This window comes from Humulus lupulus, chromosome 5 (assembly GCF_963169125.1).
Source record: "Humulus lupulus chromosome 5, drHumLupu1.1, whole genome shotgun sequence".
Lineage (NCBI taxonomy): Eukaryota > Viridiplantae > Streptophyta > Magnoliopsida > Rosales > Cannabaceae > Humulus > Humulus lupulus.
The window spans coordinates 150,569,722-150,641,810 of NC_084797.1; the positions used below are offsets into that span (position 1 = coordinate 150,569,722).

Consider the following 72,089-nt stretch of genomic DNA (forward strand, 5'->3'; position numbering starts at 1 on the left):
GAAACAAAGCAAGGGTATGAAGGTGCCAAAGACTATCACTTACAATAGTCTTGTTGATCAATTGTGTACTTTAATCGGAGTTGACAAGTCTCGTATTGATCTTGACTTAAATGTAATCTATCATTTTGGAAGTAAATGTATTCGTCCATCTTTGATTAGTAATGATGATGATGTTTCTTTTTTTCTTAAAAAGTGGGCTCGTTCTTTCTTTCCCAGTCATCGATATAATTTAATGACTACAAGTATTGCCGAAAGCTGGAACAATGTCATTGCTGAGGCACGTGGGTGGTCAATTACTAGTCTCATGGAATTTATGAGGCAAACTTTACAAAAATGGTTTTCCGAGCGTCGAACTGTAGCATCAGTGGCTACTGGCCCTCTTGCCACAGAAGTGGAAGTTGATTTGCGAAAGTTAGCAGAAAAGTCCACTACCTTGTTCCCTTTTCCGTCTAGTCAGTATGAAATAATAGTATTGAACGGTGATCTTGATGGAGATTTCTACCTGAGGAGGAAAAAATGTAGTTGTAGAAGATTTGATTTGACAGGTCTTCCTTGTGAACATGCTCTAGCTGGTGCTCAAGATCGTGGCATTAGTCCATATACTTTATGCTCTAGATTCAACACAGTTGAAGCGTGGCTGTCATTCTAAGGTGGATCTGTATATACGCTGGGTAATGAAGAATCTTGGGTGATACCAAATGACATAGAAAGTATGATGATAGCTCATCCTTTAGTGAAGCAGAAGGCTGGTCCTCCAAAGAAGAAACGACGTCTATCAAAGGGTGAGAAGAATAGCAAACAAGGTAGATGTAGTAGATGTGGTGTCCTGGGCCACAATCGACTGATGTGCACCACAGTTTGTCCCCCGCCGTCTAGACATGCTTAGTTTGTACTTTGATTGTTTTACTTTGTTCTCTTCAATAGCGGAATTTGAATTTTTAGATTGGTTCAGTAATACGACTTTTTGTGTTAAAGTTTGTTGTTTCGGACACACCTAATTCACACATGCACGTAAATCACACATAGTTCACACCTGATTCACACATATTTCACACGTGGTTCACACATAATTTACACGTAATTGACACCTGGTTCACACATAGTTCACACTAATTCACACCTAATTCACATATAACTTAATAAGATAATAGTGACAAAGATTTATTCCACTATTAAGATGAAATTGACGAAGTCATTCAATACCATTTAATGAGATGAAGTTGACATAGTTTTCTTCATACATTCAAAAATAAGATACATATATTAAAATAAAAGACAGCTATGGTTGTAAGTTATGGTAAAACAAATCTAAATAAGTCTTTTTTTTCTAAAGAAATCCATGTTGATGTCATTTACTTTGGATAACGGTTTTTTGTCTAGCAAGTACTCCAGATGTTTGATGACATATACCCCACAATTTCCACTGCAAAGGAAATAAAGTTTTTTTAATTATTGGAAGACCATGGTGATTATTTACAATTTAAATATGGTTAACAGAGTTATACCTAGTTTTGGTTTGTGGCACTTTTTTTGTGCCAAGTCTTGTGAACTCAAAATGCACTTTCTCTGTGAAACGTGTGTGAACCAAGTGTGAAACATGCATGTGTGAACAATGTGTAAACCATATGTGAATCATGTGTGAACCAAGTGTGAATCATGTGTGAACCAAGTGTGAATCATGTGTGAAGTATGTGCGAACCAAGTGTGAATCATGTGTGAACCAAGTGTGAACTCGTTTGAACAATGTGTGAACGCAGTGACCTAAATTGTGGAAATCATTGAACCGTGTGTGAATCGTGTGTGAAACATGTGTGAACCAAGTGTGAAGCATGCATGTGTGAACAATGTGTAAACCATATGTGAATTATGTGTGAACCAAGTGTGAATCGTGTGTGAAGTACGCGTGAACCAAGTGTGAACCAAGTATGGATCATGTGTGAATAATGTGTGAACACGTTTGAACAATGTGTAAACGCAGTGACCTAAATCGCGGAAATCAATCGAAAATTCGTCATCTCAACATAAAATTATTTCTTTTCACAGATTTTTTAGTGTAGAGTAGTTCGAAATTTTATTTAAACTATTACACAAGACACCAATAACCTATAAATAAATAAAAAATACTTACTCATTATCAAATCAAATATTCAATCTTCTTTAAGTTTAGGAGATGATTTTTCTTTAATCTTCAATCTTCTTCAACTTGGGTGAGAAGAAAAAAAAAGTGTGATAGATAACATCACTTTCCAAAGCTTCATGAGAAGAAAAATGGTGATGATCTCTCTTTGATGATGATTTGAGAGAGAAGGAGTGTTTGTTCTCTTTGTGAGAGAGAAGGAAGAGTAATAGAAATGGTGAGGAGGGTTGGTAGCTGAAAACGAAATGGGAAAAGGGAGGAAGAAGCCCTAATGTTAATAAGGGTAACTTAGTCATTTCACATGGGTATAAAGTTAAAAACATAAGAAACATTAAAGTGAGGTTAGAGTTAGTATTAGACTATTAAATAGGGTTAATTCATGGAGTTGCTCTATAGAGAGGAAGGGCGATGGGAATTCCCTGCCTATTCATGAAGAAATGACAGATTATATTATGTGATGCTTCTTGGAAAGAGAGCACTGGATGAGCAGCGACGGTGGTGGTGGAGAAAGCCACTGGGGAGACAAATCATTGCTACAAGAGAATAGTTGCTAGCTCACCAATTGAAGCTGAGGTGAAGACGGTGAAATTGGTCCTATAGTGGGAAAGTGACAGAAAATGGCAGAAGGAAGCAATACTTTTAGACGCAAAAGTGGTGATGCAGGCTTTCAACAGAGGAGAATGACCCCCCCAGATTGGAAGATGTTTCATGTTTCAAAAATTGTGTTGGCTCTTAAGAGCAAGTTTAACATTTTGTAGTTTTCATTGTATTAGTTCTAGCAAAGAAAGCTAGGATTACTAGCTCAGACGCTGGATATTTTCTAAGGGAGGGACCCCGTCCTGTGATGCCCATTGGCTTGATTAATATATGTCCTGCAGTGGGAAAGCGACAGAAAATGGCAGAAGGTGGCAATACTTTTAGACGCAAAAGTGGCGATGCAAGCTTTCAACAGAGGAGAATGACCCCCCGGATTGGAAGACGTTTCATGTATCAAAAATTGTGTTGGCTCTTATGAGCAAGTTTAACATTTTGTAGTTTTCATTGTATTAGTTCTAGCAAAGAAAGCTAGGATTACTAGCTCAGAAGCTGGATATTTTCTAAGGGAGGGACCCCGTCCTGTGATGCCCATTGGCTTGATTAATATATGAACTAATGTCGTTCTTTAAAAAAAAATTATATTGTCGATAAACTTATAGGCCATGTTTGGATGGTTGGATTGGAAAGTTTTTAATTTTGTTATGAAATTATAGAGGATATTGAAAAAATTAATCTAACAATCTAAATAATCTCCTGATTTAGGATAACTTCAACCCTTTAAAAAAAACTTAGGATAATTTTATCATGTCCAATTTCAATCTTTATGGTTCCATGATAAAAAAAATTGCTACTTTACATTCAACTTATTTTTTTTCTAATTTATTGTTGGCATATAATCAACTTATTCATTCATCTATAAATCCAAACATGACCATAAAGAAAGTAACCACAAAACACAAGTTTGATGCGTGGCCTCACAGATAACAGAAGAAATACCCTCATAGAACCTACTTTGCGTTCACTTGGACAAAGGAAAAAAATAAATAAAAACAACAAACTAGAAATTATAATTTTTGGTGCATTGTTCATTAACATTTCTAGTCCAACCCCTAAACAATGCAGTTGGAATCAATTTCTACAACAATGAAACAAAATCCTTAAAGCCAATTGAAAATACATTGGAATGGAACCAAACTCTACTCTCTTTCTCAGCAATTTTATGTCATTGCCTATTAGGCACTATTCCAGGCTGTTATGTTTGCTTTAAGATTTTCAAAGCTTAACTCCTGAACTATTTGATTCTTCATGATGTCTTTTGAAGAACGATGCACCAGTTGGATTTGTCGAAAAACCGGTCAACAACAACTGCATTCTCCATGCCAACTACTAATCTGCAAAAATACATCGCAAAACAGATGTGTTACAGCAATGATTGTCCCAAAAATGCTCTCTTTGTAGAAAGACATACCGCAAAGACTGTATAGATACAAAACTAAACAGGGAGAGATACATGAACCCCGTCCAATTATAGAAGCATAAACCAGACAGAGAGCATTTGCGTATGTGTTAACTTAAAAGCAAGAACACACAACTAGAAGAAAGTATACAAATACTTCTATGAAAGATTCAGTTGCTAGAGATATATTAAAAAAGTAGTGCATATAAGCAAGAAGAGAGACTAAACCTAAATGCAAGATCACACAACTAGAAGAAAGTAAACAAGTACCTCTATGAAAGATTCAGTTGCTAGAGATATATTAAAAACGTAGTTCAGATAAGCAAGAAGAGAGACTAAACCTAAATCTGAGTTATTGATGGAAAAATTTGAAACCGTAGATAAATGACATGTTCAAGCAACAAAGGATAACACAAGCTACATTCACATGGAAACACCTTTAAACACTTTTATGTATACCTTTCAAGCTCGCCTTCGCTGAAGACATGGTAATATCGATTGTATACTACAGCACCCTTTTTATCATCTTTCTTAGCAAAGCCATTTTCGACAGCACAAGCAGAAGCGCCGCTGACTTCAGCCCGATGATAAGGCAAGTGCCAAGGGACAAAATACTCTTGTTGATTATTGAAATTTCTTGCATCATCAGAAGCTACATAATCATCTTCACTTCGAGAAGTTATTTCCTTGGAATCTTTTACTTGTCTTAAATTCTTCTCCTCAGTTTCAGGAATACTTTCCAATTTGAAGGGTGAAGGACTATTACGATCGCGAGGACTGCCAGGACCTATCCACTCTGCCACATACTTTTGGTTAAGTGGAGTCCATTTAGCAAGCAATGATCTATCCTCTTGCTCTGCAGCCCAAACCGTTATCAGAACTAGACCACCCTTTTTCACAACTCTGACAAGTTCTTCAATTGCTTTCTTTCTCCTACTCTCTGTACTTAGATGATGTAACACAGCTATGGAGATTGCAGCATCACCAAAATCAGTCCTGTATGGAAGATTTACAGCATCTGCCACCAAAACTTCACTCCCTCTATCTGCACAGATCTTTATAAGGGGATAGCTTATATCACATCCTATAAAGAAACAATCAGGATTCAATCCCAAGTACTTCCCATTGCCACATCCAGCATCAAGGATAAGAGATCCAGAGGCCAAGGATGACAAAAAAGCAGCAACTTTTGGCCACTTGGCATATCGGGTGGAGCTGAAATGGGGTGCTATGGCATCATAAACGCAATGAACAAACTTCTTTTCTATTTCAGGAGTTAGTTTCACACCAAGGGACGATGTCTGACTGTCCATGATTAACTCAGATTGTGGTACTTGAGATTCTCCATCGGATACAGTAGTAGGACACAGGCTAGAAGTTCCTCTCACTTTGATATCTCTCATGGTACCTAAATATCCCAAGTGACAGACTTTACTGAATTTGGCAATGGGTAGGCAGAAGTTATCCACAGGCAGATAAATGTTTTTACTAGCTCTAGCTCTTACAAAATCACAGACCATAAGCACCAACAGCTATATCAAATAAAATATCACCTGAGAAAAAATGACCACTGTAATATTGCTAAAAGCTCTAAATCATTCTACTTATGGACATATTCAAGAGAAGGGTCTTTGTAATTCCAAAGTTAGATTTCGAAAAAATACCCAAATTCAAAATAAAATAATAAAAGAAATAAAAACACATTTCAAACGGACAATCGAGTAAAAAGTATTGAGCATTATTAGTTCATGATAAGAAAACTGTAATTTTAGAAAGTATGATTTTGAAAGAAAAATCTGGATTTAGGGTGTGAAAACACATTTCTGAGAACTAAATTTGTTACACTAACGATTTTTATATTTTTAAAAGTGAATCTGTTATTGGAATATGCGATTGGTAGAGCTGAATCTGAACAACTCTTTTAGTTTAATAATATATATATTTTTTAACAAATTTTAATTTACCTATGTTTTTTTTTTAAATTTACATGTACCATATAGCATGAATTCATATATAGTGTGCAATTCTGTTGCCCAGCATTTGATTTAGTGAGCCAAACACTTGAAAGTGTCTAAGATACACAATTTTGATGGATCAATTTAAAATTTAGAATGAATTCAATATATATGGCAAGGAACTATTTCCTTATTAATTAATTTTCTACTTACTTGGCTTTAGTTATGTGTGACATAGGTGCATACATACATATATATATACTGACATATACAGTAAAGTTCATCAAAGAAATACCTGTGCAGATCAGTCTCGTATCAGTGCTGGTAGTGAAAAGATTTAGAAAAATTGGAGGAATAATCTGTCTTAGTGTCTTCCTAAAAGATCTTCCTTCAAAGTCGCTTAATGGCAGAGTGATTTCTCAAATCACAAACAAAGGCATACCTACAATAAATAATTTTGATACTCTAGTCAAAATTAAATAAGAAAAACAGTAAAGCAAAATACACATACAAATAGGATTAAATTGCAAAACAAGTTTGAATATAATCTCAAACTCTACATTTAATAACAGAGAACCGAGGGATAAAAATTTTATATTGAGTCTGTCCCAAATTAATAAAGGGCATCCAATTGTTGAAGGAAAGATTACTCATCAATTAATAATTATAGTAACTTAAAACATATTGGTTTAGATGAATCACAAATGTAAGGTTGTCTTTATAAAGATCCTAATTAATTTTCCACTTCTTAAAAATATGATATTACATGATTAATGTATGCTAATGATTTGAGAACTAGATCAGTATTGCCAAGAAAAAAAACAGGGAATTGCAAAATTTGATGCATATAACACAACAAAATCATCAAAATGAAAATTTACCCATTTCTTCTTGTAAGATTTCATTGTTATTCATCTAATAAATAATATGATAAAACACAAAAATATCAACCCATGAAGAAAAATTAGAGGGGCTGTTACAAAAACTATCTGAGTTTGGTATTGACGTAAAATTAGACTAATTAGCCATAATAGAAGGCAAGGATAGGACCCCTAGAAAAGTTGATAGAGCCAAAGCATATCCGATTCTGTCTCATGCTTCTTATAGCTACCACATATTTTGTGGAAAATCTCTATCACAACCAATGTGACATCAAGGAGTGGGACCAGAAAAGGCAAGGATATTTGAAAAGGGTCCAAAACTCAAGCTCTCCAACTTAAAAAGCTTTATATATTGAATATTCATTTTCACAAATACACAAAGAGAACATATTGAAAGATAAGCATCACATACAAACAGCGAATGAAAACTCCATTTAAGCTTCACATATAATAGATTCAAACTTCAAACTCAGAGATCAAAAGAACAGCAAATGAAAACTCTAGTTAAGCTTCGAATATAAACACCTTCTGCACTATATAAATATAAATATATACATGCACTAATTAACCAAAAAAAAAAGATTTTGCCCCTTCGTGTGTGTGTGTGTGTGTATATATATATTCGTAAATGGACTAATTTTGCAGCTTAATTAGTAGTATATATGATATTTTTTCCAAAGTATTATTATTATTATCATTATGCACAGAGGACTATAACATACAGCCCATTCATTGTTTTATGTGTGAGTTTTATTACAGGCTGATACATTAATTTTCTTCAAATTTTGGCCCAAAATGATCACAGCTGAGAATAATAAAGACAACATAGGGGTCAAGAATCGAGATTGTTTAACACAAAGATACAAACTTCAAACTCAAAGCTTAATGATACCTTGGCTGAACAGCGAACACAAGAGGAGAGGGAGATCAAGAGTTAAGTCGACCGGGTCCGCTGAGTTAGATTAGTCGTGCCGGCGCCGTCGAGGTTGGAGCAGCCATGCCGCTGACAACAGGGACAGGAAGACGAAGATGGTGTTGTGAGGTGAGAAGGAAGGGCACGAACGGAGAAGGAGAGGGAAGCAGAGAAAAATAGTAGATTTTAAGATATTGATTTAGGGGGTTTGGCAAAAGAAAAATATCACAAAATGGAGGAAAGGTGATTTTGTCGTTTTTCATTTCAGAACACAAAATCTGAGTATTGATTGAATAGTGTTAAAAAACAATTTAGTCCGTGAAGGTCCATCCGGACTTTAGTTTTTCCGACAATGCCCAAACTCCCACTCACATAATTTTTTTCATTCGCTTACTCTTTTCTCTTCTCTCTCAACTCATTCCTCTCAACTCTCTCTAGAAAAACAAAACTCAATGTAATAGCAAGTATTCATCACTTAGAACACTAAAATATTATATTTTAAACAAATCTGGACATTATTTTTAGGTTTTTTTTGTGATTTTTTTTAGATCTGAAACTTTAAAATCTACAAAAAAACAACGTGGTTCGATTGTGCTCGATACTAATTCGATGGGGCCTTCAAAATCAAGATTTTCATGAAAAAATAGATATTGCTCGATGGTGGTTCAATGGTAGTTCGATGGTGCTCGATGCGATTCTTGCAAGATACATAATTTTTCACTCGAGTGTCTGTTTGGGGTGATTTTTTTTTTATTTTGGGTATTTTTTTCAATATCTACACATTTGTGATATGTATATACACATTTGGGAAATATAAATCTTGAAAAAAAAAATACAAAATGCAAAACATACCTTATGTTCAAGATATGTTTTGGTATGTGTTGTACCCTGGTTTTAGCACAAGTTCATTAACTCAGCTCGAGTGCAGCTGGCAAATAAATACACAGAGAAATAACCAAGGGGAATAATATCTGCTTATTATCCATGTGAGCAACTCGAGATTCATAGTGGTCATACGTTGTGTTAGGCGTCCTGAGTTTATCTCGAACTAAGGATACGATGGCTGTGAATCGCGAGCTCAGAATCAAATAGCTGTCAAAGCATGAGCTTGGGAGACATATCCAGCTCGTGGTAATTAAAAAATATTGCATACTCAGGGATCCCTAGAGACTCGAGATCTGTTTACATGTTTATTTATGACCAGGCTGTCATATTTATTATTCGAGATATTAGGAACTTGTTTATTCTATTATCAAATCATATCCCAATATAAATGAGAATTATTTGTATTAAATATAGACGTTATGTAAATGCGTGATTGACTCACGTGGTTACCAAAACTTGTCCATGGAATTCCCCTACAAATACTGGGAAAAAAAAAGAAGAAAGGGAAAATGAGAACATGAGACAAGATGAACTGGTTCTTTCCGTTTGTCAAAAGCCTTTTTTCCATACATGAAACTCGTCTTAGCCTCGGCGGATCCAGTTTCCAGAGCAGATGCACTGTCTTTTCTTTTTTGCCTTTTTACAAAAAGTCAGGGAAACCAGAAAAGGAATACCTAGGTCTCGCATCTCTCTCTTTTTAGGCAAGGGGGTCGGGTTCCTGTTAAAGTGCTAAGCGACTAGTTTACTGTTGAGAGGTAGCGAAGACAGATAGGCAGGGGTGTTTTCATTAGGAAGCCATCGAAGGCTTTCCAATTGGATAGGAAAGGGGACCATTATTCTGTAATACCAAAACTCTGCCAAAATAGAGAAAAAAAATCAATAATATTGACTCGTGGACTAGGTGGATTTTAACCACTGAACCACATAAAATTTTTGTGTTCTTGAGTGAATTATGTTTATTTTTCATTACAGTTTACCATTAAGCACTAATCTGCCTTATTATTTCTTAATACATTGTCGGCGAAAAACCGCGTCAATAGTTTGGTGCTTTCATTGAGAGCAAATTAGTGCTTCATCAGAATCCCAGTCAATTCTCATCACGGTGCTCACTCGCTCAATGAACGATAATGAGATAGAACGGTCTGGTGGGCTGGAGGCCCATCATACCGCTGTTCCAAATGAACATGGCCCTGAGATTCAGCAACGTCCGGGAAAACAACCAGCAGGTCATGGCGACACTGGGAGTTCGACGTCATTGCCGCCGAATCCAAATCCAAACTACCTAACTACCGTTGAGATGGAAAACATGCAATTGAGAAGCCATCTCGCTAAGGAAAACAAGCAGATTGGGGAGGTTTTGGCCCAGTTACCCCCTCTTGCAACCGACGTTAATGTCGGAAAGAGGCAAAGTGGGTCTCACAAGTCCCACGGGAATAATCGATCCAAACTAAGTCGATCAATCAGAATCACCACTCCAAGTTCTATACCTACGGAGCGAGATCACCAAAATGCTTGACCCAGCGACCATCATAGGGGTCGTCAGCATGTCGGTCGGTTAGGACTACAACCCCAAGTTCGGTGCCTTCTTCACAGGTCCTTAGGAATGCCCATGGCAATCCATGAGGAGGGGCGGGGACAGGCTCACAAAGACAAAATGCTCCTACAAACCCTCATACGCCGTGATCAGATCGCCAAGCACAGAGAACTAGAGACACTAGAGTAGAACATAGGCGGGCTAGTTTAGTCCGCCCTGATGGAACGAGGATAACCTCACCAATAAGGAATCCCCCGACACCCATAAGACATCCGACACCACCTCGTTCTCAACGGGACATTCCAGGTTATGGAGACAGTAGGAGAAATCCTCCCCCATCTGCCAATACTTAGGTCCCACGAATACGTGTTGAAAATCTAGATCCTTTGCCTCAATCGCGAGCTGTAAGCTTCGCAAATGGGAGTTACTAGATCGAAAGCCATCGTAGTGGTAGGTCTGAGGGCGACCTAAGAAATCAGTTGAGTTCAGCACAGAGCCCTCAATATGATCAACAACCTGATTTGTGCGATTGTTTGAATTCGCAGAGAAGAAATTCATCTCGGAATGAAGATATTAGCCATACTCGACAAGAAGGAGGTTCGGCCATAGTACGCGATAACGAGAATACCCCACAAAACCAAGCTCGAGCTTGGAGGGACAATAACCCATCAAACGCATACGATAGGATGGGAGCTATTGAACAGCCCCCAAGTAACCTAGGGACTAGGGACCAAACCCTCGAAAGGCTAGCTTTGATGGAAGAACAAATGAAGAGGCTTTTATCTAGAAAATAAAAAGACGATTGCGACTTAGAAGACGAGCTCGAGCCTTTCGCTCCAAATATTGCGGCAGCCACATATCTGGTAGGCTTTAAAATGCCACACTCGTCAAAATTTGATGGAGATGGAGATCTGTTAGATCACCTTGGAATTTTTAACACCATGATGATGGCTCACAATGTCGGGCTCGATCTAAGGTGTATTGTATTCCCTGTAACTCTGGTCGGGCCAGTCAGGCAGCAGTTTAAGCAATATAAGAGGCATTCCATAAGCTCGTGGAAGAAGTTTTCTTTTGAGTTCAAAAAAGCATTCTGAGCTTCTTAGGCAACTCGGGTTGATACCATTTCATTGGCCAACGTAAAGTAGTAACCTGGCAAGACATTGAAGGCATATCTAAGTAGGTTTGCCATTATCGCTGCACGAGCTAGAGATGTTGATGACAGCTCCAAACTCATGGCAATGAGGACGGGAATCCTTGTTGGGGGCGACCTGTGGCAGGAACTCTAAAGAAAAGGAGTTAAGAGTGTGGATGAATTCTTGGCTTGAGCTTAAGAGTGGATTAACCTAGAGGAGGCACGAGCCTCCGTTGCAGGAATCAGTCATACCCCTGTCCAGCCCGTTGAAGCGGTAATAGACGTTGCAGCTACGACTCAAACCGTTACCCAGAATAACCAAGGGGGGAATAACAAAAGGAAGGGAAATGGCGAGGATGACCAAAGTGGGACGAAGAAAAATAAATCTGTGGAGAAGTTCAAACCTGTTTACGCTACTTATACTGACTTAACGGACACCAGGGAGCACATCTTCTTGGAAAATTCTAATCGCCTTCCATGGAAGAAACCAGAACTGTTGAAAAACCAGAGGGCAAAGAGAGATTCTTCAAAGTTCTGTCGATTCCATAATGACATCGGTCATAACACTGATGATTGCCGGCAGTTGAAGGATGAGATTGAAACCATCATTAGGGCGGGACCTTTGGCCCAGTACGCCCGAAATCGAGTGAATCCAAGTCAGTCCGGTGGTCAAACCCCACTACCTGTTCCAGAAGCTCCGACTAGCCAACCTGGAGCTCAAACAAATCAAGTGGACCCTCCCCAGTTGTAGGGGAGATATAACCACCATTTCAGGAGGACCTCATTTGGCAGGCACGAGAAGCGGGCCCCGGAAGAGGTACATTAACGAACTGAAGTCCCATAATTGGGTGGAGTTCGTCCCAGAATAACGGTTATCGAAACAGCAACGATTGGAAAAGAAACCAATCATTTTCACAGAAGAGGATGCTAGCCACATCCAATTCCCACATAACGATTCATTGGTGATAACCGTTCAGCTCGCCAACCGGAGGGTCCGAAGAACACTAGTGAATAATGGAAGTTCTGTGAATCTACTTTTCAGGACCACCCTTAAAAAATGGGGTTATTTTTAACTGATTTGAAGGCGACCTCAATGACTCTGTATGGGTTTTCTGGTGAAGGGTCGGCAGCCATCGGGACGATCGGATTGGTGGTGACATTGGGAGAAGAGTCGCAAACTATTTTCAAGTTATTTGAGTTCGTGGTAATCGATTTTCCGACTGCATATAATGTGATTTTGGGCCAACTTGCACTGATGGTGTTTGAAGCCATAACCTCTATCCGCCACCTAGCAATAAAATTCCTCTCAGCCGCGGGAATATGCACCGTCAGAGGTGATCAGCTTGCTGCCAGGGAATGCTATATCATTTCTATGAAGGGAAAATCACAACCCGAGAAGCAAGCTATTGTTATAAATGACGGAGGTGAGGAGTCCCAGGAAGTAGAGGTTACTTGTGGGACGGAAGAACCTCAGCAAAAAGAGGATAGTGGCGGTGCCCAACGTGATGACATCGACCCATGGATAAGTGAAGACAGGTCAAAACTCCAAGCCATAGAGGAGCTCGAGGAAGTAAACATCAACCCCAAATAAGCTTCAAGAGTCGTAAAGATTGGGAAGAATCTTGACGATAAAAGGAAGAAGGAGTTAGTCGATTTCTTACAGGAGAATTTGGACGTTTTCGCTTGGTCACATGAAGATATGGTGGAAATAAGTTTGAGTGTAATCATGCACACCTTAAATTTGGACAAGAATGTGCCTGCAAAATCCCAAAAACCGTGACGCTTGGGAATGGTCCGAGATGTAGCCCTTGAGGAAGAAGCAGCTCGACTATTAAAATGAGGGTTTATCTAGAAGGCAAAATACCCGATCTGGGTAGCCAATCTCGTGCTGGTCCCGAAGTCAAATGGGAAGTGGAAGACCTGTGTCGACTTCTCCAATCTGAATAAAGCTTATCCCAAAGATTGTTTCCCACTACCAAGGATTGATCAGTTGGTAGATGCCACGGCAGGTCACGAGCTCATGTCCTTCATGGACACGTATTCTAGATATAACCAGATCGCTATGAATCCTGCGGATTAGGAGCATACTAGCTTCATGACTGAACATAACGTATACTATTATAAAGTTATGCCCTTCGGGCTGAAGAATGTCGGGGCTACATATCAATGCTTGGTCAACAAGATGTTCGCTAGTCAGATCAGGAGAAATATGGAAGTGTACATTGATGACATGCTTGTCAAATAAAAAACTGCCAATAACCTAATCTAGAAGAATGTTTTGGAATATTAAGGAGGTATGACATGAAGTTGAATCCTCAGAAATGCACTTTCGAAGTGGCATCTGGAAAATTCCTGGGGTTCATAGTCAACACAAGGGGAATCGAGGTGAATCCTGAGAAAATCAGATCGTTGTTAGAAATGCCCTCGCCCAGTTCGCATAAAGAAGTTCAAAGTATAACTAGAAGGGTGGCGGCTTTGAATAGTTTCATTTCAAAATCCACTGGCAAGTGTCTGCCATTCTACAACTTGCTTAGAGGAAACAAGAATTTTGAGTGGACCGAGGAGTGCGAACAGGCATTCCTCAACCTAAAAATGCACCTGGTCGAGCCCCCAGTATTATCTAAGCCCATGTCTAAAGAACCTCTATTGCTTTATTTGGCAATAATAGAAAATGCAGTCAGTGCCGTGTTAGTTCGAGAAGAAGACCGTGCTCAGAAACCAGTTTATTATATAAGCAAGAGACTTCTCAGAGCCGAGTCACGATACTTGTTGACAGTAAGAACTCGTCAACGATTTAAGGTTAGAAAACTCAAATTATTCTATTAAAGTTAGCTAAGAATAAGATGGAAAGAACTTGAATCAGCAGAAAATACAGAACTACAATGGAACAAAGATCATATATTTCTTAAACATCTCCCCAAACAATCAGTTTTCCAACCCCTTAACCCGAGGGGTCGAAACCTATTTATAGGTGGGCTCTATTGGCCCCTGATACAAGTAGGTCCCAAGGTACATGGATGTATGCAGGTATAGGGTCAGGGTAGTGGCTCAGGACATAGTGGTGTCTACCCTGACAATGCCAAAGTAGTGGTGCAGGACATCATACTGTGGACTTTGGAATATGGTCGGGGGTACTCAGGTAGTGCCTTCACTCTCCGTACAAGTTCTTACCGCCACTACTCGTCAGACGCGGATGATAGGGCCACGCCTCTGACCTCTTCATGATCATACATCCTATATCAATGTACGTACCTTGTACCTAGTCGTCCTCATCAATTCATGTTTGGCGCCTAATGATTACATGAAATACCCGTTTGGTGTTTCCAAGTGTTCTTGCACATATATCGAGGAGGCTCCAAACTTTACATGTCATGAGAAACCAAGGCGCGGGGGTGTTGGTGGTAGGACAAGGTGTACACTTGAGATGTAGCGAGGCTGCACCGTCGCATAGCGAGGCTGGCCTAAGGTACGGACGCATGCGCCTATGGGCATGGGACCTGTGAAAAGTAGCGAGGCTGGCCTATGGTGCAGACGCATGGGCCTATGGGCGCAGGACCCGTGAGAAGTAGCGAGGCTAGCCTGTGGTGATCACACGGAGGCTAGGTGCGATGATTCGCGTAGACGCGGCGCACAGGAGGCTAGCCTTGAACCTCGCATAGTGAGGGTGGTGCCTCGGGGTACCCGTGTTCAGGTACTAGGGTGCGCGTGGGAGCCTCGCACAGCGTGACATAAGGCAGCCTCGCATAGCGAGACATAGGGTAGCCTTACATGGCGAGTTCCTCACATGACAGCCCTTGAAGACTTATACTTGGATGCATGTGTTTATGCATCTCGACACTTGAGCTTATCACCCTAGCGTAGGCACATCGGACCTTGCTATACAAAGCCTTCAAGAATGAACACTATTTCAAATATTTCTTAGGATATTACTCAACATTTACACTTGCCCCCCAGTCTGGAAGTACACTTTCAAGTGTGCTTGTAGACTTTTTTCTTCTTCTCTTGTTTGATATGTATGGCCAGTTTTGGTGGACTCAACCTTGGAGCGCTATCCAATGTTTCTTGAAGAAACACAAAGTGGGTTTTGAAGTTGTGTTTCTTTATAGTGTCCAAAGAAACACAAAAACCATCTAACTTTTGGGGGGATCCATGAATGTCCTTAAGATTGCATAAGGGCCAATCATTCTCAATCGCGGATCCCAAGGCTGCCCATACTCTTGATCTCCACCATTCATATGGACTTGAATCCAATGGCTAGGGGGCCTTGAGTTTCCTTATAAATACCCCAAGGCTTGAAGTCATTTCTCCACACCAAAACTTGCCGAGCCTAGTGGTATTCCCTCCAAACCACTTTCAAGAGCTCAAAGGTTCCATCCACCACAGAAGCATTCTTGAGGTAATTTTCCTTCCATTACATTTATTCATCCTCCTTCCTTCCCCTTCTTTTTTTTATTATTATTTTTCCTGATTCTTTTGTTTTTTTTATTGGGCTAGCATTGCGGTGACGCTAGGCATTCTCTTGCTCCTACGGTCTTGCCCTCGCTTATCGCTCAACTGACCTTACGCCTCCACAAGTATATCCTTGCACACCTTCGGCTTCATACATATACCTCCAGGTATGCATCCTTCCTTCAATGATGCACATGCCTTTTTCTTATATCTATTACGCGGGGGTAGAATTACTGGCTGTACGACACTCATTCTTCAGAGTTTGTCATTCTCTTTTCGTATGGCCTTTCAAGTACATATGCATAGGCCCTTTTCTTATACCCCTCACACTCATGTTGTAGATATAGGGTTACCCTTACGCATATACCCCCTCGAGTCTTAGCTGGTCCATGGCATCTAGGAGATGTCTCGAAGGTCCATCTAATGTTGAATTCATTGAGTTGTCATCCTTCGACTCAGAGGCCGGCGTTCGTAGACCCTCTAACCGTGGGGGTGTGCGAACGCTCTACCTCCGGAGACTGTCCTACCTCAGATAGAAAGCGTGCGACCTGGAGAAGGAGCTAGAATTCAATACCAGGGACGAGGGTTTAGGTTTCTCCCCCCGACATGCAACATACATTTCCCAGCTACAATCAATCCTTCAGGATTGCCTTTCTGAAATCGCTTGCCTAGAAGAAAACTTGCCCCCTGAGCCTTTTTTCTTTTGTGGTGATGAGTCTCCCGGCCATAGGGGTCCCTTCTTCGAAGGCGGTAGACATGAATCAGTTGAACCGGAGTTTCTTTCTATGATCCCACCCACGCTTCCTCCCCTGCCCCCGGTCTTATGCCCTAGGGTCAAGCAAAGTGCTGGTAAATATAGGACACATGGGGGGTCTTCCAGGATCCTTAGAAAGTCTATAGCTCATAAACTGCCTATCTTTGTCCAGGTACCTGAGATGCTGAAGAGAACCTCTGACACTTTCGAAGAAACAGGCAGGTCCAGCCATACCACCACTAAACTGGCCAACATGCTAAAGGCTCATCACTTAGCATAAAATCTCAAGTTCATCATCCCAAAGCGTAATGAACATGCATCTGAGCCGCTAAAAGGGTTCGTGGCCTTCAGCGATTCCATAATCAGATCTGGTGGGGCTCTGCCGCTTCACCCTTTTTTCGTCAAAGTGCTTAACTACTTTGAATTGGCGCCTCTACAATTGTCCCCCAACTCTTGGGTGATGCTTAGCAGCCTATATGTGTTGTACCATCAGGTGCATTCCAGAGGGCCTTCCATGAGCGAGGTTCATTACTTCTACACCCTTAGGGCGAATACATCTGCTCTTGGGTTTTACCAGCTCCAGAAAGTCGTGGCCCATAAAGAACATTCCCTCGTGGAGGGCTCCATTTCGAATAGGGGCTCGTGGAAGACAGACTACTTCTTCACTTATAGCGGGCACACCCGACACACTAGCTTCAACACCCCAAGTAAGACAATTCTCACCTTGATTTCATATATGAGAGGTTTCTCTTTTTACTTGGCTTTTCTTCTATGGTTTTTCTAACTATAGTTATTTATTTTCTTTTGATGGCAGGTCTCTTAGGGGTTGTTGGCTCCACCTTGAAACCATCGGCTCACGACCAAGTGCTGAAAATCCTGGCCTTGCCGGGTGAATGCAAACAAGCCTGCGCCCTTTTTACAGAGAGCAACCTTCACTTGTACAGGTTGCTGACCCCGGACCAAACCGTCTCTCTATGCTTTGTTTCCTCTGAATCCGCAGGCCCATGCCCTGCCTCATCTGAATCTGCGGATCCATGCCCAACCTCACCTGAACCTGCGGGTCCATGCTCCGCCTTATCTAAACCTATGGGTCTGTGGCTATATGGCCACGATGAAGGTAATTATGAAGAGGTAGCTGATAGGGACTATGTCTACCCTTCGGGCGATCATATGGACGTTGAGGAGACAGTGGTGTCTGAGAACTACTCATGCTTGCACTCTTTAGCCGGCATGGCTAGGGGCGTGGCCGATGACGGACATACTGGTGGTGTTACCTCTCGGATGCCACAGTCGATGCTTGGCGACAAGTTTGCCTTCGATGCCTCTGTCCCTCGCCCCTCTGTGCTTAAAAGGAATTTTGTCATTCCTTCTTTTGCTGGGGCTCCTCTACCCTTGGGAGGGGGGGGGGGGGGGCGTTCTAGGCAGGCATCTTCAAGCGCCTCTTTACCTAAGGAGATGACTCCGCGCTCTTCTGCTCCTTGCACCTCTACGGATGGATCAGGACCTTCTCGGTCCCCATCCTTGCCAAAACGTGCCTCGGCAGGCACACGCATCTCCCCCGGTCAAGCTTATGTTTCTGCTTCCGAAGATCATCCTCTGGCAAGCCAATATGGGGAAGCCATGAGTCATCATCTGGGTAACATTCCCAAAGGCGAGTGGGGAACCTTGCACAGCATCCCCGACGCTGAGCTAGAAGACGCCTATATGCGAGCCTCCTTGCAGGTATTTGTCGAGATACTCGATTTATTCATTTATGATATATATATATTTGTTTTCATTTTTTTTATATTGCTTGACCCTCGAGGCTTTATTCTATGTCCTTGCCCTTACTTAGGCTTCTATCCTGAGTCATCGGTTGATCGCCTCAAACTCCTCATCGACCCAACTGTTACAATGCGAGCTCGAGGAGACATTGGGGAACCTATCGGTGGCCAAGGCGACAAAGGATGTCTTGTCAAGTCAACTGACCAAGGCGGTTTGCCAGAGGGATGCCACTTTAGCCCAGGCTGCATCAACCTCTCACACCAACACCCAGCTGGAGGCTACCATCCACACTTTAAACGAGAGCATTATTGTGCTCGAGGCTGAGCTTGTGAATGCTGAGAATGGCATAGTCGAACGAACGCTGCACGTCGTATGGAGGACCAACCCCACCGTTGACCTGTCTCCCTTTGGAGATTATGCAATTGAGAAGATTTCTGAGTGGAAGGGTCAGGATGGAAATTTGTAGGTTCCTTTGTATTCGGCCTATGTATGTTGTTGCTATGTAATCCCTCACATTATTTCCCATTTCTCTCTTTTTTTTTTTGTGTTCATCAAACTTAAGGGACTTTGGTAAGTCCCTCTTATTATTATTATTTGTGGATTACATATCTCTTCCTTGATCTGATGATGATAATCTTTCTGGTGCACCTTGATTATACTTGTAAGGACACGTTAACCCATTGGGCTCTTGGGGTCCTTTTATATTCTTTGCGCGTGCTTGTTACTTTTTGCGAGAAGTGTCCTTCTCATCATTATATATAGTACAATTTCTTCAAGGGTCTCTTGTAGGACCCTTTTTGGCTAGCCGACTTAATGGCTCTTCTAGACTTATTGGGAGATTCCTTCCTTTCGGCCTCACCCCCTGGAGTGTCGGCCTTTGGTTGGAGGTCATCCTTTTAAACTATTCCCTTGATATTCATAGGGGTAGCTAATCCTTTTGAATATAAGAGATTTTTTTTTGCTTATACTCGTGCCTTCTGTCCTACCCCCCGAGTGCTTGGTGAAATTTATTTTAGCAGGCACTTTGGTTGATGCTCGTACAGAGAAGAAAAATAACATGCGAAGTTGTGAACAGTTTCATTCATAGTAGGCAGGTTACAACGATATATATGAAAAGTTTACATCTACTTGGGAGGTTATCTAGGCAACATCTTTGATTCTTGTCTACTAAGTTAACATAACATGCAACAAACTAAACACATATATTGTTTTCATCGGATGTGGAAGTCTTACTGGTAGTACTTCTTGAGGTGTTCCACATTCCATGCTCGAGGTATGACGGTGTCATCCATGCGCGCCAGCTTATAGGTGTTTGGTGGTATGTATTGAGCGACTTGGTAGGGCCCTTCCCAGTTCACCCCAAGTACCCCCGCCCTCGGGTCTTGCATGTTGGGGAATACTTTTCTTAATACCAGGTCTCCTACTCTGAATGTTCTCTCTCGCACCCTCGAGTTGTAGTACCTTGCTGCCCGCTGCTGGTATACCGCCACTCTCATTTGCGCCTTTTCCCTTCTTTCTTCTAGCATGTCTAAGCTTTCGGCCATTGCCGCATGGTTAACCTAGTCCTCGTATGCCTGTATCCTGTAGGAGTTAACCTTCATCTCAATCAGGAGGACAACTTCACATCCATATGCTAAGGAGAAAGGGGTATCTCCAGTGGTTGTGCGCGATGTGGTTCTGTAGGCCCAAAGCACATTAGGTAGCTCCTCAACCGAAGCCTCTTTCATCTTCTCTAGCTTTGTTTTTAAGTTCTTCTTAAGGACTTTGTTAATGGCCTCCACCTGCCCATTGGCCTGTGGATGCACAACAGCCGAGAAGCTTCTCCTTATCCCTCTTTTCCTACAGCACTCCTCGAACGTTTCCCCTCAAACTGGGTGTCGTTGTCAGAAATAATTTTGTAGGGCACTCCATATCTGTAGCAATGAACTTGTTTACAAAGGTGGTGATATGCTTGGTCGTTATCCTTACTAGAGGTTCCGCTTCAACCCACTTGGTGAAGTAATCTACTGCTGCTACCGCGTACTTTGCTCTACCTCTACCTGGGGGAAGGGTGCCAATCAGGTCTATCCCCCAGATAGCAAAGGGCCAAGGGCTTAACTCATTCAGGGGTTTCCGGGAATAGTTTGCGTGCCTCTGGCATTTGTCACATTTCCTTGCGAAGTCATTTGCATCTCTCTCCATGGAGGGCCAGTAGTACCCTTGCCTCATGGCTTACCAAGCCGTGGATGGTCCACTCGCATGGTTGCCGCATTCACCCTCATGTATTTCATACAATACCTCCACAACCTCTTCCTCGTCAACACATCGCAAGAGTGGCACAGAAAACCCCCTCTTGTATAAGATCCCGTCTACCAAGGTGTATCGGGCTGCCTTATACACTAGCCTCCGAGCCTCTCTCTTGTCTGTTGGCACAACTCCATCCTTTAGGTAGCTTATAATTGGGTCAGCCCATGACTCCTTTGGGATGCTGACCATGTGAACGTCTAAATTAACGATGCTTGGCCTTGGTAAGTATTCCACAGGTACTGATTCAAGGATATCCCCATCTTTAGTGGAAGCCAGCTTCGCGAGGGCATCAGCATGGGTATTCCTCTCTCTCAGGATTTTCTTTATGCTATACTCCACCAACTGCCCCAAATAGCCTCTCACCCTTTCAAAGTATGCAGCCATCTTGGGACCCCTCGCTTGATACTCACCCTTCACCTGGAATACCACCAACTGTGAGTCACTAAAAATATGTAGATGCGTTACCTTTAGCCTCTGGGCCAACCGCAACCCCGATGGAAGCGCTTTGTATTTCACCTCATTGTTCGAGGCTTCAAACCCAAACCGTATCGCGTAGTACATCCTGTGTCCTTTGGGTCCAGTCATCATGATACCTACTCCAGATCCTCCTTCGTTGGATGCTCCATCCACATGCAGGCTCCATTCTTCAGAACTCCTTGGCTCTCCTTCTATGAATGACTGCCCCTTTTCTTCATCTCCTCCTCCATTTGGTCGATAGGTGAACTCCACTATGAAGTCTGCGAGCATTTGTCCATTGGTGGAGGTCCTTGGGGTATTAAGTGATGTTGAATTGACTCAACTCTATCGACCACTTCATCAGTCTCCTCGAGGTTTCAGGTTTATGCAAGCCCTGCCTTAAAGGGCTATTGGTGAGTACTTCGATTGCATGGGCATGGAAATAGGGCCTCAAATTCCTTGAAGCCACAACTAACGCGTATGCCAACTTCTCTATCTCCGGGTATCGGTTCTTCACATCTACTAACCGTTACTGACGTAGTACACAAGTTGCTAGTGCTTCTTCTCTCCTTTAACCAGGGCAGCACTTATGGCATGCTCGGATACCGCCAAGTATAAGTATAGCCTTTCGCCCCTTTCAGGTTTTGCCAACAAGGGTGGCTTCCCTAAGTGTTCCTTCAGCTTGATAAAAACATCCTCACATTCTTCATCCCAAGCGAACTTTTTGCTCCCTTTAAGGATATTGAAGAAGGGGAGGCACTTGTCTGTAGACCTCGAGATGAATCTATTAATGGCTGCCACCCGTCCCATTTGACATTGCATCTCCTTCCTGTTCTTGGGTGGGCTCATTTCTATTAGGGCCTTTATCTTATCAGGATTAGCTTCAATGCCTCTGAAGTTGACCATGAAACCTAAGAACTTTCCCGAGGATACACCGAAAGTGCACTTAAGTGGATTCAACTTCATTCGGTACTTCCTGAGTGTGTCAAACATCTCTCCTAGGTCTTTGTTGAGTTTTGTGGCATTTTTGGTCTTCACCAGCATATCATCAACGTATACCTCCATGTTCCTCCCTATCTAGTTAGCGAACATTTTGTTCACTAATCTGTGATAGGTGGCACCCACATTCTTTAATCCAAAAGGCATCACCTTATAACAGTAGAGTCCTTTATCCGTTATAAATGATGTATGCTCTTCGGCGGCTGGGTTCATAGGTATCTGGTTGTATCCAGAGTAGGCATCCATAAAGCTAAGTAACTCGTGCCTGACTGTTGCATCCACCAACTGATCTATCCTTGGAAGTGGAAAACTGTCCTTAGGACAAGCCTTATTGAGGTTTGAGAAGTCAATGCAAGTCCTCCATTTCCATTCAGTTTCGGCACTAGCACCGGGTTCGACACCCATATAGGATAGAAGGATTCGCGGATGAACCCATTGGCCTTCAACTTGTCCACCTCCTCCTTTAAGGCTGCGTACCTCTCTAGGTCAAGCACTCGCCTTTTCTGCCTAATGGGCCTTGCCTCGGAGGCAATATTCAAATGGTGGCACATGATGGCTGGATCTATTCCTACCATGTCTTCGTGACTCCAAGCAAACACATCCAGATTGTCCTTCAAAAACCTTACCAACTTCTCCTTTGCGTCACTCTAAAGGCTTTTTCCCACCTTCAACTTTCATAATGGCTCTTCCATCACCATGATTTCCTCTACCTCCTCCACAGGTTCAGCCCCTGGCTCCTCCATGATTCTGGGGTCTAGTTCCTGTGGGTTTGCGCCCCCATGTACCACCATCGCCATCGGTTATCGCGGTTTCACAGACGTGCGAAGGGAGATGTTATAACACTCCCTTGCCTCTCTTTCGTTCTCCTTTCATACTCGCTACTCCACCAGGAGTTGGGAACTTGACGACAAGGTGATATATTGAAGTTATCGCTTTCAATTCTCTTAGGGATGGTCTCCCCAATACCGCATTGAAAGCTGAAGCACAATCTGCTACGACAAAGTTTGCCATGACTGTGGTCTGTCTGGGTTGTTCTCCCATGGTGAGTGCCAATTCGATTACCCCTAAGGGTTGTATCAAGTCCCCTGTGAATCCGTATAAGGAGGATTGACAGGGTTTCAAGTGTCTGACACCCAAACCTGTAACGACCCAAATTCGCTAATAAGGCTTAAGGACCTTGATTAGTGTGCCAGGAGGGCAGGTTGGGATTTATGTGTGATTTTATGAATTAAATGCATGGTTATGATTTAAAGCACGTTATTTGACTATTTGTTTATCTGAGATGCATGACTATGTATACTAGTATGCATGTAGGCCCGGATCGTGTTAGAAGGGCGTAAATGTAATTTTGGCCATGATTGGCATAACGGTATTGATATGTGATAATTGTATTCTGTGAATTGTACCACGTGGGTGTGGTTGTATTATTGTGATGCACGTGCCGAGACGGTCCTAGAGAGCTAGTTAACTCAAGAGTTGCAACGGGATTTCTGTACCCGGCTCGGGAGGAGCCTAGGGGTACCTCGGGAATTTTATGGTTAAGTTGAGATTTAGTGGGTAATGGTTATTGGAGATTTAGTAACCTGGGTAACCATTAGTTACTGCTGAGAGTAACAACTTTTAGAGAGAAAATGGTAGAAATGAAATAGAAATGAAAGGACTTAAGTGCCCTTGAGGTTTAAGTAGGAAAAGATAGGTAAGTAAGGGTAAAGTGGTCATTTGGCAAGGTTAATAGACAAATTTGGGCTGTGTATATGGGGTGTACGGTTTGGGGCTTATTTATGTTTAGTCTTGATAGAGTTTGAAGAGAAGAGAAATGAGAGGGAAAAGCTAGGGCATGAGGAAGAAGAAGAAGAAGAAGAAGAAGAGAAGGAGAAGTGGGAGTCTAGGAAGGGGTCAAGCAAGCCTTGTGTGGATTCTCCATTGGAGGTAAGAGCTTTATACATACCTAAGTTTTGATTTCTGTTTTGAATTGTAAAATCTAGAGCTAGAGTTAGTTGTTTGAGTTTTGGGATGAGTTGCTGAAAATAGGAATCAATGGGTGTGAATCTTGGGTGTATTGATGTTTTGAGCTTGAACCTTGAGTTATGGGTTGTTATATAGTCTATTTGATGTTTGAAAATGATTTTGGGGTTTGGGTATTGGTTTAGTATGAATTGGGAAGGTTTTAGCTCGGAGAAAACGCAGGAGAAAACCCAGAATTCTGGGTCTGCGAAGGCGTGCCGCGACACAAGTTTTTCGTGCCGCGGCAAGGGAGCCTCTGGCTGGTGGGTGCCGCGGCACAAGGATGTGGTGCCGCGGCACAAGGCAAATTTCAGGGCATCATTTTTAGGCAATTTTAGGCCTTTGCTCCGGGGGTTCGGGGGATGACTCCGGGGTGTTGTTTTAAGGTTTTAGAAGTCCCGAGAGTGCGGGATTGGTCCCGGGAAGTGGTTTTGGGTTGATTAGTATTGAGGGATGTTTCTTGTGTGTTGTGACTAGGTTGTTGGTGAGGCTCGTGCTTGAGGACCGTGCTCGTGGCTTAAGTGCATCAGGAGGCTCGGTGTGCAGGTAAGAAAACTATAACACCCGAGGTTAGGGCATGGCCCCAGATTGTATTATGTGCAAATGTTTAAACCTTAAATGAATCATGATGTGAGTGAATGATTATTTTGAATGTACTATATGTGTGATTATGATGAAATGAGCGGCAAGGGCCGAGTACGGCGTAAGCCGGGGCGGCCGTGGGCCGGGTACGGCGTAAGCCGGGGCGGCCGTGGGCCAAAAGTAACACCTAGCACATGGGATGCTATATTCAGGGTGGGACCCAAGGGATACATGAGTTATCCTCGCGGTGAGAACCGATACCCCAGGCTTCGGTAAGGCTCTGGGGCGGCATGGCCGTGTTTGCTTAGTCTAATGATTGACTTGTTTAATTGTGGATTATCTGTTATGATAAACTGAATACGTTGCATATGTTATGTTCTGCATGAGTTTTCTTGCTGGGCTTCGGCTCACGGGTGCTCTGTGTTGCAGGTAAGGGCAATGATTGAGTCAACCAACCATGAGTACGGAGAGCGTGAAGCGATGCGTACATGTTTGGCCTGCCCGACTGCTTTGGTTGGGGGTTTATTCGAAAATGGCTGTAATAATCTATGATTTTGTAACCGATCAACTGTAAACTTATTTCATGATGTAAATAGTTTTCAAACCTTATTTTGGGATCCCAATTGTTTAAATACTAGAAGTTTTTATTGAGTCAACGCATTTTCAAAGAGTACAGCCTTAACTTTTTATTAGTCACACTTTTGTTTCAAAACCTCGGTTAGCGAGTTCATTGCACTGTTTTGTCTTAAAACTCACTTAGTAACGGCTCTAAGGATGTAGGGCGTTACAACTTGGTATCAGAGCGAGCCAAGGTTTATTGGTTCTGGAGATCGACCGAACATGTACGCTCGCTGTCAGTGACAAGCTCGACTCAGGGTTGGTTGGTATGAGTGATGGACATGTCTAAATATATGTTTGAATGCCTGTTTGCCTGCTTATTTATATGGAGCATGGGGAATGAAATGACATATGCATGAGATACTGATAGGGCCTGGCCCTTGACTATTGCATGTTGGGATTGATGCATGCTGAATAATACTATTATGTATGTGGATGAATATTGGCATAATGGTTCGCATATTGAGTGTATGTGGTTAATTTTCTGGATTTAATTCATTAGTTATATTTGTATATTGGCTTGTTCGAAGCATGATAAGTATGGATTTACTTAGTAACGATTGAATCTGGTAGCTAAACGTATATCATTGTGGATTTGACCTAGTATATGCTTGTGTGTGCATTATACCTGTGGATATTTGGATTTAGTTGTGAGTTGGTTCAGAGTATGAACCTCTGAGTTCAGGAGTTTGGTCGGTTTGGACGGATGAACTTGAGTTGTTGGTTCCTAGAAGGGTTTTGTGGACGTGATATTGTGTTGAAAGGGGGTTTTAGATATAAGTTGGAATTGAGATCTCCAGTTACCCCTGAAAGTAGCAGCAGAGGATCACTAGTGTGTGAGCTAGCTGTGGAGTTTGTTAGTTGAGATGGGATAGAAGAACAGTGGATTCCTTTGGGGAAACTAGCTGATTCCGATGTGTTAACAGTAAGGTTACCAGTGTTGGTTTACTGTGAGGTATGGACAGATAAAGGTATTACATGAGAGGTTTAAGGGGTGTTATCCTCGGGTTTTGAGGAGAGCTCGAGTTGGCAAGGGATTTATCAATAGACGAGCAGAGTTAATTCCACCCTTGGTTAAGGGGATGAGGGATCCTGATTAGAGGGTCGTGTTAATGTTGAGGCAGAGAGGTACCCGGATTTGGTACTCGGGCTGAGGTACTGGCTTAATGGGTTTGGAAGGACCTATATGATGAAAGGTTAGAAGAGATTTTAAAGACATGATTTGCACCATGGAGATTGGTGGGCTTATAAGTTTGGCTTGGACTGTTGGGGGTAACAACAGTGTAAATCAATGGGTTTGGTGATCTGGGTAATTCATTTCGGAAAGTTATACTGATGGATGTATCCGGAATTGATGACGACCCATTTAAGGATTTAAGATCGGGAATAGTCTAAGGTATTTGGGCTGCTCTGAGGTATGAGTTTATCGTCTGCATGTGGATGGCGGAGAGGGCCATGTTGTTCGAGGAACTGATGGTTGATGTTTAGAGCATGAGTGATAGAGCCGCAAGGGCGGTGCTTCCTTTGATGGAATTAGTAAGGATAGATTTGTGATAATCAAGTTAAAGGGACCCCGGATAGTTCTATGGCTTCTAGTTTGCCAGAAAGGGGGAAAAGTCTGATTGATAAGATGGTACTTGTGGTGATAGAACGCAGTGAAGTCGGATTCTCACTTTTGAGGGGAAAGGACCCCAGACAGTGCTTGGGCACCTAATTTGAGCTTTGAAAGAAGTTTGGTTACTAAGGTGGTTGTCAAGATGGCGATAGGAACCAGGGAGGTTATTGGTATACATGAGGAAGAGGATGCCACCTGAGAGGAGGCCAGGTGAGGGCATGACTTCTACGTAGAATGACTCGAGATGTTAGGATGGATTTCCCATGGTGCGGGAAACGGAGAACTGGAATGCATCGATACATTCGAGGTTCGAGGCTGAGTCCTCAAGGATGAGCATTTAACTGACGAGCTTATGCTTTGGACATGTAACGAACTGGAAGGGCTCGGTGTTGGGAATGTTCCGAGAGGGAGATGGACATAGAGAGGTTGCCTCAAAGGTGCCATTTGAGAGGCCGAGGACAGTAATACTTATTGAGAAGGAATTAGAAACTCTGGCAGATGAATTGTTGAGGATATCATCTGGAGTACGTAAAGGAGACAGAGCTGATCAGTGGAAAAATTACGTGGGTATGTAAAGAAAGATTTAGGGGATACTTCAAGGTCAGACTACAGATAAGGATCGGTATAAGGAGTGTTGTAAAAGACGGTTTTGGCCGACAGAAAGTCTATTGAAGCAATCGAAGGAATCTGAGCCTGGTATAGCCAGTGTGCTATACTGCGGGGATTGTTGGCATCGTCGGGTTAGAACAAAAGTTTAATGTTGGATACAAGATGGGACGATGTCTCCAAGAGTTGATCTAGGACCTGGATTTTACCAGTTGGAAACCAAGGATAAAGACTTTTCGTGAATTGATTAGGTGGCACCGGGTAGGGTGTGAGAAATTGGTAACAAGGATTCTGGAACTGTTCAAGCTGCAGCAGCACAGGTAAATTCTTTAGGCGGAGAATGAGTGAACGGTATGGACAAGTCCCCTTCAAGCTCACGAGCAGTGCATGTGGATTACTCCCAGACGGAAATGGTGAGCAACTGATTATTAGGCTGAAGACGTTAGTACCCAGAAGGCGGTGTCTCAGGTAAGGTTCTACGGAGTGTTAGTTTGGGAGTCGTCAAGAGTATTCAGAATAGAGCTACAAGAAGAAAGGACAGGTATGAGGAGATTTGATCTGAAGCCGCAAGGAAGCTAATGAAGAACATCCAAAGAATTGAAGGCATAACAAGACTGGTAAGCGCGTCATCTACTGCATAAGCACCTCCGAAGATTACTACATCAGAGATGAGAAGAACAGTAAAGTTTGAGGTTAGATGGATTGAGTGGTGTCAAATCAGAAAGAAATTCAGAAGACAAGGTAAGATTTGATTGGTTACGGACGATGATGGAATTTGCGTGTGTTTTGGTTAAGTAAAGAGTGATTTCATAAAGGACCTGATCTATGGTAAGGTTATGAAAATGTGGGAGTGCATCACGGGTTGGGCACGCCCAGGATTAAATTGATGCAAGGATGGATTAAACCTTGCGGGAGGCGACAGAATGGATCATGGTTGATGCACTTGGAACATTAAGTCGACCGTTGTGTATGGCATAAGGAACTTAAGTCTTGAGTATTAGTAAGAAAGGTTATCATTGAGACTCAGTGCGGTGAAAAGTAACAGACGGATGATCAGTGTTTGAAATCCTTGATTGAAAGAAGGGCGATGTAATTGGAGGCGGAACTCCTAGCTGTGAGGCATGTATAAGTCAAAGGATAACGCCATAAATTGTAATAGAATAGACAAGGCAACGTCTGAGATTGGCATAATGTTAGTAGGCAATGATTAGCTGGTGGGTGTCACTGAGCTATGGAATTCAAAGTGTTGGCTTGAGTTGAAACAGGGAAGGACCCTGTCATGGTGGTACAAGTAGGATACCAGGATCGAGTGAAGGATCCAGATAGGATTTGGTTTTGAATGAGGGTTCTGTATGGACATCATTCCACCTCCTAGGGTACGTCGTACCGGGAGGGTCGAGCGGGTGACGGAATCTTGTGTTTTCCTTTGGACCCTGAGGGGTTAGGTGATGTGGTAGTGTATCACGGGAATAGACCACTTTGGACCTTGAGTAAAGTGATTGGACATGAAAAATTTTTAACTCGGTGGTTTGAGTTGATGTAGTTGGTTCAGGGGAACTGGTAGCAGGGTAAAACGTCGATGATACGGAATTGAGACCCAAGAGTATTTTAAATTGTTGGAATGGATTTAGAGGACAAAAAGAACAGAGTGGGAACCTGGAATTATCAGTTGATTGCAAGTGATTGGCAGTCTGAAAGTTATCAAATGTCTTATCGAGTTGAGCGCTGAGTAGGCGAATACTTGAGGTATTAAGGGAAGTGTAATCCCTGATGGATTAGTCGTGGTGGCAATTGCTGGTGTCTTGATTAGTGTAACGCGACATAGGGCTTGGTAAGAGGTGAAGGATAGTGAATGCTACAGTTTGGCTTTAGTTCAGAGTGAAAGCCAAAGAAGTCGTTGAAACTTCTTAAGGCAGGAGTGTCTGCCTATTTTGAAAGATTAAAGAGTTGGTAAATTGCTAATTTATGAGGAAATAAAGTTCCGGAAGGAAAGAGCTGCGTCTCTGCGTAATAACAAACGAGGATTGGTAAGGTGTTCAGAGGACGAAGGGAGAGTTCTGACTCTTAATTCAGCCTAAAATTCTGAAGTTGTATTAAGTATTAGGCCAGCGGGGCCTACAAGCTGATCCCACCTAGTAGAGGTGATGACGTTTGAGAATCTCTGGAATCAGGAATAAGACAATGAATTGGCCATTGTAACCTAGGCAGACCCTGGGCTTCGGCAGGGTTGCGGTGTAGCGAAAGGCTATCGAGAGTATGGCCGTGAGACAAGATCTTGTGAGGCAAGATTGTTACTCCTGTAAGACTGTTGTTGAAAAGTAAAGTAAAGGCGGTGGACCTTGGAAGTTATGGCCAAGAGCTGCGGGTTTATTGACTGATATGTTGGATAAATTTCGAGGACGAAATTTTTATGAGGAGGGGATAGTTGTAACGACCCAAATTCGCTAATAAGGCTTAAGGACCTTGATTAGTGTGCCAGGAGGGCAGGTTGGGATTTATGTGTGATTTTATGAATTAAATGCATGGTTATGATTTAAAGCACGTTATTTGACTATTTGTTTATCTGAGATGCATGACTATGTATACTAGTATGCATGTAGGCCCGGATCGTGTTAGAAGGGCGTAAATGTAATTTTGGCCATGATTGGCATAACGGTATTGATATGTGATAATTGTATTCTGTGAATTGTACCACGTGGGTGTGGTTGTATTATTGTGATGCACGTGCCGAGACGGTCCTAGAGAGCTAGTTAACTCAAGAGTTGCAACGGGATTTCTGTACCCGGCTCGGGAGGAGCCTAGGGGTACCTCGGGAATTTTATGGTTAAGTTGAGATTTAGCGGGTAATGGTTATTGGAGATTTAGTAACCTGGGTAACCATTAGTTACTGCTGAGAGTAACAACTTTTAGAGAGAAAATGGTAGAAATGAAATAGAAATGAAAGGACTTAAGTGCCCTTGAGGTTTAAGTAGGAAAAGATAGGTAAGTAAGGGTAAAGTGGTCATTTGGCAAGGTTAATAGACAAATTTGGGCTGTGTATATGGGGTGTACGGTTTGGGGCTTATTTATGTTTAGTCTTGATAGAGTTTGAAGAGAAGAGAAATGAGAGGGAAAAGCTAGGGCATGAGGAAGAAGAAGAAGAAGAAGAAGATAAGGAGAAGTGGGAGTCTAGGAAGGGGTCAAGCAAGCCTTGTGTGGATTCTCCATTGGAGGTAAGAGCTTTATACATACCTAAGTTTTGATTTCTGTTTTGAATTGTAAAATCTAGAGCTAGAGTTAGTTGTTTGAGTTTTGGGATGAGTTGCTGAAAATAGGAATCAATGGGTGTGAATCTTGGGTGTATTGATGTTTTGAGCTTGAACCTTGAGTTATGGGTTGTTATATAGTCTATTTGATGTTTGAAAATGATTTTGGGGTTTGGGTATTGGTTTAGTATGAATTGGGAAGGTTTTAGCTCGGAGAAAACGCAGGAGAAAACCCAGAATTCTGGGTCTGCGAAGGCGTGCCGCGACACAAGTTTTTCGTGCCGCGGCAAGGGAGCCTCTGGCTGGTGGGTGCCGCGGCACAAGGATGTGGTGCCGCGGCACAAGGCAAATTTCAGGGCATCATTTTTAGGCAATTTTAGGCCTTTGCTCCGGGGGTTCGGGGGATGACTCCGGGGTGTTGTTTTAAGGTTTTAGAAGTCCCGAGAGTGCGGGATTGGTCCCGGGAAGTGGTTTTGGGTTGATTAGTATTGAGGGATGTTTCTTGTGTGTTGTGACTAGGTTGTTGGTGAGGCTCGTGCTTGAGGACCGTGCTCGTGGCTTAAGTGCATCAGGAGGCTCGGTGTGCAGGTAAGAAAACTATAACACCCGAGGTTAGGGCATGGCCCCAGATTGTATTATGTGCAAATGTTTAAACCTTAAATGAATCATGATGTGAGTGAATGATTATTTTGAATGTACTATATGTGTGATTATGATGAAATGAGCGGCAAGGGCCGAGTACGGCGTAAGCCGGGGCGGCCGTGGGCCGGGTACGGCGTAAGCCGGGGCGGCCGTGGGCCAAAAGTAACACCTAGCACATGGGATGCTATATTCAGGGTGGGACCCAAGGGATACATGAGTTATCCTCGCGGTGAGAACCGATACCCCAGGCTTCGGTAAGGCTCTGGGGCGGCATGGCCGTGTTTGCTTAGTCTAATGATTGACTTGTTTAATTGTGGATTATCTGTTATGATAAACTGAATACGTTGCATATGTTATGTTCTGCATGAGTTTTCTTGCTGGGCTTCGGCTCACGGGTGCTCTGTGTTGCAGGTAAGGGCAATGATTGAGTCAACCAACCATGAGTACGGAGAGCGTGAAGCGATGCGTACATGTTTGGCCTGCCCGACTGCTTTGGTTGGGGGTTTATTCGAAAATGGCTGTAATAATCTATGATTTTGTAACCGATCAACTGTAAACTTATTTCATGATGTAAATAGTTTTCAAACCTTATTTTGGGATCCCAATTGTTTAAATACTAGAAGTTTTTATTGAGTCAACGCATTTTCAAAGAGTACAGCCTTAACTTTTTATTAGTCACACTTTTGTTTCAAAACCTCGGTTAGCGAGTTCATTGCACTGTTTTGTCTTAAAACTCACTTAGTAACGGCTCTAAGGATGTAGGGCGTTACAAAACCCATCTTCTCCAAGGCGGGGCGATATAAGATATCTATGGAACTTCCATTCTCTACGAGGACCCGATGCACCTGCATGTTGGCCAATTGAACTGTCAACACCAAAGGATCATTATGGGGAAAGTGAACCCCTCGTGCATCCTCCTCTGTGAAAGTGATTGAGTCATTTTCTCCCTTAAAGCTTTTCAGGGGTTGCTGCTCCAAACTCATGACACACGGTGGTGGACTCCGTCTGGCTTCTCTAGCGTACCTGTCTCGACCCTTCCTGGACTCTCCCCCAAACCCCGGACCTCCAAAGATCGTTCTCACTTCTCCTTGTATCTCTGGGGCTCCTCCTTGTGTCCGAGGTATCATTAGCACGTCCTCCAATTTCTGCTTCTCCCTTCTGATATATTGGCCCAAGTGTCCCCTTCGGATGAGCTCTTCAATTTCTTCCTTCAAATGGGTACATTCTGCTATGGTATGGTCGATATCCTTGTGGTACTGACAGTATTTGCTAGGGTCCTTCTTGGATCGGTCTTTTCTCATCGATGGGGGCCTTTTGAAGGGAACCTGATCCTCATTTGTGAGGTAGATATGCTCTCTGGTGTCCGTCAGGCTCGTATAGAAGGTGTAAGCCATTTGCCTATGGTCGCTTTCGTGTTTGGACCTTCTCTGTTGATCATCTCTCGACCCTTCATACACCCTCTTCTTCTTCGCTCCATTCGACCCTTCATTGACTGGGGGCTTTACATGGGACTCACTTTTTCCTGCCTTTCGCATGGCCATCCTCCACACGAATGTAATTTTGTGCCCTCTCGTAGAAGTCATCTAGGTCAGTGACTTCCCTTTTGAGCATATTATCCCATAACTTGCTTCCCGGACGCACTCCACTGTGATGGCCATTTTTAACTCCCTGTGGGTCAGGTTCCCTACTTTGGCTGCCTCCATGTTAAACCTGTGAATGTAGCCCTTTAGACTCTCATTTTCTCCCTACTTCATGTTGGCGAGGCTGGTGTCTAGCATTGTGTAATCATGCACGACGTGATGTTGTTGGAGAAATTCATCAGAAAAACTACTGCCAAGACTTGATGGACCCTGGTCGAAGTCTCTTGAACCATTTGTACGCAATTCCTTTCAATGTGACAACAAAGCAAAGGAGGTGTAGTCCTTTTATCCGCCATTTTCTTGTTGAGCTCCTCTCGTAGAACTGAGGGTGTTCTCCTTGAGGTGACTTTGATGTCGTTATGAGGGCCAGCGTTGTTCTTCTGCTCTGGCCTCGGAGGCTGCTTCGGTGGTCTGGGATGTTCGTCCTGCTTCGGTGGTCCGGGACGTTCATGCTGCTTTGCCTGGGGGGTATTACTGGTGGAGAGTTGAGTCCTCCCATCGTCTACTGGGACAGTGGTCTCTGCCCCCTCTTGACCTCTCTCTTTTTGCTTAGGGAGAGATATGTTTGACTTCCCTTGCAACAGGCCATTTAACACCTCTTGCATGTTCTCTAAGGTGGTTTCAAGCCTTTGGTTCTTGTGGTGTAGTTCACATATCTCCTCTTCATAGAATCAATACCTAGAACTCAAGCTCACAGAATTGACCTGGGGATGCTTGTCAGGTATGTGCGTCGATGGGCCTGGATCCTGCCAGCCGGAGTTTGGTACCTGTGGCGGCCTTGGGGGCGGGAATTCGCTGGCATCTTTTGTAGGGGCAGCTGTTGAACTCGGATGATTCTCATCTGGAGGGACGGCTGGGGATGAGGCCTCTCTCTCAACTTCGTGAACCTCGGGTTCCTTTGGGGCCTCCATATCTCTGGGCAGATGAGGGTTCTTCATGGAGGCCTTCAGCTGATCTCCATCAAGGTGGACCTCCACCTCTCGTGGCTCTCTCAGTCATTTAGAACGTCTTGGCATTTCTTCCTATCAGAACTAATGGAAGAATAGTGGCTTGACACTTATACTTCCCACAGACGGCGCCAAACTCTTGACGGTAAGAACTCGTCAATGATTTAAGGTTAGAAAACTCAAATTATTCTATTAAAGATGGCTAAGAATAAGATGGAAAGAACTTGAATCAGCAGAAAATACATAAATACAATGGAACAAAGATCATATATTTCTTAAACGTCTCCCCATACAATCAGTTTCCAACTCCTTAACCTGAGGGGTCGAAACCTATTTATAAGTGAGCTCTATTGGTCCCTGATACAAGTAGGTCCCAGGGGACATGGATGTATGCAGGTATAGGGTCAGGGTAGTGGCTTAGGACATAGTGGTGTCTACCCTGACAATGCCAAAGTAGTGGTGCAGGACATTGTACTGTGGACTCTGGAATATGGTCGGGGGTGCTCAGGTAGTGCCTCCACTCTCCGTACAAGTTCGTACCGCCACTACTCATTAGACGCAGATGACAGGGCCACGCCTCTGACCTCTTCATGATCGTACATCCTATATCAATGTACGAACCTTGTACCCAGTTGTCCTCATCAATTCATGTGTTGGCACCTAATGATTACATGACATACCCATATGGTGTTTCCAAGTGTTCCTTGTACATATATCGAGGAGGCTCCAAACTTTACATGTCATGAGAAACCAAGGCGCGGGGGTGTTTGTGGTGGGACAAGGTGTACATGTGAGATGTAGCGAGGCTGCACCATCGCATAGTGAGGGTGCCTCGCATAGCGAGGCTGGCCTAAGGTGCAGATGCGTCCACCTATGGGCGCAGGACCCATGAGAAGTAGCGAGGCTGGCCTATGGTGTGGACGAATGCGCCTATGGGCGCGGGACCCGTGAGAAGTAGCGAGGCTGGCCTATGGTGATCACACGGAGGCTAGGTGCGACGCTTCGCGTAGACGCGGCGCGCAGGAGGCTAGCGTTGAACCTCGCATAGCGAGGGTGGTGCCTCGGGGTACTCGTGTTCGGGTACTAGGGTGCGCATGGGAGCCTCGCACGGCACGGCACAAGGCAGCCTCGCATAACGAGACATAGGGTAGCCTTACATGGTGAGTTCCTCACATGACAGCCCTTGAAGACTTATACTTGGATGCATTGTCTATGCATCTTGACACTTGAGCTTATCACCCTAATGTAGGCACATCAGACCTTGCTATACAAAGCCTTCAAGAATGAACACTATTTCAAATATTTCTTAGGATATTACTCAACATTTACAATACCCACTGATAGAAAAACTGGCATTTTGTCTGATATTGGCTTCCAGAAAGCTCCAACCATATTCAATCAACGTCATGACCTACCAAGCTTTAAGGCAGGTTTTGCAAAAACCTGAAACATCAGGACGTCTTTTGAAATGGGACATCGAACTTAGCCAATTAGAGATATTATACGTACCACATACCTTGATAAAAAATCAGGCCCTTGCCGATTTTATGGCTGAGTGCACTGGATTTCTAGAGGAGCTCTTGAGGGAGCCAGTGCAGGAGTTATGGAAAATCTTTGTGGATGGATCATCGAACGAGAATGGATCAGGAACTGAGACCATCTTAATCTCACCAGAAGGGCATCGATTTCATACAGCTCTGAGATTCAGATTCAAGGCATTCAACAACGAAGTCGAATATGAGGCCTTACTAGCAGGGTTGAGAGTGGCAAGGGAGCTCAAGGCGAAAGCCATCCAATGCTATAATGATTCTCAGCTCATGGTCAATCAGGTATTGGGAGAATATCAAGCTCGAGGTACCAAGATGGTGGCCTACCTAGCTAAGGTAAAGGGAGAATTGTCTGAATTTGAGTACAATTCTGTTGAACAGATACCCCGTGAGCAGAATTCTAATGTTGACGCTTTGGCACGACTTGCCACCACAAAAGAAGCTGAAACATTGAATGTAGTGCCAGTAGAGTTCTTGGAGAGTCCGAGTGTGACAGAATAAATGATAGAGGTCAAAATGATCGACATAAGACCGACCTGGATGACTCCCATTATGGAATACCTCGCAACAAGAAATTTACCTGACGATAGAAAAGAAGAAAAAAATACTTTATCAAGCTCCGCAATACGTAATAGTAGATGGAACCTTGTATTGATGTGGTCATTCGTTGCCTCTCCTACGATGTGTTTTGCCCGAGGAAGCCAAAACCATTTTATGAGAAATACACGAAGGATTTTGTGGAGATCATACTGGGGGGCAAAACCTAGCACTGAAGATACTGAGGTAGGGCCATTTTTGGCCCACTTTAACGAAAGACTCAATCTCGTATGTTCAGAAGTGCGACAAATGCCAGCGTTTTGCTATGGTTGCTCGAGCTGCTCCGGTCGAGCTAATGATGATTTCATCCCCATGGCCATTTGTAGTATGGGGAATCAACCTAATAGGCTCCCTACTTATGGCAAAAGGGAGAGTTCATTATGCGGTGGTGGCGATTGACTATTTCATAATGTGGGTAGAAGCCGAGCCTCTGGCAACCATCACTTCAAAAAGAGTCCTGGACTTCATGGTGAAGAGTATTCTATGTCGGTTTGGGCTTCCTAAAAAGATCGTGTCAGACAACAGGACACAGTTCGACATTGATCTCTTCACTGACTTCTGTGAAAAAATATGGCATCACTAAGAGCTTCTCCTCAGTAGCATATCCACAGGCCAACGGGCAGGTCAAGGTTGTAAACAAAACCCTTAAGGCAAGCCTGAAGAAGAGGTTTGATGAAGCCAAAGGACTATGGCCCGAATAGCTCCCGCAAGTACTTTGGGCCTACCGAACTTCTCACAGGACCTCCACGGGGCATACTCCTTTTTCCTTGACTTTCAAAAGCGAGGCCATGCTTCTAATAGAAGCAATGGTAACTACTCACAGGCAAAGGACATTTGATCAAGATCAGAATAATGGATTACTTAACGCATCCCTCGATCTAATCGAAGAAAAACGAGGGGAATCGCGACTACAACTCGCCTATTATCAACAAAAAATCACTCGCTATTTCAATTCGAAAGTCAAGAGTCATAGACTGGGGTTAGGCTACCTAGTTCTCTGAAGGATCTTTTTGGCTAATAAGGACCCCAAGGATGGTGTATTAGGCCTGAACTGGGAGGGACCATATCAGGTCGTTAAGGTTTTGCGTGAGGGAAGTTTCAAGATAGCTCAGCTGAATGGGGAGGGACCTCCACGGGGCATACTCCTTTTTCCTTGACTTTCAAAAGCGAGGCCATGCTTCTAATAGAAGCAATGGTAACTACTCACAGGCAAAGGACATTTGATCAAGATCAGAATAATGGATTACTTAACGCATCCCTCGATCTAATCGAAGAAAAACGAGAGGAATCGCGACTACAACTCGCCTATTATCAACAAAAGATCACTCGCTATTTCAATTCGAAAGTCAAGAGTCATAGACTGGGGTTAGGCTACCTAGTTCTTTGAAGGGTCTTTTTGGCTAATAAGGACCCCAAGGATGGTGTATTAGGCCTGAACTGGGAGGGACCATATCAGGTCGTTAAGGTTTTGCGTGAGGGAAGTTTCAAGATAGCTCAGCTGAATGGGGAGGTAGTCCCACAGACTTGGAATGCTCTACATTTAAAAAAGTATTATCAATAGTACCACCATCCATGTAAGGCTTATTTATAAAAGTCATTATGTTTAAATAATAAATGGATTGTTCAATAACTATGTCTTAGTGTTGTATTAGCTCGTGTTCTCATATTTGTAGAAGCAACCAAGAAAGTTTATACATTCTGGTTACTTGGGGGGGGGGGGGGGACACATAACTCGAGGTTGGAAAAACTAAGCCTGCTCGATAAGATTAAAAAACTTAGAAGCTTGGAAAAATTGATTATTCACGGCTTTCTAGAAGCTCGAGTTTTCAATAAACCTAGCGCGAACTAAGTTTAAATTATTAAAAACCCTGGATATAACTAGGTTTGAGGCCTAATTCTTAAACAGGTATGATACAAATAAGCAAACAAAACTTGGACATAACCAAGTTTGATAAAATCTATCTTGATCTAAAAGTCGATTCCTAAAATCTCGAATGTACAAGAGTCTAAGGATTCATAAGCATGAGAAGTTAATAAAGGAAAGACGAATGGATCAAAAGTTAGATATATATATATATTAATATAAGACAAACAAATATATTATCACGTCGAGGAGAAAAAAACTTTGAACTAAGCCTGAAGGCAATTGTTTAATATCAAAAAGCTGTTAGACAATTACAAAGAAAACTAAAAAAAAGATCATTCGGCTCCATCAGCTCGCCCCGCAGAAATGACCTCCTTGCCGCCTCCCTCCGCCACTCTGGACGCCTCACCAGTCTCTGATGATTCTTGCAAGAGTCGAGCCTTGAATTTAGCAAGGTACGGATCCCATAACCTGGGCTCCATAAAAGAGAAGTTCCCATCATGGTTGAAGGCCCAACAATGGTATAACATTTCCTCCATGGCTGATGAAGACGCCACCTTTTCCTCCTTGGCTTTAGCTTTGTGATGGACCCAAAACGAGTATGTTTTAAATATTTATAACTCACAAGCGCACGAATCGTATATGGAATATAGTGTTCGTGTAAGCACGAGATTGAACCCAAAGGAGTTGTCTAAAATCGAAAAGAAAACTATTTTAAACCAAAATTAATAAATTCTAACCTAGTTCCAAATATTGATGAGAATTTGTAACAATAAAAATAGAATAAAAGATAATAATAAAGAAATTAAAGACAATATATATAACATAAATTAATAATAGAAATGAAGATGGTAAAATAAGATTATTAAGGATTAGAATCCACAAAATATAAGTTCAATAATATTTATAAGTACATTGATTCCCAAGTTTTAGTGATAGTTAAAATAAATCAAACTATCATTTTCTAAATAAATTTATAATTTTAAGCACAAATTATTACTAAAAAGATAGGATTTTTCTTCACTTTTCAAAATTATAATTTCAAAGCATTTAGTGTAAATCAATCTACTAAAATAACAAATAAATCAATGAAGATTATTTATAAGGCAAAACCTAATATTTTTGCTCTAAGCATGGATGTGTACAATTTAATGACACATCTTACATAAAGAATATTATGTTTTTGCACTAATGAAGAACAAAGTATAAATATGTGCTAACAATCCAAAATACATGATATTTAAGATGAAAGAAGATATTTGAAGAAGAAAATTCCATAAATTTTGTTGCACAAAATGGGAACTCAACATACAAAATAAATACTATCTAGTTACATATTGTTTCATCATCACCTTAATAATCTTAAAAAGATTAGAAACACATAACTAGAATAGAAAATACACACTAAAAATTACAAACATAAATAGGAAAATTTGGAGGAGAAACCCCCAAATTTTTCCTCTAAAAATACATAGAAAAAAAATAAAAAGAAGAAGAAGATGAAGAGAATAGAGAGGTTTTGAAATATGTAGAGTTTTTGGTATGGTAACCTCTCTCCCTAAAATGGACACCCTAAATCCCTTATTTATAGCAAAAAATGATGTATTAAAATAATCAATTTAAATTAATTAAATTGATTAAATTAATTATAATATGGAAAATAGAGGTAAATTATAAGGTGTAATAATGATGTTTTGGGGTAAAATATGTAGAAAGTGAGGTAAAATATGTAGAAAGTGGGGTAAAAATGTGGTATTTTTGGACAAGGAGACAAATGAGACATTGTTGGGCTCAAGAATTTGAGGCATGCATGGAGTGGTGGCTGGGCCGAATTGGGCTGTTGCTGGCAGTTGGGGCAGGCGGCTCATGGGGGCTGACTGAATGCTGAAGGAGACCTTGGTGGCAAGCTGCTGGGTCGGTGAGGACAGTTGGCGGGGCTGGGTCATAGAAGGCAGCTGGACAGGGGCCCGTTGGAAGTTGTTGGCCGAAGATGTTGGCAGGAGGCTGGACTTGATGTTACGGCTGGGGGGTTTGGTTATATGATGGAAGGCTGGAGGCAATGGTGGAACAGATTGGGCCTTGGGCCTGCTGGACTGGGCCGAAGGTGGCAGGGGCTCATTTGGGCTTATAAAAAATGCCAATTTCTTTGACATTTGCCACTTTTTCTTTCTTTTCTTTACTCTTCAAAATGCCATATTGTCCTTCATTTTTCTTTCTTCTCAAGAGCATAAATTCTCTACAAAATAAATATAAAATAAATCATAATACAATATTTTCAACTATAAAATAAATCAATTTAATTCTTTGAAAATATTAATTATAACTTAATTTATATTTTATACTTAAGTTCAATAATACAACATTTTTTTACCACTAACTTAACAATAATAATTCAAATAATTAAACTACAATATATTACAACAAAATAACTATAAAAACACACAAAAATATATAAAATCAAAATAAGACTAATAAATTCAAAATTACTTAAAAACTTAATAAATCAATTAAAAACTCAAGAATTAAGCAACAATTAGCACATAAAAAGTGGTAAAATAACTCTATTTTGTAGAGTTATCACTTCGACCTCGAGTAATTTTTCCTTGAGCTCACCAATCTCGACCTAAAGACATTCAACAAGATGATTCATCTTGGCAGTTTGAGCTTGGGAGGCAGATAGCACGGTCTTCACACCCTGCTTGCTTTCCTGGGAAGAGGTGAGAGTAGCCTGGGCAACCTGCTCCTTCTTCTGAGCATTTTTCAGGGCAGCTTTAGCGGCCTGCTCACCTTCCTTGGCAGCATCTAGCTCAGCCCAGAGCTCTTCATTTTTTGCCCTAGCACGAGCTATGCTGCGGTATTGGGCCAGGATGAACTACAAAATAACTGAACAAGTAAAAAATATAAGGTTAGCACAATAAAAAAAACAACAAAACAATTTCACCACCAAGTATGGGAAAGGAACTCATGGTGAGATTCATCCCCATGGAGGACTCAAGGACGTTCTCAGGACTGCGCTCCTCAATGGTCCTTAGGTCCCTTGCGCTGGCGTTATAAGCGTGACCCACCATATGAGTCGCAGTCTCATATATGATACCCCGAAAAGCTTCAGGGATCTTTTCCAGGTCCTGAGGATCAACTGGTATTCTGACGGTGGGGACCTCGGTTTGTATTACTTGAGGAGGCATGAATTGAGGTGGGGGAGGGGGAACCTACCCAATAGTGACAGAAGTCACCGGAGCTGGTTCCCGAGCTGAGCCCGTGTCCTTACCCTTGGCGGGGGATTTTGAGGTATTCCCCGTTGAAGGGGTGGCCTTCTTCGCCACCTGAGACCTCTTCACAACGAGGCCCCTGCTAGTTTTCTTGGCTTAAAAGGTAGTCCGCAGGTCGGGAGCTCCTGGTTGTTTCATCTCTTCACCTATAAAGAACAAAGGGAGTTAGTTCACAAAAAGTTGTGTCAAAAGCATTTATAAAGAAAGAGAAAACAAAGATCCTACCCTCCGGGCTGGGGGAGGAGTCTATTATCACCAACTCGGGTGTTTTGAGTGGGATAGGCACGACCTCCGGCCCTCAATTTAATGGAGGAGAAGGGGAGTCTAAAGTTAATATTTCTTGGATCCTAGGGGGTTCAGGTCGTTCCTCGGGGCTAGATTTGTCTACGTATTGTCTGAACCCATAGGCATATGCACCCTGGAGCAAAGAAGGCCAGGTCCTACGGTTTTTCCCATATTCCTCAAAAAATGGCGGATCTAAAGTTTAAGGTGTTATGAACTACTATTGTGCCCCTAGGGTAGCTATTTTCATAGCGTACCACTAGGTGGTCTACGCATTGGAGAAGGGTTACATTTAGATCCAGGTTGGAAGGATGTCGGATAACGAGATGATTCGGGTTTTACCGAATTAACCTAAAGTCGACAACAACCTTATCTAATTCCCTAAAAAAGATATGGGTTACCTTGGCCAGAGGGGCTGGCTACTGCCCCTGACGCAACTCGGTCTGGATCAGGTCCCCAGACAGCCTTGGGAGCCCATCTTTTCTGCACAAGAGGCACCTCAGCCTATTCCTCCTTGCTGTCCTCATAGGCCGGTAAGGCTTCTTGAGGAGCGGGAAGCTCGGGGATAGTTGGGAGCGGAGCCCGGGTCCTCAGAGCTAATGTCTGCCCTTCTCCGATCAGGTCACATGCAAACATGGTGGCATCGTTCATGACCTGGCAATAATCCTTTTTGCCAGGGAGAAGACCAGATAATTTCTCATATTGACCCCCGAGGGTCACAGATTTTTCCGTCCTCGCAAATATGGTTGCACGAGAAATAAAATCAATTAAGACATGTACAAAAAAGATATTTTAAAGGAACAAAAATTCATGAGCTGATTTTTTAAGGGTATAAGACTTATGAGGATGGTTGAAGTACCGGTGTTCGCAGTTCTTGAAGCCATTCGACATAAAGAGCAGATCTTTATAGTCATTTGGATGATTGGGAAGCTCAATGACGGGGGCGGAGTTGGGAAACCGTGCGAGGTAATAAAATTAGTCACCTCGCCCTCTTTGATCAGGGCCAGCCTTGAGTCAGAAGAAGTATAGTATGTCTACCAGGGTGGGGACCTCCCACTCATGTTTCAAGAACAGATACTTCAGCCCCGCCATAAGCTTGTAGGAGTTTGGGGGAGCTGGAATGGAGCCAGTTTCATGTAGTTCATGAAGTCCATGAAGTACTAGTCCAAAGGAAGGAAGGCACCAGCCTTCATATGCTTGTCGCTCCAGGCCGCGCAATCATCCTGGAAGGGGGCACAACTCTGTTCCCCCTCAAATGCAAGTTGGGCGAGAAGACTACCAGATCCTACTTCTATGTTTTGACTCAACAGGATTTTGTTGACCTTCCCTTGAGTTATGATTTTCGAGATTATATGCTCAACCTCGAAATAAGCATTGGGTTCAATAACGAGCTCCTTCTCCACCACCGGACCAAAGTGTGGGATGGGAGAATCGGAGGCGACCTGCTTCCCCTTGTTCTTGTGTTGAGAGGATGAGCTCGAGACATTTTTCTTCGGAGCGTTCTTTTTCAAAGGAGCCATCAGATCGCTTGATGACAAAGCGGCCTAGTTAGTAGGCGACCTAAGATGATCTATAACTATGACACAAGAGTGTGAAGGAAAAAACAAGTTTATTTTGGTTAAACGAGCTAAAGTTAGCCTCAGTCCCATCGCCTGATGCCACTTGATATCCTAAGCTACGCGCACTCGGTTTCCCAACAGTCCCCTTGATATTTAGGGATCCGTGTGTCAGAAATGTCAGACCTCTACTTTCCTTGGGAAGCAGTTTAGTGCAAAACCACCCAAGAAAACGTAGATCCTAAGCTATCTGGTTTTAAACCTGAAGACCCTTTAGTTTCTTTACCCCGAATGGGTATTCTTTAAATCAATTCACCATTAGGGTTACCCAGATTTACCTAGAAATTTTCCCAGTCTTATGGGTCTTATTTCTAAAACATATTTGGACTAGCCCATTGAACCTAAATCAAAACCTATTCCCTATGAACATTTAGAAATAGCCTAATAGTAACTATAATGTGTGTTGTGGATGAACATAGATAAGAACAGAAACTCCATAAAAAAAAAGGAAAAACTTGTCAAACCAAGGGATGAGATACTTACAGGAAAATACGTTCGCTGATTAGAGGGAGTAGACTTGGCAATGGGAAGCTCTTAGAAAGCTTCTGAATGTCTGGGCACGATGAACAATTTTGGGGATTCTGAGAAATAAGGGAATCTTGGAAGTTCAGAAAAGGGAAATTTTTAAATGCGAAGGTGGTGAGGTTTGAAATTTGGCCATCTCATTTATACGTAAATTATGGAAATTAATCTGGGCCATCCAATTGGGTTAGTTCAAAATCTAAGGGCCAAGATTAAATAGACCAAATATCGGCAAAAAGTTGACAAGACAATTATTGCAGTCCTCGAAACCCAAACAGATGCCAATCGCAATAGACCACGTGTCCAGTACTCGAGTAGTGGGGAGGCGTGGTTTTATGTAACATAAGTCTAAAAGCCCCTACTGTGTAGGTCAGAAAGTGACGACATCGTACACGAGCAGGTGCTTGGGGGGAAAATGTTGTACCTTGATTTTAGCACGAGCTCATTAACTCAGCTCGAGTACAGCTGGCAGATAAATACACGGAGAAATAACCAAGGGGAATAATATCTGCTTATTATCCATGTGAGCAACTCAAGATTCATAGTGGTCATACATGGTGTTAGGCGTCCTGAGTTTATCTTGAACTAAGGATATGATGGTTGTGAAGTGCGAGCTCAGAATTAAATAGTTGTCGAAGCATGAGCTTGGGGGAGATATCCAGCTCGTGGTAATTAAAAAATATTGCATACTTAGGGATCCCTAGAGACTCAGGATCTGTTTACATGTTTATTTATGACCAGGCTGTCATATTTATTATCTGAGATAGCAGGAACCTATTTATTCTATTATCAAATCATATCCCAATATAAATGGGAATTATTTGTATTAATTATAGACATTATGTAAATGCGTGATTGACTCACGTGGTTACCCAAACCTGTCCATGGAATTCCCCTATAAATACTGGGAATATTGGATAGGAAAGGGGACCATTATTCTGTAATACCAAAACTCCGCCAAAATAGAGAGAGAAACATCAATAATATTGACTCATGGACTATGTGGATTTTAACCACTGAACCACGTAAAAGTTATGTGTTCTTGAGTGAATTCTGTTTATTTTTCATAACAGTTTACCATTAAGCACTAATCTACCTTATTATTTCTTAATACACTGTCGGCGAAAAACTGCATCAATAGTATGTTTTCAAGTTCTAAACTTTCAAAATGTGTATGTGAACATCTATAATGTGTAGATCTCAAAAAATAACCAAAAAAATCACCACAAACGGACACTCGAGTGAAAAATTATGTCTCTTACAAGAATTGCATCAAACCACCATCGAGCAACCATCAAACCACCATCGAGCAACGTCAATTTTTTCATGAAAATCTTGATTTGTAAGGCCCCATCGAGTTGGCATCGAACACCATCAATGTGTGCATAATTTTTGAGCTATTTTTTAGATCTAAAACTCTGAAATTTGTAGAAAATTGACTTTCCTCGATTGTTGCTTGATGGTGCTCAATACCAGCTCGATGGGGCCTTCAAAATCAAGTTTTCATGAAAAAATCGACGTTGCTCAATGGTTGTTCGATGGTGGTTCGATGCAATTCTTGTAAGATACATAATTTTTTACTCAAGTGTCCATTTGGGATGATTTTTTTATTTTTTTTATATTGGGTATTTTTTGATATCTACATGTTTTAAATGTTCACATACACATTTTCAAAGTTTATAACTTGAAAACATACCAAAACATATCTTGAACATAAGGTATGTTTTGCATTTTGTATTTTTTTCAAGATTTACATGCCCCAAATATGTATATACACATCTCAAACGTGTAGATCTTGAAAAAATACCAAAAATAAAAAGAAAATCACCCTAAACGGACACCTGAGTGAAAAATTACGTATATTGCAATAATCGCATCGTGCACCATCGAATCACCATAGAGCAACATCAATTTTTTCATGAGAATCTTGATTTTGAAGGCCCCATCGAGTTAGCATTGAGCACCATCAAAGCACGTCGATTTTCTGCAGATTTCAAAGTTTCAGATCTCAAAAAATCACAAAAAAAAAAAAACCCAAAAATCATGCCAAAATCTATTCGAAATGCAGTATTTTAGTATCCTAAGTGAGGAATACTTGCCATTAAATTGAGTTCTCTTATATTTTACGTTACCCATGTTTTTTTTCTAGAGAGTTGAGAGGAATGGGTTGAGGGAGAGAGAGGAAAGAGAGAAGAGGAAGTGGATGGGGAAAACTATGGGAGTGGTATTTTGGGTATTGTCAAAAGATTTGGCATTTTTTTGAAATGATTAGAATGCTTAGCATTTTTAGATTTAGGACACCTCATTAAGCATAAAAACTCAAATTTCCCAATTGTGTCTAAATACACAATCAATAGTCAATAAGCCTGTTGATTATATCGCAATTGGAAAATAATATATTTAAAACAAAATTAATTTTTTTTCTAAAAAAATCTGAAATAATTTTTTTCCTAAAATTGTGTGTTTATAATGATTAACTATTTTTGAGTTTTAAAAAATTGAATCTAGATTTTTTTAATTGATAATTTGAAAATATTACAAAATTTGAACAAACGATTCAAAACAGTTTTAATCTAAAAAAAATAAAAAATTATATATTTTCCTAATTTTAACGATTTTTTATTTTTTTCGTTAACTTTAAAAAAATATTCTTATATTTAACAGTAGATGGTAAACATGGCTTAAACTTAGATAAAATTAAATAAATAAATAATTAAACAAATTAAAATAAGATATTTTTTTAGATAGTTTACAATGATAATTGTTGACAGTCTTTTTCGATATCAACTCTTATAAGAGAGGTTAAAGAAAGAACTGTAAGAACAAAAATATTTTTACGTGGTTCAGGTTGTAAAAGAGCCCTAGTCCACGAGTCTTTAGTATTAAGGAGATTGCAAGCTTTTATGGTGTCTTCTCAGGTAGTATTTAGAGTGCTCTGAGTATAAGTGATTTTTCCTCTAAAAAAATGAGATTTTCAGCACCCTACAATGAGATTTTCAGCCCTATTTATAGAGGCTAGGGCCATTAATGTTAATCATCAGTAATTAATACACATTCTTCCCATAAATGGGGGATTAATACATTTCAATACGTTGGGCTGCATTGAGTAGAGACCACGACCCAAGCGAGATTTGCAAGGCCCACTGTAGAATGGTAACCACTTTATGGGGAACATGCCCTTGGGACTGTCAGGGCATGTTGTACGTATTTCTGTGTCAGGCGGCGTAGTGGGAGTGTAAATTATCGAGTCGTACCATCGGTAACGCTGGAGGCAGATCGCCTAAAAAGGTTGTCAGGTCTTCCTCTGAGGCAGCTAGTCTGCATTGGTTGACACGTGGCCTATTCCTAAGATTTTGAGGACTAGGTCCTCGGCTTGGAACATAGTTGGGAGCAAGGAAAAGACGTGGGCTACCAAGCATCCCCGGGAGATAACCTTATGGAGACATTCGTAGCTCTTGAGACAAGGCCCAGAAAAGATATCGACGCCTTCTCATTACCTGAGGAGGTCGACCTCCACCTGTTGGACCGATCCCCTGAGGACATATCTCTTGGGCACTGCCTCATAAAAGAGAGGCACGTGTCCTTGGGTGAAAACATAGACAACATTTGCCCCCCAAGTCCCTACCTATCCTCGGACAATGGAGACTGAGGTAGAGACTTAAGACTGATGAAGGTTTCAAAAGGTCCTCGGGTGGAAACGCTTGGGCTTCCGCTGATGCCACTATGAGATTTCTTGCCACGAGCCGCAACCCCATTGTTGGGCCCATCAATCTGTGTAATTCATGAAAGGTCAATTCCACAGCCTGAAACGTCTTTTCCGTACCCTAAGCGTCCTTTCAGTATACACTCGAGATTTCTCTTTTCCAATTCCAATGGTCACGATCCGTGCCACTCCATTTTCAGGCCCTTGGATCATACTTGAGTACCCAGGTCCTAGATAATCCAAAGACTGGGGCGACTTTACTTCACTCCAAGCATTGGGTCTATAAAAGGTCGAGAATCAAATTCCCCAACGTTATTTTAGCCTATTTCAATTTTTTTGCGCCTTCTAACTCTTCACACTTTCTTAAACCCTTCTCTGGCATAGCCTCTTCTCCAGTTCCTTCTATCATTATGGTCAACTGGCATGAGGCTTCTTACTTTCTGGTGAATGGCCAATTATTATTCAAAGTTCACACTCAGTTCAACACAATCTGACGCTTCATTTCGAGTAAGTATCGCCAAACGAGGAGTTCCTATTTTCATGCGTATTTGAGAGTTTAGGATGCATGCTTAGAAGTTGTTTTTTTTTAAAAACCTTTCCGAGGTTCTTTTTGCCTTATCTATGACTGTAAATGGCCTAACTGGCCCATATAACCAATCTGTAGTGTTTTGGGGCATTTTTTCTAATTCTTTGTCGTTGGCCAGAATCTATTCATTTGTAACAGATTCCGGTGATGTTCATCATCTCCGATGGTGTTCATCTTTTCCGGTGGTGCCTCCAGTGCCAAGTACTTGGCTCCGAGGACATCCCATAACCACTAGACTATATTCTCTTCTCCCTTCTTCTTCCCCGAGCAGTTGTCTTAGGGGCTCTCATTTTGACCCAACCTCCTTCGAGTCAAGGCGCTAACTGCTTGGTGTTTGTTTTCAGATGTCCATGGAGCTTTATCAGCTCCACCAACAGGGGTTTTGTGCCTTTGACAACGAAATCCTCTAGGTGGCCTAGGAGGAAGAACAACGTTCCGAGGCTGGTAGTAGCCAAGCTCTTATCGTTCAGGAGAATCCGGAGCCGGGGGTAGAGAGGCCTTGAGGAGCTGGCCTCTCATAAGAAGAGGCCAACATTAGCCCGATGCTGTTAGATACCCCGTATCCCAACATCGGATTCAAAGCAGAGGACGTTTTGAGAAAACTTCGGCATTGGGGGGCCTTATAGAAAATAATCTCCAACTACAGGGTGGACGACAACGAGATACTAGTGCGCCTTGCTTGGGAGGCTGAGAGGGCGCATGAAAGTGTCCACAGACTCGGGCCTTGGAGCGCCTCACATCTTTAGGCGGGAGCAGCACTACCGCTACACTAGTGCTACGTCGACTTCCTCAAGTACGTCAGCATAGCCCCATTCCAATTTTCCCCGAACTGCTATCGGGTGTTGGCCGGACTTTACGTCCTATACAAAAGTAAGGATTGGCCTACCCCTTCTGTAACGCCCTAAACTCCAGGGACTGTTACGGTGTGCCTTGTAAACAGTGCTAAACTCGCTAATCGAGTCATTTGGCAAAAATCGTGTAACTAAGTATGATTAGCGGTTTAGGGATTAAAATTTTTGGTTAAGATGTAACGTTTCATTAGAATGTTTACTGTATACATTGGGATTCCAAAAATATAATTTAAAGGTCTATTACAAGAAAATATTTATAATAGGCTGATCTAAGCGGCAAAATAGGGTTTAACCCTAGTTTCTCTTTCACCCTCGGCCGTGGCGGTCGAGCAGCTGCATATTAACACGTCGTCACCTAAACTCTCCAACTCAAGGATGGTCTAGCTTTCTTTTGCCTTTACCTGCACCACATAGAACCCGTGAGCCGAAGCCCAGCAAGAAAACTCAACATGCTCATGAACAGTAATAACATGTCATCGAAACATAATATGCATGCCTAGCGATAATATCTTTCATCATGCATGCAAATAAGTTCAAATAGATAATTATGGGGTCCTGCATCTGAATAGAAGACTAATGAGTCATTCTCTGAGGACCTGCTTCTTGAATAGATGACTAGTAAGTCACTCTCGAAGTGGGTGACTAATGAGCCACGCCCTGCATAGGTGACTTATGAGTCACCCTCTATATAGATGACTAATAAATCATACCCTGTGTAGATGACTAATAAGTCATACCCTGTGTAGATGACTAATAAGTCCATATCTGTCCAAGTGACTAATGAGTCACACTCTGTATAGGTGACTAATAAGTCACACTCGGTATAGATGACTAATAAGTCAATCTCTGTGTGGATGACTAATGAGTCATACCCTGTATAGGTGACTAATGAGTCACACTCTGGAGGTCCCATACCCTCCTAGCCATGTGACATGTAGGTCACCTTAGCCTTTCTGGCTCTGGCTCTGGCTCTAGCTCCAATTAACTAGCCCTTAGACTAGACAAGCGCTTATGAGTTTCATCGACCTTAGGGTCGGTCCGGCATTAATGCTCATTCGATTCATTCAATGTAGATGTCGATTAGATCTAATCTTTTATCGGCTTGCATTAAACATGCTAAGACCGTACTTGACTTATAAGTCAATCCCATGTGACCAGTGCTCAATACCACTGCCGAACTTGACTAATGAGTCACAGCTTCACAGTTGATACTGACACCATTGCCAATCCCTGACTAATAAGTCAGTGCTTCCTCATTTAGGTAACACAAACAGGCATATATCATATGTAAGATATTCAGATATAAGGCATTTGGCATGCTCGTTCAGTAATCAAAAGCATAATTATAATCATGCACAAATACAGAGACTCAAGCTCTGATCAATCCCATAATCAACATTCATGCAATGCCCTAATCTCATGTATCTTATGCATTTTCAATGCAATCAATGTCCACATATAGAGTACTCAACATGCCTCATGAATAACCATGCATGTCACATATGGGGTGCAGTTTTCTTACCTCTGGTTCGAGCGAGAATTAGAACAAGAACGACTCTTGAGAACGATCGATCCTTTAATCCTTTAGCGATCACCTAGTCATAACCAAATGCCAGCTCCGATTAATGAAAATCAACAATAATAGGGTCTTGATCTAAACCCCACTCTTGGGGCCCCGAAATGTACCCACACAGTGAGTAAATTCGATCCCAGGCCTTAAGGATCGAAACCCCGAGCCAAAAACCCTTAAAAACACTCAAAACAGGATTCTGGAGGAACATATTAGGGCTACAACACTACTCCCTAGCGCCCCAGCGCTATACTCAGAACCCCCAAACCGTCCAAACAAATCCTGTGTAGCGCTATAGCGCCCTCTGATGGGCGCTGTAGCGCTACCCCCAGACTGATGCTCTCGTGAAACCTCCTTCTTCGACTCCTTCAATTCTAACTTGATTCCAATGCTTCTGAACCCCAATTTTGATGCCAAATGAACCCAAAAACCATCCTCACATGCCCCAAGTATCACAACCACAATAACCCTAGCAAAAACTCCAATTAATTCCCAACTTTCTGACTCAAAAACCAGCTGAAACTTAACTAAGAAAACAGAGCAAAAGCAAGAGTTCTAATGGCTAAAAACTCACCTCAATCTCAGCAACACACCCTCTTCAATGGTGGAGCGTAACCCTAGCTTATCCCAGCTTGGTTCCTTGGCTTGGTTCCTCAAGAAGAGCTTGAAAATTCAAAGAGAAAAAGAAGGAAAAAGAGGTACGGGAGAAGAGGAAGAGATGCTCTGTTTTGAACAAGCTTCTACAGCCTTAATGGCTGATATCTATCCTAGGGGTGAAAAGACCAAACTACCCCTAGGTCAATTAAGGGTTTCTAAAGGCTCCCAAGGGAAAAATTGGTATTTTCCACCTATCTCGTTAATCATAATTAACGCTCTCCAATTCTCGCTACTCTCGGTATTCTCAAACACCAATAATTCATATCCCGTTACCCTTTTATTCCCGGCAACGCTCTAATCATTAAAATACCCCGAGACTCATCCCGAGCTTTGAACTTAAACCTGTTATGACTAAACCGCTAATTAATATTCCATGATCGTCTCATGCCAAATAGCCCGAACAAATCCACATTATAATGTGATCTCAACAATATGTCACCGACATGCATACAAATATACAATTACGCCCTCAACGAGACAAATTACCAAAACACCCCTATAACAAAATGTGGACCCACATGCATGCATTTAACATCATATTATAATATAATTCACATAAACATGCATATGATCACTTAATAACATAATAAATTAATTATGGCCCTCCCGGCCTCCTAATCAAGGTCCTAAACCTTATTAGGGATTTTGGGGATTACACCTTCCCCCGTCGAAATAATGTATATTTGTAGTTTTCGGCAATGCTCGAAGAAAAAGGGGAGAAAGGTGGGTATTACACCTGATGAAATATGCAAGTCTCGGGAAAAGAGGTTACAAAGCTCCGTGCGGCAACGAAAATCAAGCCCAAGCCTTCAAAGATCAATTCTTTTGGGCTGACGACTTCTCGGCGAAGACTAATCCTACTTTGCTTTTGGACTTCACCACCGTTGGTAATTATTGAATTTTTGTGAGTTAGCCCAAGCCCTTAGCTCTTAAATGACATTCATATCTATTTTCCCAATCAGGTCCATATCGTTGTACCCCCTTCATGGAATCCTATGACAAGAGGCTTCGGGCGATGGGCTCCCTCTCCGACAAGGAGTTAGAACTTCCTTGTCTCATCACCAACGCTCGTCTTCGACAATGTGGGATGCTGCAGGCGGGGCAAAGTGTAACCCCATGGTCCTTGCCTCATTTTGAGACTCAAAGAGGTCTCGGATAGAAGCCAAGCTGGACACAGACTTCATGGTAGTAAAGGCACTCTAGCAATACCAGCAGCACCTTCGCGAGGAGCGCATGGAGAGTGTTCTCACCATCAAAGTTGTTGAGGAGGTGCAAGAAGATGAGGAGCTTAAAGCAGAGATGGAAGCAGAGCTGGAAGCAGGGATCAAATCATACTCTACACACCAAGGTAAATCTCTGATCCTTCTCCACTATGCTAGGTGCATAGGGGAGGGAACTAGTCCCAACCATATCTTAGTCTCTCCCTCCCTTCTCGAGTGAGGCCAAGTCTTGGAGCATTGCTGGTCTATGGAAGAGTACTAAGACTACCAGGATCTTATCGACGTGTTCCTTCACAACCCGAAGAGAAGAAAGCACCTTCCCGGCTTCATACCTCTTGACGAATCGATGGCTATGTACACGTCTTGGTTTTGTCAGTACAAGACCAACTTGACACAAGAGATGGGTTGTCTCATACGTGACTTTGACAGTGCCCTTCTTCACTCCGAGGAGCCTGACCGTGGTAGGGATCCTGAGGAGTTTTAACTTTCTTTTAATGCATGTCATATCTTGTTATGGTTTTCCCTTCATTTATGGTGACTGACCATGGTGTTTCTTTTGCACAGATAGCATGGACCTTTCGGACTTGGTGCGCTTGAAGCGTCACAGGGTGTCGGGCCTTTCTGAGATCGACCTCCAGACGGTCCCGAAAACCATGCCAATGCCTCCCTCGTCTGTTTCGGTGCCCTCAGCCGCTACTTCGATGGCCCCTACTCGGGTGCAGCAGTTGCCGGCGAGGTCATAGATCTTGAAGTTTCCTCCCCTCAAGATGAAGGGTTCTCTGAGAAGGGTAAATAAATTCCTCCCAGTCCTCCTCATGCCAGGGATCCTTGTCTAGTTATCTTTCTGGAGTACTATGATGATGAAGGATTGGGTGTGAACAAGGAGGTCATCGAGTACTATAATGCTTGCATCGGCAAGGGCAACGAGAGTGTTCGATTATTGACCGAGTTCCTGCGCGAAGACTGGCCAAAAGAACCTGTCTCCGCTCCTTGCCTCAAAGAACTTGAACCCCTCCTTGTAGGGAGAATAGGAGAGAGGGCCATGCCACTCGGCACAGAACTTCTGCAGGGACTAACGACGTCCCTGTGAAAAATGACCGTAGGCAGCTTCGCCCGTTGTGGTGGTGACAACGAGGTGGCGCTGGTGACAACTAGCCGACACGCTGCCCCTAGGGTAAGTCTTGGTTTCATTTTGGGCTCGATGAATGTCTTGTCTTTTTGGCTTATACATCATTCTAAATTCACAGGTTGCTGCTTTAAACCAACGACTCGGGGACCTGGTGCTGGCGCAGTCTCTTGAGCTGAAGAAGACTCAGGAGGAGTTAGATCGCGTTCAGGTGGAAATTGCTCAAACCAAAGAGACAGCAGTTCCTATGGAGGAACATTCACGGCTTCAGAAAGAGGTGGAGGACATCAGAGGCTGCATTCACAAGGTGGAGGATCAACTGGTTATGGAGAGGTCAAAATTGTCTGCCTTGGAGGAGACATCCACCAAGCTATTGGAAGATGTCGCGACCCGGACACGGATCGTGGAATAGGAACTAGTCTGAGTTCGCGAAGAGTTTCAGACAAGCCGGATGGGACTTGAAGTTTGTGTTGCTGAGCTGGAAAAAACCAACAGGAACCTATCCAAGGACCTCAATGTGATGCTCGAGGACATGCTCTTTATCGCATGGAAAAAAAATAAAGACATGGACCTATCCTTCAAAGAAGATCTTAATATGAGGACCAAACTCGAAGCGCGTCTCGAGATGGACATTGCTCGCGAAGCTCAAGAGAGAGAGAGGCCTCGATGGCAGGCTAGGTTCTTGAAGACAACCTCGTGGTCAAGTTGGTGACAGAGATTCCATCAAGTGAAGGCCCTTAGTAACTCCTTGAATATTAGGCCTACATGCCACAACTTTTAGGGGTATAAACATACATTTTAATGCTTGAGCCCCCAAGCACGCTTATACTTGTTTTCCTGTTTAATTAAGCATCTTTTCTTTCACTTGATTTGGTTCTTTGAACTCAACTTAACCTAATTTGGCACGCGAATAAGCACTCAAACCATTGTAAAAACTTGGTTCTATAAACTCAACGTAACACAAATGCTACGAGAATAAGAATTCAAATCATTTTCAACATGATTCTATAAATTCAAATGTAACATGAATGTCACGAGAACAAGAACTCAAATCATTTTTCAATTCTTGATTCTATAAATTCAATGTAACACGAATGCCATGAGAACAACAACTCATTTTTGGTTCTATAAATTCAACATAACACGAATGCTGTGTGAATAAGAACTCCGTTTGGGTTCTATAAATTCAACATGACATGAATGCTACATGAATAAGAACACATCATTTTTAGACTCTCGGTTCTATAAATTCAACATGACACGAATGCTACCTGAACAAGAACTCGAATCGTTCGAACACTTGTTCTATAAATTCAACGTAACATGAATGCTACGTGAACAAGAACTCAGATCGTTCGAACACTTGGTTCTATAAATTCAACGTAACACGAATGCTACGTGAACAAGAACTCGAAGCTGTTTCAAATACCTGGTTTTTGCATTTGGTCTCTTGTAGGCCCACAGTCCTGGAAGTGACTTTGATGCGAAGTTGACTGTAGGTCTTTACTGGTTGCCTTATGCCCCTACAACCAAAATATTCAGGCTTTCAGGGGTACTGGCACGTGGAAACACCTTCCCCCTAAGTATGCACTACTTGAGAGCTTGGGGGTTTCGACACTGCTCCCCGAGAGCATGTATACCTTCTAGGCTACCTTCTCGAGAGGTGATGCTAACGAGACACCCAGGCATAGGTCGCCTGGACGTCCGTATCGCACATATTAGGATTTGGTCATTACTCTTCGGGCACCGCTGTCCTCGGGAGGTAACCTAAATTCTTATCTCTTTTACATTGGGTTTTCTAAATATGGGATATAGTGATAGTTGTAACGACCCAAAAGTGTTAATAAGGCTTAAGGGTCTTGATTAGCGTGTCGGGAGGGCATAATTGGTATATGTGTGATTTAATAGTTTAATGCATGATTATGTGGCATGCATGATTAACATGATTATATGACTATGTGACATGCATGTTTGTGAGTATTAATGTAGTGCACCAAATTTTTTTTTTTTAGATTATTAAAATTTTGTGATTTATTTTATTTAAATGTTAAGTGTGATGAATTGTTTTATTTAAATGTTGTTTATTTTATTTATTTTTTGTTTGTTTTATTTAATTGTTTGTTATTTTATTTAATTGTTAGAATTATTTGGTATAATCTTTTTGAAGTTAAATTTGTTAATTGTTTGTTTGGTTGGTTATTTATTTTAATATGTGAATAACTGTGTAACATGTTTATTTTTCTATTAGTGTTACATTTTAAATAAGTGTGATAATTGATGTGATTATGTGAGATTTGGTTGAATGCACTAAGGTGCATGGTAGATAGTGATGCACCCTAGTGATCTAGTGTGTGCAAGTACATGGCAATAAGGTGCACATGTGTGGATTTTCTACACATTTTACATTACCATATATTATATTTAATTGATTGATTTAATTTAAATGAAAGAAAAAATAAATAAAACGGAAGAAAAGGGCAAGTAGTGTGGACGTGTAGCTATTAGTGGGGATTGATTGATTTTCTTTTTCATTATTTTTAAGGAGAATAAATTTAAATTGGATGAGGATAGTCATTTTGGGAAATCACCATTTATCTCCAATCTATTATAATAAAAGAAAAAAAATAAAAGAAATTAAAAGAAAATAAAGGAGAAAGGAAACTTACCATTTCTTTTTGGAGAGGCTTTATGAGGGGATTAGGTTAAGAAGGGAATGAAAGATTTGGAAGAGCATTTTGCTCATAGGTTGCCGTGGGATTGAAGAGAGGAAGAGAGAGAGAGGGTGGCGAGCTAGAGAGAGAGAAAGGAAGGGCTACCATTTTTTTTCTAGAGAGAAAGGAAGAAGAAGAAGAAAGGGTTCAAGCTAGGGTAAGGTTTTTGGTTGTTTTTCCTTTTTATTAATCTAGTATTTTGGGTTGTCTCTATCTTTGTTCATCTTTTTCCTTATCTTGATTATTCAAAATATACAACCCTAGGGTTTGAGCAAGGAGGTTATTGGATTCTTGATTGGATTGGATTCTTGATTTTCTATCAAGAAGAGGTATTGAAATCCCTCCCTAAATTTTGTGATTTTTGGTTTTAATGAATATATTATTAGAGGGATTATGGTTAAAGGGGAATTATGTTTTGGGTAGGAAAAATGGGTACTTTGTGCTCTTGATATCTTGTTGATAATGAGTTGCTTGATTTGCATGAAGGGTATTATGGTTTGATGTATAAAAGGGTTTTGATGTTGATTTTCTATGTATAATGATTAGTGGTAATTTATGAATGCAATATGGGGATTTCGGCCTAGGCATACCTAAGGATCATCTTATATTTTGTTTGATGTTTTATGATTTTCAATATATTAGATCCATGTTTTAGGACCTATGTAATTTGGGTAAAATGATAATTGGCAATCTTGATATTTGGATCCATGAAATTTTGATAGGATGCATATGATATTGTGGAAGAATAAATTATAAGATGCATGAAAAATGATAGAAACATGTTAGGTTTAATATAAAGGCATATGTGAATATGGTGTTTATGAATTAATGTATATTATTGTGATTGTTAGTGTTTTGTTGGATTTCATGTGTAGATTCAATGGAATAGAAAAATGGTTTTGATAAGATTGCATGTGAATATGTGTTAGTAATACTCTTAGAATTATTCAATAATAAGAGCATGATGAGATTTTGGACATGTATGATTTTATGTGAAATTTTTGAGATAAAAGAAGAATTTCATGAGAAATTAAGTTTGCTGATTTTTTGTAAATAATTGGGTAAAAGTTTGATAAAAAAATGATTTGCATGCATAAGTAATGTCCTTGATGTTATGTTAATTTTATGAAATTAAAAAGGGTATTTTAAGTCACAATAAAATAATATTTTACTCAAATAAATACATACAGAATTTTTATTGTATTTTTAGAAAAATATGAGGTTTTAAATTGAATATGGTGATTTTTAAAGATAAAAATGGTTGCTGGAATTTTTGTAAAAAAAAAAAAAAAGTGAAGTATTTCAATAAAATAAATTTGATAAGTATTTGAAATAAAATTAATACCCTAAATTATGGTAATATTAAAAGTGGTATTTTAATATGGTATGAATGCATATTTTGATAAGTTATGATTTTTCTTTATTTTGATTGAGAAAAATATTTAGAATCAATTTATTTGTGATTTTCAAAGAAATTAAATAGTGGCTGAAAATTTGGTTTAAAAAGTTAAAAATGATTATTTAATTGTCACATATGGATTTATGTTACATAAAACTAAGTCTTAAATAATTTAAATAAAATATATTTTCCCACACTTAAAAATATATTTTTCTCACATCATTTATGTAACACAATTAACCAATATTAAAATTGATTTTCTAAAGCAACATAGTAATCATATGCTTTTTAAACAAATTCCAAGCTTTTGTTATTTCTTTGTAATTTGAGAATAATAAATGAAATTGTCACATATTTTATTTTTTTTAAGCTAAATAAAATTATTTTATAAAATAAAATAATGTTTTGAGAGATTTAATCAATCTAGAAATTTTAAGAAAAATAAAGCATGTTATAAGTCTATTAATTTTTTTAAAACGATAGAAGTAAGACATGTAGAATTATCGTTTTTAAAACGTCACAATTACGCAATGTTCCCACGTATGCATGTTACATGCAAATCCACTTTTACGTCCAAAATTATGTCTATTATTCAACCATGTGGTTTTTATAGAAAGATCATGCATGTAAAATAGGTAAAATGAGCATTATTCTTTTATGGCTTTATGTGTAGTTAAGAATAATTGCATGTCATGTGTAACTCTTATTATGTGTGCATGGCCCATACACATGAGTTGTATGAAAGGGCAATATAGTAATTTTATGAACCTAAGAAATGTTGTTTTGGTTATGGTATAGGTTCGTTGAGAGGTTGTGAAATTTCTTAGCTTGGACCTGAGGTAAGGAAGTTAGATAGATTCTATGATTTTATGCTATGAATGGTAAGACTGTTGTATGAATGAATTGTTATGAATTATGAATGTCATAATGTGATGATATGTGGCTTGTATGATTATGATATGTTTATGAATGGATGTTAGCGTGATGAACACGACACATCAAATGGGTTGCTAAGGATATAAATACGTAGCCAGAGTTACTAAGGATATAAAGACGTAACTCCTAGGGCGGACGCGCCGAGGTTATTCAAGGACCAGAGACTCTTGTTTACCTCAAAGGGCGACATGGACAAGTTAGCGGGCCATGTTCACAAGGAATTTTGTATGAATGTGATATGATGATATGTTACGATAATGTTATGATATGCTATGATGATATGTTACGATAATGTTATGATGTGCTATGATGTCATGATGTTTAAGGTGAACGATAGTGTTTGTGTTTGTTGTATCCTTACTTGCTTATTGTTTGTACTTCCTTACTGGGCTTTTAGCTCACCCCCTTACTTTCCCTTCCAGGTAGCAAATAAGATTTCTCTGTGGCACGCGTGGTGACGTGAGGAGTTCTATCGTCGTAGGGTGTATGGCGTGGGGCATCCTATGGATGGAATAAACGATCACTTAAGACGCCATTTAAATTATGTTTATGTTTTAAGAGACTTTCTAAATTATCAGTGAGACTTAATTATTTAATTTTGTTTCTTTTGAACTTTGCATAAAAACTCATATTTTCTTTTTAAACTAATGGGCCCAACTTGCATTGTTTTAAGCAAGTCCCCACTGAGACCTTTATAATAAGTGGTTTTTCTTTATGGACCAATGATATGTGAATGTTTTATTAAGTATTTGTTTAGGGCGTTCTTTACAATTAGATACGCATGTGGGCCCTTTATAGCTTATAAGGGCATATTTGTAATTTTGACCCGTTGAGGGCATAAATGTGATTATATGTAATAATTTGTTGAGACCACATTATTATGTGGATATATTTGCAGCATATGGCTCAAGCCGGTCCTAGTGAGCGGATTAACAAAATAGTCACAACGTGGATTAATATCTGGCTCGGGGAAAGCATGGGAGTATTTTTGGGAATTTAGAGAATATCTTGGGAATTATTAGATACTGAATAAATAAATATTAATTAATTGGATGACAGGATTAATTGGTAAACATTAGAAACATTTGAGGAATTAACGGGAATTGGGAGAAATGACTATTTTACCCTTTAATACCCTTAGAAGATTAGAAGGCTTGAGGGGCTTAATGGTCTCTTGATAGGCACACTTAGAACTAAAATAGAAAGAAGTAGAAACTTCATGCTCATTCTCTCATCTCTCTCACGATTTTACTCTATCTCTCTCTCTCTCTCTCTCTCATTTGTGCCTTGAAGCTAAGGAGGAAAAGGGCAGCGAAATTAGGCTTAATCTGTAAATTCTTTGAAGGAAATTGGAGGTGTTCAAGCTGGAACTAGTGAAGATTCAACCATAGTTGAGGTAAGCTTCAGTCATTTAATTTGTTGAATAATTTAGTGTAATATGGTGGAATTGAGCTGAGTAGTCTTGAAGCTTAGAGCATGCATAATTCTGGGTTCTTGGGTGTAAATTGAGTGATGAATTGCCACTGATTTGAGATAGAAACTTCAGTCTATTTTGTGGTGATTTTATGTTTAAATATGTGATTTAAGGTCCAAACTTGTAGTTAACTTGATTGTGGATAGGGAGGTTTGTTTAGGTGAAATTATGGGGAAAATTGGCTGGGAGAAGCATGTGAAAAACCCAGAATTTCTAGGCTCGAAGGGGGCACGTTATGACCTAGCCCTGGCGCCATGGCACATGTGGGCTGTTGGCCTGGGTGTGCTCTCTGAGATGGGGGCGCGCTGCGACCCATTAAGCCAAGTCGCGGCCCGCCTCCCCTTTGGCTTAGGTCCTTACTCTCTGATTTGGGGGCAAGTCGTGACCCACTAAGCTAGGTTGTGACCCGCATAGGGATTTTAGTCTTAGAATGGTTTCTAGAATTGGTAAGGCTCGGGGGTTTGAACCTAGGCGCTCGGGAAAATTTCTACTACCCGGTTTAGTAGAAATTTAGGTCCCGGAGGCTAGTTTCTGTCTCCTAAGTATTTATTTGGATTGGAAGTTAACAATTACCCATTGGACACTGTGACTAGGTTTTTCGCCAAGGCTTGGGACTGAGGATCGTGCTCAGGATCATTTCATTATCTCCGTTCAGAAGTAAAGGTAAGAAAACTGCACCCTTGTGTGGCTATGTTGGGATTGAGATTCCTTGTATTTGAATACATATGCTGTATAACTGTGATAATGCCATGTGAGCATGAAATGAACGACCTAAGAGAGCCGGGGGCTGATAATTTGCGCATAGGATGCGGCTCGGCCACTATGAGCTGGGGTCAGCTAGATAAACACTAGACTCGACCTAAGCGAGCCGGAGTCATTGGATTAAACATAGGGTGTGGCCTAAGGGCATCGACCTTGAGTATTTCATGTTGATTGAGATGAATTATTGAATATAAATGTTTACTGTTGTTAGCTTGATGTTATGGCTTGTTGAATATCTGGTTAATTGTCTAGTGAATTAATTGATTATCATCATTGATTATGTATTATTGCTATGGTTTTCTTGCTAGGCCTTGGCTCACGGGTGCTACGTGGTGCAGGTAAAGGCAAGGGTAAGCTGGACCAACCATGAGTTGGAGAGCTCTGGGGGTGAGGTAGATGCATAATTACAAGAGGGTCAATTGGTAGGTGCAAAATTACAAGAGGTTAGAGGGAATGTCCTAGCTGGAGTGGCTAAGGACTATTCCATTTCAGAGACTAGGTTATTGCGATATAAGGATCGGATATGTATCCCAATTGATATGGGGATTAGATGAGAGATACTCGATGAATCCCATACTACACCATACTCACTCCATCCAGGTACCTCGAAGATGTATCAGGATCTACGGACATTGTATTGGTGTCCTGAGATGAAGAAAGATGTGGTGGAGTATGTGGCCAAGTGTTTGACCTGTCAACAGGTGAAGGCTGAGCATCAGCAACCAGCGGGGTCGCTACAGCCTTTGGGTATTCCCGAGTGGAAATGGGAGGACATTACAATGGATTTTGTGGGAGGTTTACCCAGGACAGTGGGGCTGCATGACTCGGTGTGGGTGATAGTGGACATATACACCAAGTCAGCTCACTTTCTGCCAGTGAAGAAGACTTATACTGTGGATCAATGTGTGGAGTTGTATGTGAGGGAGGTTGTACGCCTCCATGGGTTTCCCAAGTCTATAGTATCAGACCAGGATCCTATCTTTACCTCCAAGTTTTGGGGTGGATTGCAGAAGGCTATGGGGACTCAGTTGAAGTTCACCATGACCTTTAATCCTCAGACTGATGGACAGTCCGAGAGAACGATTCAGGTATTGGAAGACATGCTCAGAGCATGTGTGATAGACTTTGAGGGGTCTTGGAGTAAGTATCTCTTGTTGATTGAGTTTTCATACATCAACAACTATCAATAAATGATTGGAGTAGCTCCATACGAGATGTTATATGGGAGGAGGTGTAGATCGCCCATTCATTAGGATGAGATGGGTGAGAGGAATTATTTGGGACCGGACATGGTTCAGAAGACTTATGAGGCTATTGAGAAGATTCGAGCTTGAATGCTCACTTCACAGAGCAGATAAAGAGCTACGCTGATCCTAAGCGTAGGGACGTGGAGTTCCAGGTAGGGGACCACGTGTTTTGCGAGTCTCACCATTGCGAGGGGTGAGACAGTTTGGGAGAAAGGGCAAGCTGAGCCCTAGATTTCTTGGACCTTTTGAGATCTTGGAGAGGATCGGGTAGGTGGCCTATAGATTGGCACTGCCACTGTCGTTGTTGGGAGTTCATGATATATTCCACATTTCTATGCTTCAAAAGTACGTCTCAGATACGACTCATGTGTTGAAGTATGAGGACTTAGAACTGCAGACAAGTTTATCTTCTGAGGAGCGACCGGTTAAGGTCTTAGATAGGAAAGACAAGGTTCTACGGAACAAGACGATTCCTCTAGTTAAAGTATTGTGGAGGAATAACAAGGTTGAGGAAGCAACCTGGGAGCTTGAGTCAGCGATGCGGGATCAATATCCTGAGTTATTCAAGTAAATTTTGAGGACGAAATTCTCATTAGGAGGGGATAGTTGTAACGACCCAAAATTGCTAATAAGGCTTAACGGCCTTGATTAGCGTGCCGGGAGGGCATAATTTGTATATGTGTGATTTAATGGTTTAATGCATGATTATGTGGCATGCATGATTAACATGATTATATGACTATGTGACATGAATGTTTGTGAGTATTTGATATGCATGTGGGCCTTTTATAGCTTATAAAGGCATATTTGTAATTTTGGCCCGTTGAGGGCATAAATGTAATAAATTGTTGAGACCACATTATTATGTGGATATTTTTGCAGCATATGGCTCGAGACGGTCCTAGTGAGCGAATTAGCAAAATAGTCAGGGTGGGGATTAATACCCGACTCGGGCAAAGCTTGGGAGTATTTTTGGGAATTTAGAGAATATCTTGAGAATTATTAGATACTAAATAAATAAACGGTAATTAATTGGATGATGGGATTAATTGGTAAACATTAGGAATATTTGAGGAATTAGCGGGAAGTGGAGGAAAATGACTATTTTACCCTTTAATACCCTTAGAAGATTAGAAGGCTTGAGAGGCATAATGGTCTCTTGATAGGAAATGGATATACTCAGTAAACACTACACTTAGAACTAAAATAGAAAGAAGTAGAAACTTCATGCTCATTCTCTCATCTCTCTCACGATTTTACTTTCTCTCTCTCTCTCTCTCTCTCTCTCTCTCTCTCTCTATGTGACGCCCCACGTCACTATGGCTGCTTTCTGGAATGACAAATGGCCCTACAAACCAACACGAGTCTTTTCAGCGTGCTTTGTCCTCACTCACATGCTTCCTAGGAAAACTTCCCAGGAGGTCACCCATCCCTAGATTACCCCAGGTCAAGCACGCTTAACTTTGGAGTTCTCAAGTGATGGGCTATCGAAAAGAAGATGCATCTTGTTGATATAGGTAGTACCCATCAATCCATTTAAACCCTCTTCAACTGTGTAGTCCCATACCTACACAGTCTTAGAATCATCACACTTGACCTTCCCTAGGCGGTGTGGGATTGCACAACTTACCCGGTCTTTCCCCTTACGGATCACGGGATTATGACTGTCACAATCACCCCCCCTTACGGGCCCGACGTCCCCGTCGGCCACACTTTCGGCTGGGTCAAGGCTTTGATACCATTTGTGACCCCCCACGTCACTATGGCTGCTTTCTGGAGTGAAGAATGGCCCTACAAACGAACACGAGTCTTTTCAGCGTGCTTTGTCCTCACTCACATGCTTCCTAGGAAAACTTCCCAGGAGGTCACCCATCCCTAGATTACCCCAGGTCAAGCACACTTAACTTTGGAGTTCTTAAGTGATGGGCTACCGAAAAGAAGATGCATCTTGTTGATATAGGTAGTACCCATCGATCCATTTAAGCCCTCTTCAACTGTGTAGTCCTATACCTACACAGTCTTAGAATCATCACACTTGACCTTCCCCAGGCGGTGTGGGATTGCACAACTTACCCGGTCTTTCCCCTTACGGATCACGAGATTATGACTGTCACACTCTCTCTCTCTCCCTCTCTCTCATTTGTGCCTTGAAGATAAGGAAGAAAATGGTAGGAAACTTAGGCTTAATCTGGAAATTCTTTGAAGGAAATTGGAAGTGATCAAGCTGGAACTAGTGAAGATTCAGCCATAGTTGAGGTGAGCTATAGTCATTTAATTTGCTGAAGAATTTAGTGTAATAGGGTGGAATTGAGCTGAGTAGTCTTGAAGCTTTGAACATGCATAATTCTGGGTTCTTGGGTGTAAATTGAGTGATGAATTGCCATTGATTTGGGATAGAAACTTCAGTCTATTTTATGGTGATTTTATGTTTAAATATGTGATTTAAGGTCCAAACTTGTAGTTAACTTGATTGTGGATAAGGAGGCTTGTTTAGGTTAAATTATGGGGAAAATTTCCTGGGAGAAGCATGTGAAAAACCCAAAATTTTTGGGCTCGAAGGGGGCGCACCACAATCTAGCCCTGGGGAGCCGTGACGCGTGTGGCATGTTGGTCTGGGTGTGCTCTCTGAGAAGGGGGTGTGCCGGGACCCACTAAGCCAAGTCGCCACCTGCCTCCCCTTTGGCTTGGGTCCTTGTTCTCTGACTTGGGGGCAAGTCGCGACCTACTAAGCCAGGTCACGACCTGCCTAGTGATCTTAGTCTTAGAATGGTTTCTAGAATTGGTAAGGCTCGGGGGTTTGAACCTAGGCACTGGGGACAATTTCTATTACCTGGTTTAGTAGAAATTCAGGTCCCAGAGGCTAGTTTCTGTCTCCTAAGTATTTATTTGGATTGGAAGTTAACAATTACCCATTGGACATTGTGACTAGGTTTACCGCCAAGGCTCGAGACTAAGGATCATGATCGAGACCATTCCATTATATCCGTTCAGAATTAAAGGTAAGAAAATATCACCCTTGTGTGGCTATGTTGGGACTGAGATTCCCTGTATTTGAATACATATGCTGTATAAATGTAAAATGCCATGTGAGCATGAAATGAACGACCTAAGAGAGCCGGGGGCTGATAATTTGTGCACATGACGCGGCTCGACCACTGTGAGCTGGGGTCAGCTAGATAAACACTGGAATCGACCTAAGCGAGCTGGATTCAGTGGAATAAACAGAGGGTGCGACCTAATGGCGTCGACCTTGAGTATTTCATGTTGATTGAGATGAATTGTTGAATATAAATGTTTACTATTGTTAGCTTGATGCTATGGCTTGTTGAATATCTGGTTAACTGTTTGGTGAATTAATTGGTTATGTATTATTGTTATGGTTTCTTGCTGGGCCTTGGCTCACGGGGGCTACATGGTGCAGGTAAAGGCAAGGGTAAGTTGGACCACCCATGAGTTGGAGAGCTCTAGGGCGAGGTGTACATTGTCAGCTGCTCGTCCATCATGGCTGAGGGAAAGTACAGGGATAAAAGCCTAAAACTTGTATTTTTCCATTTGAGAGTTTGCAAATTGTCTTTTGAACCCTGTTTTTGGGATCCCATGTAGCAAACATTTATTTAATGAAAATGAACCGTCTATGAACAAAATCTTTAACCCTAACCTGATTATGACTTTAGGATCACAATTTTATTCAAATAACTTGATTAGCAAGTCTTGCACTATTTCAAATACATAGTGTAACGATCTTGGTTATCCAGGGCATTACAGCTGTCGACTTGGTATGGGCCCTCCCTATTGGGTCCCAGCACTCATGTACTTGGTTCTCGGGTGGCTAAGAAGACTCTTCGCAACACCAAATCTCCGACCCCAACCTTTCTATCTTTCACTTTGGAGTTGAAATACCTGACCACCTTTTGCTGGTAGGACGCTACTCGTAGCTGAGAAGCTTCGCGTTGCTCCTCCACTAGGTCCACAGACTTCCGAAGTAGGGCATGGTTTGTGGTCGAATCATATGTATCCCTTCGGTGCATGGAGATTGCTGATTCAACCGGGAGCATAGCCTCGTACCCGTAGGCCATCGAGAAGGGAGAATGGCCGATGGAGGTCCAGGCAGTGGTACGGTAGGTCCACAATGCCCTAGGAAGCTCCTCGGGCCAAGCTCCTTTAGCTTGCTCCAGCATTTTCTTCAGAGTGGACTTAAGTGTCTTGTTCACTGCTTCCACTTAGGAATTGGCCTACTGATGGGCAACAGACATGTAACGACCCAAATTCGCTAATAAGGCTTGAGGGCCTTGATTAGTGTGCCTGGAGGGCATAATGGGAATTATATGTGATTTTAAAGATTAAGATGCATGATTATGATTTAAAGCATGATATATAACTATTTGAGTATTTGAGATGCATGACTATGTGTATTAGTATGCATGTAGGCCCTGATTAGGTTAGAAGGGCATAATCGTAATTTTGGCCATTATGGGCATAACTGCTTGATATATGTGACAATTGTCGAGACCACATTATTATGTGGATATATCCGTGACCTGTGACTTGAGACGATCCTAGTGAGCAAAGTAGCGGAAAAGTCATGGTGGGGATTTATACCCAGCTCGGGGTGATGGGAATTTAGTAAATATGTTGGGAATTTAGTAAATATGTTGGGGTCTACTTTGATGTTGAGGAATATTATTGGCGGTTAGTTAGGTATCGGGAGTTAAGCGGGAAATATTAGAGACACTCGAGGAGTTAGCGGGATTTGGAGTAAAATGACTAAAATGCCCCTAAGTGGATTAAAGGGTTTAGGCTTAATAGGGAGGGCATAATAGTCATTTGGCTTACAGAAGTTAAGTATTACCAAGGCTTTATGTTAGTGGAAAGTGTAGAGAAGAGTAGAAGTCTGAAAAAGAAGGAAAAGGAAGGGAAAAGAAAGAGCGAAAAACAGAGAGAGTTTTCTAAGTCGGTTTACATTTCCTTCATCTGTTTCTTGAGGATTTCTGGGGTGAAGCTCAGAGGAGAGCTGGGATTAACTAAGCATCAAGGATCCTAACCTAGGATTGAGAAATTGGCAGAGGTTTAGCAAGGATTCATCAGCACTTGAGGTAAGACTCTAGAGTTCTTCAATTTCTGTTTCTGGTTTTTGAGCTATGGTGCTTAAGTTGAACTGGATGGAACTTTAGGGGATTCAGGCTTAAGGCTGAAGAGGAGCAAGCCAAGGAAGTCTAGAGGCACCTTGAGGTCGAAATTCCACCAGAGGTATAAATTCTAAACTCCAACTTCGCTGTTCAATTGGTTTCTGCTGAGTTTTAGTGTTTAGGAGTGGCTATGGTGAATTATGAATTTATGGATGCATGTGCTTGAGATCTAGGTATTTGGGGTGCTTGGGATGAGTGGAGTATGGTCATAAGGTTGTTTTTGAGGTTGGGAAAGATTTGGAGGAGTTTTGGTTGAGGTTGGTTCGAGAAAATCGCATAAGGGGAAAAACTAGTGTTGGCCAGTCTGTGACTAGCGCTACAGCGCTAGCCTTTGGGCGCTGTAGCGCTAGGCCAAGTTTGCTGATGGGGTTTTGCTTCTGTTTGTAGCACTGTAGCGCCCTCCCATGAGCGCTGTAGCGCTACCCTGCCTTCTGAAGGGGATTTTAGGGTTATTTGCAAGGGCTTTTGACCTAGGGTTTGGGGTGTGATTCCATCACCTTGTTTGGTGGAACTAGGACTTCCCGGGGGCTCGGGATTGGCCCCGGGGCTAGGTTTCGGACTTGAGGATTGATGATGACTTTGGACCATGATTGCGTTTAGGTGAGCACTAGGGCTCGAGGGGGATCGTGCTCAAGGAGTCGAGGGATCAAAGCTAATGAATTGAAAGGTAAGAAAACTGCACCCGATTATATGTTTGTGATGGGACTAAGTGCTCCCGAGAGTTGTATCGTGTCAATGATGGTATTATGCCATGGGACATGTAAAAGCGGCCTAAGAGTGCCGTACATACTACTTGCGCATAGGGCGCGGCTTGGCCACTGGTAGCCGAGGACAGCTTGATATTCACTGAGCTCGGTTTAAGCGGGCCGGGGTCAGTGGGATAACAGAGGGAGCAGCCTGAGGGCGCTAGCCCTAGTTATCACTTGTGTATTGATATATGATATGAAATGACATGTTAGTGTGCTGAATATTTGTTTACACTAAGTGATTATATGGTTGAGATTATATGTTACAGCATGAGGTATTGATTTGTCTGTTGATTGCTTATACTCTGTTGTTGTGTTTTCTTGCTGGGCCTTGGCTCACGGGTGCTACGTGGTGCAGGTAAAGGCAAGGGCAGGTTGGACCAATCCTGAGGTGGAGGGCTGCGGGGTTGAATGTACATAACCAGCTGTTCGATCACCACGGTCGAGGAGTGGTTCAGGACAAGGATTATCTAACTACTTGTTTTGCCTTAGTATGGTTGGTTATTGTATCTGAACCTTATAACTTTTGTAAATGATCTTTAAACTTGTATTTTTTTGGGATCCCGTGCAAACAAGCAATGGTTCTTAATGAAATGTGGCTTTTGAGACCAAAACATCTTAAACCTTAGTTCCTTTACAGTTTTGTAAACACGCTTTCAATTAATTGACTTGATTAGCAAGTCTGGCACTTTATAAACACACAGTGTAACGGTCTTGGCTATCCAGGGCGTTACAAGACAAGTGCATCCCTTTCTTAAATATTCTCCGAGGGAGTCAGAGATTTGAATGGACAGAAGAGTGCGAACGAACATTCCAACAGCTCAAGACACACATGGCAAACCCTCCGATCCTATCCAAGTCAGTAGACGGAGAGCCCTTCCTACTCTACATGGGTGTGTCAGAAGACGTTGTCAGTGCTGCATTAGTTAGGGAGGAAAGTCGCGTTTAGCACCCCGTCTATTACATTAGCAAGAGACTCCTCGGGGCAGAGTCTAGGTATCCACTGATAGAGATGTTAACCTTTTGCTTGATGATGGCTTCTCGGAAGCTAAGACCCTACTTCTAGGTGCATCCAATTAAGGTCCTCACGAACCACCAGCTTAGACAAGTCCTTCAGAAGCCCAAATTGCCATGAAGGCTCTCGAAGTGGTCGGTAGAGTTAAGTCAATTCGACATCACTTACCACCCGAGGACTGCCATAAAAGGACAAGCACTCGCTGATTTCATCATCGAGTGCACCGGGAATCAGGAGAGAACCGAGTGCACCCTAATGGTCGGGCCAGTGTGGAAGTTATTTGTGGATGGGTCTTCAAACGAGAATGGTGAGGGGGCTGGACTTATTTTGGTCTCTCCCGAGGGGAATAGAGTGCATAGTGCTCTCCGCTTCGGGTTTAGCGCCTCTAATAACAAATGAGAGAACGAAAACTTAATCGTCGGACTTTGCGTGGTGCTAGATCTCAAGGTGGAAGGACTTGAGATATTTAGCGACTCCCAACTCCTGCTAAACCAAATTCTTGGAGAATACTAGGCTCGGGAAACAAAAATGGCAGCATACTTAGCAAAGGCTCAAGAAATGCTGAACAACTTCAGAAATTTCACTATTCGGCAAGTGCCAAGGGAGCAAAATTCCAACACGGACGCCCTGGCAAAGCTAGCCATGACTAAAGATGTAGAATTAATCAACGTGGTCCCCATTGACTACTTGAAGTCTTCGAGTATCTTGGATCTAGATGAGGTGGAGACAGTACAACCCCAGAATGGGTGGATGGAGCCGATAATTAAATACCTCATCTCTGGGGAATTACCCCAGGACAAGAAGGCATCTCAGAAGTTATTGTACCAGGTGCCGAGGTAGATAATTACGGATAATAGGCTGTACATGCGAGGGTTTTCTTTGCCCTTGCTTCGTTGCGTGTCTATAACGCCCTGGTTACCCCAGAACAGTTACGGTGAACTGGAAATTTAACTCGCTACCCGAGTTCTTTGGCTAAACATGCTTCTAGGTATTATTAAGAGGCTAAGGTGGAAAACCAATCAAAAGGAAATGATATATTTTATTTAGAACATAAAACTGTTCATGGGCCCATCAAAACATTTACAAGTTATTTACAACTCAAAATGGTCATTACTGTTTAAATTTACAACCCGCCGACCTAAGCGGCAAAAATAGGGTAAACCCCTAGTTCCTCTGAGAACTCCTTAGCCGTTGTGGTCAAGCGGTTGCATATGTGCACAACACCACCTAAACTCTCCACTCAAGGCTGGGTGAGCTTTTCTTTCCCTTTACCTACACCACATAGCACCCATGAGCCAAAGCCCAGCAAGAAAACACAATATAGCATGAATATAATATCAACAATGATCATAATAATCATTCAGGACTTTCAGTCCAAAACAGATGAGTGACAGTTGAAAAGTCACTATGGTGGGTTCCGTTCCCTTTAGCCACGTGATGATAAGGTCACCGGGGCTTTACAAATAAGTGATCCTTTCACTAGCTTATCAAGATAGGTGCTCGATGAACTATTCACCAATATAACCTACCGCATGACCATAGAGTCATAACCATGGGATTCCGCTCCCTAGCCATGTGACAATCGTCACCTAGGCCTTTGGCCCTGGCTCTGAGTAACTAGTCCTAGACTAGTCAAGCGCTTATAGTTTTCATCGACCTTAGGGTCGGTCCAGCATTAATGCTCCTAGAGTCATTCAATGCTGATATCGATTAGATCCAATATTTTATCGGTCCTGTGTTCAGGACGCTTATGCCGTTCCTGACTCTTAGGTCAGTAATATGCAACTAGTGCCGATTTTGAATAGTCAGTACCATACACAAGTAAACAACATCTGCTAGCATTTAATATGCAATCAATGTCCACATTTAGTAACCAACATGCCTCAACAACAACCACGCATGTCATATACACATGGTGCAATTTTCTTACCTCTGGTTCGAGCGAGAAATAGAACAAGAACGAATCCTAAGAATGATCAACCTTTTGATTCCTTAGCAGTTACCTAATCATAACCAATTATAACCTCCATTAATGAAAATCAACAATGAAAGGGCCTTGACCTAAACCCCACTATCGGGACCTCGAAACGTACCCACATGGTGAGTAGATTCGATCTCGGACCTTAAGGATTGAAACCACGAGCCAAAAACCCTTAAAAACACTCAAATTGGGATTATGAAGGAACAGAGTAGCGCTACAGTGCTGCTCACTAGCACCCCAACGCTATTCTCAGAACCCCAAACCGCTCAACACAACCCTAGGTAGCGCTGTAGCGCCCCCTTGTGGGCGCTGTAGCGCTACACCCAGGCTGATCTTCCCCTGATTCTTCCTCCTTCGACTCCTTCAATTCCAACTTGATTCCAATGCTTCCAAACCTCATTTTTGGTGCCAAGTGAACCCAAAAATCATCCCCACAAGCCCTAAGCATCATAACCACAAGAACCCTAGCCAAAAACTCCCAACAAAACCAATCATCCAACCTAGAAATCTCAACTGAAAAACAAAGCTAAAACAACGCAAACCAGGAATTTTAATGGCTAGAAACTTACCTTAAGCTCAAATTATGATGCTCTTCAATGATGTAACACACTCCCAAGCTCTCAAGAATTACTTCCCAGGCTTGAATCCTCAAGTTAGGCTCAAAAAATCCAATGAGAAAATGAGGAAAAACAGGTACGGGAGAAGGCTTTGTTCTATGCTCTGTTTTCTCTTCCTTCTACAGCCTTCAATGGCTTAAATCTATCCTAGGGGTGAAAAGACCAAAGTACCTGTTGATGCGGTTCTTTGGCAACATATAATTATATGAATAAGGAGAGGGATTAGTGCTAAATGATGATTCGTAATAGATGAATGATCTCAAAGGAAAATTATGACTCGAATACTTTTTTAGATGGTTCAAAGGTTAAAATCCTTCTAGTCCACCAGCCAATATTATTGATATATTTATGATATTCCTTACAGGTATTTCTTTACCAATTAGAAGCCCACCCCTTGCAACTCCCAGGGTCTCCATATTTATATGGAGAGGGCACCTAGGTGTTGGCAAGGGAGGCCATCCCATGAACTTCTTACCCATCATGTCACTTCTGTGGCATTCATGATTAATTCCTAAAACCTGACAATGAAGTGTGGTCTAATCAATAGATAAGGGGGATAATGGGTCGC

The 72,089-nt window shown here is 41.8% G+C and overlaps 1 protein-coding gene across 3 annotated transcripts; it reads right to left on the minus strand.

Moving 5' to 3' along the window:
- Positions 1-3,732: 3,732 nt before the first annotated feature.
- On the minus strand, positions 3,733-8,218 carry LOC133777746 (tRNA (carboxymethyluridine(34)-5-O)-methyltransferase). 3 transcript variants are annotated; one of them, XM_062217486.1, is made up of 4 exons: positions 7,859-8,218; positions 6,381-6,527; positions 4,590-5,538; positions 3,733-4,065 (listed from the first exon to the last, which is right to left on the minus strand). In XM_062217486.1, the coding sequence occupies exons 3-4, from the start codon at positions 5,531-5,533 to the stop codon at positions 3,978-3,980; spliced, it is 1,032 nt and encodes a 343-aa protein (XP_062073470.1). In that variant the 5' UTR covers positions 5,534-5,538; positions 6,381-6,527; positions 7,859-8,218; the 3' UTR covers positions 3,733-3,977. The 3 variants fall into 3 exon arrangements, with proteins under 3 accessions (XP_062073470.1, XP_062073468.1, XP_062073469.1); XM_062217484.1 differs by having other exon boundaries at positions 4,590-5,683; positions 7,859-8,216; XM_062217485.1 differs by lacking the exon at positions 7,859-8,218 and adding an exon at positions 6,967-7,108 and having other exon boundaries at positions 4,590-5,683.
- Positions 8,219-72,089: the final 63,871 nt, after the last annotated feature.

What these genes read in the sequence shown, in the direction of transcription:
- LOC133777746 (XM_062217484.1), bottom strand. Translation starts at nt 5,650, where the DNA reads ATGGTCTGTGATTTTGTAAGAGCTAGAGCTAGTAAAAACATTTATCTG. An exon ending in AGCGAAGGCGAGCTTGAAAG is followed by an intron (nt 4,066 to 4,589) that starts GTATACATAAAA and finishes GTATTTTTGCAG; the next exon opens with ATTAGTAGTTGGCATGGAGA.